This window comes from Nomascus leucogenys, chromosome 5 (genome assembly GCF_006542625.1).
Source record: "Nomascus leucogenys isolate Asia chromosome 5, Asia_NLE_v1, whole genome shotgun sequence".
NCBI lineage: Eukaryota > Metazoa > Chordata > Mammalia > Primates > Hylobatidae > Nomascus > Nomascus leucogenys.
This window is the reverse complement of record NC_044385.1, coordinates 56720270-56781217: the sequence shown is the minus strand read 5'-3', so window position 1 is coordinate 56781217 and position 60948 is coordinate 56720270. Positions and strand designations below refer to the sequence as shown.

The window sequence follows — 60948 nt, the reverse complement described above, 5'->3', positions numbered from 1 at the left end:
AATCCCAGCACTTTGGGAGGCTGAGGTGGGCGGATCACAAGGTCAGGAGTTTGAGACCAGCCTGATCAACATGGTGAAACCCCATCTCTACTAAAAATACAAAAAATTAGCCGGGCATGGTAGCACATGACTGTAATCCCAGCTACTCAGGAGGCTGAGGCAGGGGAATTGCTTGAACCTGGAGGCAGAGGTTGCAGTGAGCCAAGATCGCACCACTGCACACTAGCCTGGGTGACAGTGAGACTCCATCCCCCCAAAAAAAGAAAAGAAAGGTGAAATAAAGACTATTCCAGAAATACAAAAGCTGAAAAAATTCATCACCAGCAGACTTATACTATAAGAAGTATTAAGTCCTTCAGGGACAGGGAAAAAGGTACCAGATAGAAGTCTGGATCTACAAAAAAAAATGAAAAACAAAAAGCATTTTTTTTTTTTTTTTTTTGGTGAAACAGTTACTGCTTAAAGGAAAAAGTACTACAATTAATCATGGGATTTATTTTATATATATATGTATAGAAGTAAAATACATGACCACAATAGAATAAGGCCAAGATGGGGGAAGTGAAATCTTACTGCTGTAAGATTTTTTTTTTTTTTTTTTTGGAGAGATGGGGTCTTACCATGTTGCCCAGGCTACTCTCAAGCTCCTGGCCTCAAGTAAGCCTCCCACATCAGCCTCTCAAAGTGCTGGAATTTCAGACATGAGTTACTGCACCTGGCATGCTGTAAGATTTTCACCTTGTACATGATAAATCCTGAAGTAATCACAAGAAAAATAGAAAAGCTAACAAGTCAACCAAGGAGATTTAACGGAGTCATTAAAAATTCTTAGTCTAGGCCAGGTGTGGTGGCTCATGCCTGTAATTCCAGCACTTCGGGAAGCCGAGGTGGGTGGATCATCTGAGGTCAGGAGTTTGAGACCAGCCTGGCCAACATGATGAAACCCCATCTCTACTAAAAATACAAAAAATAGCTGGGTGTGGTGGCACACGCCTATAATCCCAGCTACTCGGGAGGCTGAGGCAGGAGAATTGCTTGAACCCAGGAGACGGAGGTTGCAGTGAGCCAATATCGTGCCACTGCACTCCAGCCTGGGTGACAGAGTGAGACTTTGTCTCCAGAACACACACACATGCACGCACACACACACACACTCTCTCTCTTCAATCTGAAAGACTGAAAAAAAGGAACAAGGAAAAAGGAAAAAAAGCTGGGACAAACAAGACAAATAGCAAGATGGTACATTTAAAACCGACCTTTTCAATAGTTAGAATTGTCCCAACACTCCAATTAGCATCACAGACCCTACCACATGCTGCTTACAAGACAACCACTCTAAATATAAAGACAATCGGTTAAATGCAAATGGATGTTAAATGATATGCCTGTAATAAAAAGAAATCTAATGAAACTATATTAGTATCAGACAAAGTAGGTATCAGAACATAGCATATTGCCAGGGAAAAGGGGATATTTTATGAGATCATAGGGTCAATTCAATAAGAAGTCATAACAATTCTACATGTTCATTTGCCTAAATGACAGCTTCAAAATACATAAAGGAAAACCTGATGGAACTGTGAGGAAAAACAATTTTCACAATTAGAGTCAGATTTTAGCATCTCTCAATAATTGCTAAGTAGAAAATTAATAAGAATGTAAAAGACTTGAACCACATTATCAACCAACTTGATGTAACATGTTTACAGAGTACCTAGCAGCAAAAATAAATTATATTAAAAATGCTTCTTAAAATAGAGGATTTGATAAACATTTTTAAAAATAAAAACTATACAGTACTCAGCATCAACAGAAAACTGTTTTTTCAAGTGCACAAGGGACTTTATCAAGATAGGCTAAGTTCTGGGCAGCAAATATCAATGCATTTAAAAGGATTAAAATCATTCAAAGTGTGACCTCATAGCCGGGCGTGGTGGTGCACACCTGTAATCCCAGCACTTTGGGAGGTCAGGGCGGATGGATCACCTGAGGTCAGGAGTTCACAACCAGCCTAACATGGTGAAACTAAATACAAAAAAATTAGTGGGGCATGGTGGCACATGCCTGTAGTCTGAGCTACTTGGGAGGCCGAGACAGGAGAATCACTTGAACCCGGGAGGTGGAGGTTGCAGTGAGCCAAGATTGCACCATTGCACTCCAGCCTGGGCAACAAGAACAAAACTCCATCTCAAAAAAAAAAAAAAAAAAAATCATTCAAAGTGTGACCTCAATAAAGTTAGTAATAACCAATCTCTGGGAAATTAACAAATATTGGGAAACTAAATAACATCCTTCTATGCAGTCCATGTACCAACAAAGAAACCAAAAGGGAAGTTGGGACTCATTTTGAACTGAATGAAAAATGAAAGCACACGTATCAAAATTTGTAGGATACAGTTAAAGCATGATTCAGAGCAAAATTTGTAGCATAAATACATACATTTGAAAAGAAGGGGGCCGGGCGCAGTGGCTCACACCTGTAATCCCAGCACTTTGGGAGGCCGAGGTGGGCAGATCAGGAGGTCAGGAGATCAAAACTATCCTGGCTAAAATGGTGAAACCCCATCTCTACTAAAAATACAAAAAATTAGCTGGGTGTGGTGGCGGGCACCTGTAGTCCCAGCTCCTTGGGAGGCTGAGGCAGGTGAATGGCGTGAACCCAGGAGGCGGAGCTTGCAGTGAGCCGAGATCGCGCCACTGCACTCCAGCCTGGGCGACAGAGCGAGACTCCGTCTCCAAAAAAAAAAAAAAAAAAAGAAGAAGAAGGAAGATCTTAAATCAATGATCTCAGCTTCTACCTTGAGAAACTAGAAAATAAAGAGCAAATAAATCACACCTGTAATCCTAGCACTTTGGGAGGCAGAGGTGGGCGGATCACGAGGTCAGGAGATCGAAACTATCCTGGCTAAAATGGTGAAACCCCGTCTCTACTAAAAATACAAAAAATTAGCTGGGCATGGTGGCGGGCGCCTGTAGTCCCAGCTACTAGGGAGGCTGAGGCAGGAGAATGGTATGAACCTGGGAGGCGGAGCTTGCAGTGAGCCAAGATCGCGCCTCTACACTCCAGCCTGGGCGACAGAGCACGACTGTCTCAAAAAAAAAAAAAAAAAAGAGCAAATAAAACAAAATAAGCAGAAAAAAGGAAATAATAAAAGATGAGGGTGGAAATCAATGAGGTATAAAACAAAAGTAATAAAGAAACTCAGTAGAAATGAAAGGGCTTTTTCTGATTAGAAGATAAATGAAATTGATAAACCTCTGGCAGGATTGATCAGGAAAAAATAGAGGTGACACAAATTACATGAGAGAAGTGACATAACTACAGATATTACTCATATTAAGAGGCACTAAGGGAATATTATGAGCAATTTTATGCCAATAAATCAGATAATTTAGAAGAAATACCTTAAAAGACAAACTTACCAAAATTTACTCAAGAGGAAGTTAACTTCAATAGCTACATAACTTAAATAATTTGGATTTGTAGCTAGAAACCCCACAAAGACAACACCAGTCCCAGATAGCTTTATTATTATTTTCTACCATACATTTAAGGAAGAAAAGCAAATACAAATTCCCCACAAAGTCTTGCTGAAAGTTAAAGAGAACAGAACATTCCCCAACTCACTCTAGGCCAATCAATGCAATTTTCCACATTAACAGCATATAAAAAAAAACAACAACTATGATCTCAACACTTAGAAAACATAAGTAAACTCTCAGCAAATTAAGGTTAGTTATTTATGAAAAACCTACATCGATATTGTGTTAAATGTTGAAAGATTTAATGCTTTCCCTGTACAATCAGGAAGAAGGCAATGATGTCTGCTCTCACCTATTCAGTGTTATACTGAGTGATTTAACTGGTGCAATGAATGAAACAAGAAAAAGAAGCCAAGATAAAGTAAGTAATAGGAAATGGATTTACCCTTTTGACTGAAACAACTGTAAAACTAGACTAAATCTATGAAACAATGGTTTTTAAGATATTGGACGTTAGGCTACTGAGTACAGTGAACCCTGATGAATGGGAAAGAAACAGAGCTCTACAATTGGCCCAGCTTACTGCCTGAAAATAGTTGCTAGAATGAAGGGAGTGGGAACCTAGGTGTAACCTAAACATCTCCCTGCATTGAAGAGATGGAACTGGATTACTGGGAGGCCATGGCAACTAGAGTTCTCAGGGTAGAGTGTCAAATAGGAGAGATGCATACAAAGGCAGGACTCAAGATCAATTGAGCACATTCTTCTAAAGAAAAAAAAATTAAGGCTAGGTGCAGTGGCTTACGCCTGTAATCCCAGCACTTTGGGAGGCCGATGTGGGTGGATCACCTGAGGTCAGGTGTTAAAGACGAGCCTGGCCAACATGGTGAAACATCTCTACTAAAACAAAAATTACCCGGGCGTGGTGGCACGCGCAAGTAGTCCCAGCTACTTGGGAGGCTGAGGCAGAAGACTTGCTTGAACCTAGGAGGCGGAGTTTGCAGTTAGCCGAGATTGCTCCATTGCACTTCAGCCTGGGTGATAGAGTGAGATTCTATCTCAAAAAAAAAAAAAAAAAAGAAAAGAAAAAAAATTTTAAATTTAGAAATAAGCAAAAGAAAGTATAGCCTGTCTTTTCAACGTCTTACTAGAGCACTGTTTAACAGGCCCATCCGAAGATGGTTGACTTCTTTACGAGAATGTGTGTTTGACTTTACTATTTACCATCTGTTACAGCCCAAATCTGTGAAGTTAAATGTTAACTTTTAGATTTCTGTCCAGTGGAAAAGATAACCCCAAAGGTTATAGTTTTATTACTCTGGAACTCATTTACCAGTTTTGTATCTAACCTAGCAATCTTAATCCAGCATTCTTTTTAAAAATAACATGTCTATAAATACACACTTCCTCCAATACTCTTGGAACTACTTTCATTAGTTTTGTGGTCCTATCATTAATAAGTTAATGTATTTTTGACATGGGTTCATTCTATTATTTCCGTAAAAGGCATATTTTAAACCTTTTAAATATTATACCTTGACTGTTATGGAAGTTCCAAATGGACACTTACCTGAAACAATTAAAGGAGTTTTGCCCTTGAAGTGCGCCTTATGGAATATTTAAGCTCAGGCCTACCATCTTATTGGTCCCTGGAATGAATCCCAGGTGGAAATATAACTTTAGTCTCCATCTGTTTCTTTATTCCTACCCTGTGTTGTTATTTTTGTTTTTGGTTCTTGGCTAAACTTGGTTCTATTTCTGATTTGCAGACAGTTTACAAGCTGTTCTCAATTGATCATAGTGAGAGGTGACAGCGTGCTGGCAGCCCTCCCTCGCTCTCGGTGACTTCTCGGCCTCTGCGCCCATTCTGGCCGCGCTTGAGGAGCCCTTCAGCCTGCCACTGCACGATGGGAGCCCTTCTCCGGGCTGGCCGAGGCTGGAGCCGGTTCCCTCGGCTTGCGGGGAGGTGTGGAGGGCGAGGCACTGGCGGGAACCAGGGCTGCGTGCGGCGCTTGCGGGTCAGCTAAAGTTCCGGGTGGGTGTGGGCTTGGCGGGCCCTGCACTCGGAGTGGCGGCCATCCGGCCAGCCCCAGGCAGTGAGGGGCTTAGCACCCGGGCCAACAGCTGCAAAGGGTGCGCTGGGTCCCCCAGCAGTGCTGGCCCACCGGCGCTGCGCTCGATTTCTCGCGGGGCCTTAGCTGCCTCCCCGGCAGGGCTCGGGACCTGCAGCCCGCCATGCCTGAGCCTCCCCACTCCCCCCGACCCCCAACCCCCACCCCCCCGACCCCCAACCCCCAGCCCCCCGACCCCCAACCCCCACCCCCTCCGACTCCCAACCCCCACCACCCCCCGCCCCCCCCCACCCACTGTGGGCTCCTACGCGGCCTGAGCCTCCCCGAGGAGTGCCACCCCTGCTCCACGGTGCCCGGTCCCATCGACCGCCCAAGGGCTGAGGAGTGCGGGCACACGGGGTGGGACTGGCAGGCAGCTCCACCTGTGGCCCCAGTGCAGGATCCACTGGGTGAAGCCAGCTGGGCTCCTGAGTCTAGTGGGGACTTGGAGAACCTTTACGTCTACCTAAGGGATTGTAAATACACCAATTAGCACTCTGTATCTAGCTCAAGGTTTGTAAACACACCAATCAGCACCCTGTGTCTGGCTCACGGTTTGTGGATGCACCAATCGGCACGCTGTGTCTAGCTAATCTGGTGGGGACTTGGAGAATCTTTACGTGTAGCTCAGGGATTGTAAACGCACCAATCAGCACCCTGTCAAAACGGACCAATGAGCTCTTTGTAAAACAGACCAATCAGCTCTCTGTAAAATGGACCAATCAGCAGGATGTGGGTGGGGCCAGATAAGAGAATAAAAGCAGGCTGCCCCAGCCAGCAGTGGCAAACCGCTGGGGTCTGTTTTCGCCTGGTGGAGCTTTTGTTCTTTTGGTCTTTGTAATAAATCTTGCGGCTGTCACTTTTTGGGTCTATGCTGTCTTTATGAGCTGTAACACTCACCATGAAGGTTTGCAGCTTCATTCCTGAAGCCAGCGAGACCACGAATCCACTAGAAGGGAAAAATTCTGAACACATCCGAACATCAGAAGGAACAAACTCCGGCCACGCAGTGTTTAAGAACTGTAGCACTCACCGCTGCGGCTTCATTCTTGAAGTCAGTGAGACCAAGAACCCACCAATTCCGGACACAATAGCAACAATTGGGGGTCTGATATTGTGGTCTGCCTGTTTGGTTACAGATGTCAACATGATGGGAGTTTATATAATCTGTTGGGTAAAAGATGATAGACTATGTTTTGTGACTCTTTTCTTTTTGTGAAACTTTGCCTACTTGTTCAAGTCAAATAAAATATTTTGTGGCAGGAGGCCAGTGGCTCATGCCTGTAATCCCAGCATTTTGGGAAGACGAGACAGGCGGATCACAAGATCAAGAGATCGAGACCATCCTGGCCAACACTGTGAAACCGTGTCTCCACTAAAAATACAAAGATTAGCTGGCTGTGGTGGCGCACACCTGTAGTCCCAGCTACTCAGGATGCTGAGGCAGGAGAATCACTTGAACCCGGGAGGTGGAGGTTGCAGTGAGCCGAGATCGTGCCACTGCATTCCAGCCTGGGCAACAGTGCGAGACTCTGTCAACAAAAAAGAAATTTTTGTGCACACTGGACAGGAAAATCTATTTGAGATCAGAACTAGTGAGATTTTTTGTGTGCTGTGTTTACTTTGACCAATGACTGAAGTCGTAGAACCGAAGCTGCAAACTCTGGGTCTGTGAGTGTGTATGAAAAAATTCTTCGCCTCTCATTGTATGAATTTGTCATATTTTCCTGTCTCTGAGTATGTTAATTACACTCTTCGTTGACACAGCACGAAGTTATCACACTTGATAATTCCTTTTTATCTTGTCACTTCTGATGCCTTTAAGAAGATTATGTGTGTGGGTATGTATGTGGCTATATATGTATATGTTTGTGTTTGGTGTATAGCTACTATTTCCAGTGGGAGGGTTTACGGTTGCCACGTAAATACAGGACACCAATTAAATCTGGATTTCAGTAAACAATGAATTATTTTTTAACATAAGTATGTCTGAAATTCAAATTTAACTGGGGATCCTGTATTTTTTCAATTTTTTTTTTTTTTTTTGAGACAGAGTTTCACTCTTGTTGCCCAGGCTGGACTGCAATGGCGCGATCTTGGCTCACTGCAACCTCTGCCTCCTGGGTTCAAGCGATTCTCCTGCCTCAGCCTCCCGAGTAACTGGGATTATAGGCACCTGCCACCATGCCCGGCTAATTTTGTACTTTTAGTAGAGACAAGGTTTCTCCATGTTGGTCAGGCTGGTCTCGAACTCCCAACTTCAGGTGATCCACCTGCCTCTGCCTCTCAAAGTTCTGGGATTATAGCCACCGCGCCTGGCCAAATTCTTTAATTGTAATAAGATATGCATAACATAAAATGTACTGTCTTAACCATTTTTATGTATACAGTTCAGCAGTATTAAATACATTTATAATGTTGTGCATCTTCATAATTCTTTTCATCTTGTAAAATTGAAACTCTGTACCCTTTATACAACTTCCCATTCTTCTCTCTCCTCCACCCTCTGGCAAACACCATTCTACTTTCTGTCTGAATGATTTTGACTACTCTGCCTCAAATAAGTAGAATCATACAGCATTTGTCTTTATATGACTGACTTATTTCACTTAGGATAATGTCCTCAGGGTTCATTCATTTTGTAGCATGTCAGAATTTCCTTTCTTTTTAAGGCTGTGTAATATTTCTCTGTATGTATATACCACATTGTTTTTATCCATTCCTCTGTCAGTGGACATTTGGGGTTGCTTCTATGTTTTAGATAGTATGAATAATGCTGCTATGAACATGGGTGTGCAGATGCCTCTTTGAGACCTGCTTTCAATTATTTTGAATATACCCCAAGTAGAATTTGCTACGGTAATTTTTTTTTTTTTGAGAAACCACCACCATTTTTTTTATAGTGGCTGCACCATTTTACACAGCCACCTTGGCTGATTTTCATTTGTATCTTTTCTCTGTAAGAAACCGTAACCATGAGCGTAATACCTTTCAGTGAGCTCTGTGAGTCTTGTGAATTATCAAAGAAGGTAGTTTTTGGACACCCCCAAATTTGTGGTTTGTATCAGAAGTGAGGATAGTCTTGTGGGAACCGTTCCCTGAAACTTTGTAGTTTGGTTAACTCTAGGTAGAATATATCTGTACTTTGTATTTTTATTTTAACGCCCCAACGTGATGTGCAAAAATATATCTACTATAGCATACTACTAGATATAGTAAATATATCTAGTTTTAATGTGAAGGTTGTTGAATTTTATTATCGTGCATTTTCAAACTTCTATAGAAATGATTAATAAGTTTACCTCAACTGATGTTGTGAGTTTTTTTATTAGTTATCATTAGTTTATTATAAAAGAGAAATATGGAAATTATTTACATGATGAAAGATTTCAGAACTTCAGTGGAATGGGCAGTTTCACGCTGATGCCATTTCAATAGTGACTTATTTCAGTCTACGTACTTTCCAAGAATGTCGCCGTCTCTAAACAGGAACTACTTTGTAGTAGTTTGTACTTTGTAGAACTACTTTGGTGCCTCCATATTCTGGGAGAAGAACTTTATCTCCAAGTTTCACGCTAACTGGTTGAATCTCTCTACCCTTTAGAACACGATCCAACAGTGACTACTGTTGCTTGCAATACTTTTCCTTGAAGCATAATGCCTCCTTTGGTTACAGTTTCAGCAGTACTCCTTTCAACCAATACTTGGTCAAAGAGTGGAAGAAACTTTCTAAACGCTTGTCCTGCCACTCCGCCTCAGACTCGTACTCCGCTCTCTTGTTTTTATATTCATCTGTCATCAGGAGTGGAGCCAGGCTTTGTAGGACCTGAAGCTCATGTAATTTGGGGGTCTTTTTGTTAAAAAAAAGAAAAAGAAAAAAGTGAAAATATAAATTTATAAAATTATAAGTACAAAATTATATACAGAAGTAAGTTTTCATTTAGGGTGAAAAAAATCATAACAAATTAAAAAAATTTTAAATCAAGAACACAAATTATAAAATCCAGAAAAACAACATAATATTTTTATTAATTACCTGAATCATCTCTGTGATACTTTTCTTCCTGCAATTCTGATTGCTTCATCATATGACAATATTTTGTAGTATATTTTCCTTTCTTTCTTTTTCTTTTTTTTTTTTGAGACAAGGTTTCACTCTGTCTCCCAGGCTAGAGTGCAATGGCACCATCACAGCTCACTGCAGCCTTGACCTCCCAGGCTCAAGTGATCCTCCCACCTCAGCCTCCCAAGTAGCTGGGACTACAGATGCACACCCCAAGCTCAGCTTATTTTTGTATTTTTTTGTAGAAGCGGGGTCATGCCATGTTGCCCAGACTGGTCTTGAACTACTGAGCTCAAGCAATCCATGTACGTTGACCTCCCAAAGTGCTGGGATTACAGATGTGAGTCACCGTACCTGGTCAAGATTTTGTGATATTTTCTCTTACATGAATAGAAAGAAAATCAATCTTTTCTCTCTTCTTGTTTGAAATTTATTTTCATTACTGATTGTTTAGAAAAGTTTCTTTCATCTTTATAACTTCCTTTTGGTAATACCATGTAATTTCTTAAGATTTTTGTCAAATTTGGTAAAACTTCTACCAAGTTTCTTTCATATATAAACTTTAAGATTTCAGGGTGTTCCGCTGGGCACAGTGGCTCATGCCTGTAATCCCAGCGCTTTGGGAGGCCGAGGCGGGTGGATCACGAGGTCAGGAGTTCAAGACCAGCCTGGCCAAGATGGTGAAACCCCATCGCTACTAAAACTACAAAAATTAGCCAGGCACAGTGTCAGGTGCCTGTAATCCCAGCTACCGGGAGGCTGAGGCAGGAGAATCACTTGAACCTGGGCGGCAGAGGTTGCAGTAAGCCGAGATCACACCACTGCACTCTAGCCTGAGTGACAGAGTGAGACTCTGTCTCAGAAAAATAAAAATAAAAAAAGATTTCAAGGTGTTCAAATTTTCTTGTGCAACGACTAATCTCAAATATACTTTGCATTAATAACGTTCACTAATTTGTCATAGATGTCTTATTTTAGTGAGTACTATGTTGTTATAGTTAACTAAGCGAGAGACTTAAATCTATTTCCAATATGTTTGTATGATTCATTCATCTTCATTTATTGGATTTTTTTTTTTTTAAGACAGTCTCACTGCATTGCCCTGGCTGGAGTGCAGTACTGTGGCTCACCACAGCCTCCACCTCCCAGATAAAGGTTCTGGCAGATTCAGTTTCTGGTGAGGCGCTCTTCCTGGCTTGCAGACAGCTGCTGCCGCTGTGTACTCACATGGCTTCTCCTCTGTGTTCATGAAGAGAAAGAGATTTCTAGTTTCTTTTCCTCTTATTCATTATTATTATTTTTTGAGACAAAGTCTCGCACTTGTCCCCCAGGCTGGAGTGCAATGGCACAATCTCGGCTCACTGCAACCTCTGCCTCCCAGGTTCAAGCAATTCTCCTGCCTCAGCCTCCCAGGTAGCTGGGATTACAGGCGCCTGCCACCATGCCTGGCTAATTTTTGTATTTTTAGTAGAGATGGGGTTTCACCACATTGGCCAGGCTGGCCTTGAACTCCTGACCTCAAGTGATCCACCCGCCTCAGCCTCCCAAAGTGCTGGGATTACAGGCGTGAGCCACTGTGCCCGGCTGAGCCACCACGCCTGTCGTCTTTTCCTCTTATAAGGACACCAGTCCTGTTGGATTTGGGCCCCACTCTTATGATCTCATTTAACCTTAAAAGCCCTATCTCCAAATATAGTCACATTGGTTAGGGCTTCAATATATAAATTTCAGTGGTGCCTGGGGAGGGGAGTAGGGAGAGGTGGTGTGCTGGGAAACACAATTCAGTCCATAACAGTAAGCATTTTAAGCTTGGCATATTACTCACTAAACAAAATCGTGGTTCTGTTCTTATAAAAGACTGTTGGTGCCTGGCCTATCCTCCTGCCTCAGCCTCCCAAAGTGCTGGGATTACTGGTGTGAGCCACCATGCCTGGCCTCCTGCTGGTTCTTGCTCATGGTGCTTTGTTTCCAGGTGGTTTTGCGATTCGTTTTTGTTTTGCTTTGTTACTCTACTGACTTTTTAAAAAACATTTTCTTTGGAAATTCCTTGAGGCCTGGGATAGGTGAGTTCCTCCAAAGGGATATGCTGGTTTTGAGCATCTGAGGGCCTCATTGTACTAGGACTATTTTAATCCTAATTCTTGGCTTATGATTTTTTTTTCTAATATTTATTAGGTTATACATGTTTCTGCTGCAAACCTGCATTAGGGCTGGCTTGTGGTTACAGGTTCTCAGAGGAGATACTCTCCCTTTCCCGACTCAGCACCGAATTTTGAGATGAGCAATTATTGCTGTAGTCATCTGATGGTGATAATTGTGGTGGAGAAATGGATGATTTCTAATGTGCCTTACACTGAGAGAGTAACTCTTTGGGACCCAGTTTTATAGGGGGAAGAGGGAATCTCCTTTTAGATTCCCTATTTTAGGTGGGTTTGGGCTTTGATTTCCAACCCACATGCTGCACAGTGCTATTAAACTTGAACCTAAGTTCTTCCAGTTTTGGTAGATATCCTCTAGATTTCACTTCATTCTTACTTTAATGTATTATATTTCACTGTTTGAAATATATTTTTCATATTTTAACATCTTTGAAATCAGTATCTTAAACTGTCTACAATCACTGTCAGCCAGTCAGCCATTACATAAATGTCATTGTTTATGCATGTATGAATATGAAAATTGCAGCATCAAAAATTGCAGAATGAATGTCAGTGGCTTGGAAGAAAATCTTGAGACTAATAGTGGAGCATTCTTTTAACCCCGAGGCATCAAATGTTAGTGGAGAGGGGATAGCACAGTGAATCAGACTTTTCAGCAACACTCCTAAAACATGAGTCAGAAGTAGGTTAGTGCTACATAATAGCAAAGTCAGGCTTAAGAGCCCAGCATCAATTTTTTTTCATTATGTTAAGGATTGTTTTTTGCAATAATACATTACTAATGTTCTTGATGGTACAGAGAATTATGTGGAAGAGTCAGATTAAATGTGAAGTAGTTTTAAGCACAACTTAAGCAATTTTTTCACTTACCTTTTACTTTTAATATATGCTCAAGAGTAATATATGATTAAAAATAAGCTGGATCAGCCTGGTGTGGTGGCTCATGCCTGTAATCCCAGCACTTTGGGAGGCTGAGGCAGGAGGATCACTTGAGCCCAGGAGTTCAAGACCAGATTGGGCAACATAGAAAGACCCTGTCACTACTAAAGTAAAAAAATTGGCCAGGCTCGGTGGCTCACGCCTGAAAACCCAGCACTTTGGGAGGCCAAGGCAGGCAGGAGTTCGAGACCAGCCTGGCCAACATGGAGAAACCCCATCTCTTCTAAAAATACAAAATTAGCCGAATATGGTGGCATATGCCTGTAATCCCAGCTACTCGGGCGGCTGAGGCTGGAGGACTGCTTGAGCCCAGGAGGTGCAGCCTGCAGTGAGCCATGATCACACCACTGCACTCCAGCCTGGGCGACAGAGTGAGACCCTATCTCAAAAAAATAAAATTTCAAAAATAAGCTGGGTGCAGTAGCATGTGTCTACAGTCTCAGCTACTCAGGAGGCAGAGGCAGGAGGATTGCTTGAGGTCAGGACTTCAAGTCTTGGGTAACATAGCAAGATCTTGTCTTTAAGTAAATAAATAAATATGAAGGATAAAATAGATGATTAGCCTGCAAGATCGTCCATAAGTATAAAAGTTACAAGAAAAAAGTTATAAGAAAGCATTATGTCATAGTTTGATAGCATTTGTTTTCTTTCTTAGTAGTAAAGTAATGGCATATCTTTCAACCAATGATGCCTTAGAATGGATGTATAATACATTAAGTAATCTTTACTTTCTTTTTTTTTCTTTTTTTTTTTTTTGAGACAGAGTCTCGCTCTGTCGCCCAGGCTGGAGTGCAGTGATGCGATCTCGGCTTACTGCAAGCTCCGCCTCCCGGGTTCACGCCATTCTCCTGCCTCAGCCTCCCAAGTAGCTGGGACTACAGGCGCCCGCCACCATGCCTGGCTAATTTTTTGTATTTTTAGTAGAGACGAGGTTTCACCGTGTTAGCCAGGATGGTCTTGATCTCCTGACCTCGTGATCCGCCCGCCTCGGCCTCCCAAAGTGCTGCGATGACAGGCGTGAGCCACCGTGCCCGGCTGTAATGTTTACTTTCTTGTCAGCTTTTGAATGCATTTAAGACTTTAAAATCCAGTAATTTTAGTTGGTTTTACCAGATGGTTCAGTCCTGTAGTACCTAGTCTACTATACCAAACAGAAATATTTTTGTAGTACTTTTATAATCAGAAAACATAATATTTCCAAAAAATTATTTGGTTTAGAAGTGGTCTTTCAGGAGAAAAGAGTAAGAACTATAGCAAGAAAAAAAAGGTTTTTTTCTTTGGGATAGGAACATTTTTAGCATGTTTGTGTATTATTTTTGTGTTAATGTTTCTAATATTTTGTGTATCTCTTATCTGTTCTTAATTAGATTTCCTGTAGTCCCAGCTACTGGGGAGGCTGAGGCAGGAGAGTGGCGTGAACCCGGGAGGTGGAGCTTGCAGTGAGCCGAGATCGCGCCACTGCTCTCCAGCCTGGGCGACTGAGCGAGACTTGGTCTCAAAAAAAAAACAACAAAAAAATCCATAGTTGAAAAATTATAATAAATCCCTGTTTTATATCATGTACGAAAAGAAAAATGTAGGTAAAGATTTAAATATCAAAATCAAAATATTAACATTTTTAGAAGAGAATATTAGAGAATATTTTTATGATCTTGGGAACAAACCTGAAGGAAAAAGACCAAAAATTTTAACAGTGTTACAGATTTAAACTTCTGTAAAACAAGATACCATAAATAAGGTGCTAAACAAGCCACAGGCTAAGATAATATAATTGCAATAAATATAACTGACAAATAATTAATATTTAAGATATAAAAAGAACCTGTACAAATCAATAAGAAAATGAAAAGTAACTTAAGTGAAAAAACAGGCAAAAGAGATGAACAAGCAATTTGCAAAGCAGAAAACTCAAATAGCCAATAAACACAAGAAAAGATGCTCCACCTCTCTACTAGTAAGAGAGATACAAATTAAAACAACAGTTAGGTTTAATTCACATACTTCAGACCAAAAATCATGTTTTTTTTTTTTTTTGTTTTTTGTTTTTTTGAGATAGAGTCTCGCTCTGTTGCCCAGGCTGGAGTGCAGTGGTGTGATCTCGGCTCACTGCAACCTCCACCTCCCGGGTTCAAGTGATTCTCAGGCCTGAGCTTCCCGAGTAGCTGGGATTACAGGCACCCGCCACAACACCTGGCAAAACATTTTTTTTCTTGTGTTTTTTGTAGAGACAGGGTTTCACCATGTTGGCCAGGCTGGTCTCAAACTCCTGACTTCAAGTGATCTATCCGCCTTGGCCTCCCAAAGTGCTGGGATTACAGGCGTGAGTCACCATGCCCAGCCTGATTTTTAAATAATTTATACTCCAGCCAGGAGCGGTGGCTCACACCTGTAATCCCAGCCCTTTGAAAGGCAGAGGCGGGAGAACAGCTTGAGCCCGGGAGTTGGAGACCAGCTTGGGTGACATGGTAAAACCCTGTCTCTACAAAAAATACAAAAATTAGCCAAGCGTGGTGCTGCATGCCTGTAGTCCCAGCTACTTGGGAGGCTGAGATGGGAGAATCATCTGGGCCTGGGAAGTCGAGGCTTCAGTGAGCTAAGATCAAGCCACTGCACTTTAGCCTGGGCAACAAGGTGAGACTCTATCTTAAAAAAAAAAAAAAAAAAAAAGTCCCTTTGCTTCTTAGTAGCAGGATTTAGACTATTTAGAATAATTTTAATTGTTACATTTGGCTTATCTTAGTTTCTATTTCATGCTTTCTTAGTATTATTTCTTCAGTTCTGCCTTTCCTGTGAGTTTTCCTTTGTTTCTGTTATTTTTTAAATCAGTTTGGAAGGGACACAGCAGCATGAACAACAAACATTTATTATCTCACCCAATTTCTGAAAGTCAGGAATCCAGAAGTGGTTTAACTGGGTGGTTCTGGCATAATGTCTTTCCTGAGGTTGCGGTCAAGATGTTGCCTGTTGCTTTGGTCTTCTGAAGATTTGACAGGAGCTGGAAAATATGCTTCCAAGCTCACTCACATGGCTGTTGTCAAAGGACCTTGTGTCTGTTGTCCGGAGCTCTCATTCCTTACCACACAGGCCTCTCCACAGGACAGCTATGGCATAGCAGGTGGCTTACCCAAGGGCGAATGATCCAACAGGGAGGGAGAGAGAGCAAGATAGAAGCCACAATATCTTTAATAACCCAGTTTCCCAAATGACATACTATCAGTTTTGCTGTATTCTGTCAATCATAGAGAACAACCCCAGTACAATATGGGAAGAGACGACACAAGGATGTCAAGGCCAGGAGGTGGGAATCACTGGGAGCTATCTTGAAGGCTGGCTACCTCAAACACCCTATTTTTATTCTGCCGGTGAATATTTTAAGTTCACAGACATCCTTAACTGTATATTTGCCTACTTATAGCTGCCTGATAAAAAGTAACTTTGGCCATCATATTATAAGATAAGCAATTTTATTTATTTTGGCTTATTTTATAACTTTCTTATACTTTCTCATTCTTTATTAATTTATTTAGAGGTTTTATAGTGTCCAAAATCAATCTCTCTTCTACATCTTTTTCTAATATTAATTAAGAAGCCTTACTAACAACTGTAGTTAATATCACTGCATTAATCAGGGTGCTATCAGAGAAAAAGAACCCGTAGGAGATACAGTTGGCCTTTGAACAACATAAGTATGAACCGCGTGGGTCCCCTTATACACAGATTTTTTTTCAGTAAATATATTGGAAAAGTTTTTGGCGATTTGGGACAATTTGAATAAACTTACAGCCTAGAAAAACCACGTAGTCAAGAAATATGGAAAAAAGTTAAGAAAAAGATATGTCGTGAATGCATACAATTTATAGTCTGTTTTATCATTTACTATCATAAAATATACACAAATCTATTACAAAGAGTTAAAATTTATCAAAACTGACAAACATTTATACGCTGAATATGGTAACTTTCACAGTTGTGAGCAATGTAAACAAAGGTGAAGATGCATTATTAAATCATAACTGCATAAATTAACTGTTGTACATACTGTGCTGCTCTAATCATGTTTTACCCACCTCCTGTTGCTGTTGTGGTGAGCTCAAGTGTGGTTAGTATCTGTTTAAACCACCGCGTGGCTCTAATAATCTCTGCATGAACAGTTCATCTCTCTAGTAAATTGTACATCACAATAAAAATTGATCACTTGAAGTTCTAGCATATTTTTCATCATGTTTAATGCAATACCATAAACCTTGAATAACACCATATGTCCCGTACCAAGTGCCACTAGTGACTAGAAGTGCTTCCAAGAAGCAGGAAAAAGTCCTGACATCACAAGGAAAAGCCGAATTGCTTGATGCTTACTATAGATTGAGGGCTGCAGCTGCAGTTGCCTGCCATTACAAGATAAATGAATCCAGCACAAGGACCATTGTTTAAAAAAAAAAAAAAAGGAAAGAAAATTCACAAAGCCATGGCTCTGCTATGCCAGCAGATACAAAAACTGTGCACACTTTGTGAAATATCTTTTTGTCTGGTATTGAAAATGTAGCTTTTTTTTTTTTTTTTTTTGAGATGGAGTCTTGCTCTGTCACCCAGGTTGGAGTGCAGTGGCTTGATCTCAGCTCACTGCAACCTCCGCTTCCTGGGTTCAAATGATTCTCCTGCCTCAGCCTCCCACATAGCTGGTACTACAGGTGTGTGCCACAATGCCTGGCTTTTTTTTTTTTTTTTTTGTATTTTTAGTAGAGAGGGAGTTTCATCATGTTGGCCAGGCTGGTCTCAAACTCGATCTGTTGATCCCCATGCCAAGGCCTCCCAAAGTGCTGGGATTACAGGATTACAGGCATGATTCACTGCGCCTGGCCGAAAATGGAGCTTTTATGTGGGTACAGAACTGCTGTAAGAAAGGTATTCCTGTAGACTCTAATATGATTTGAGAAAAAGTGAAGTCATTACATGGCAACTTAAAGCAAAAGGAAGGTGAAGGATCTAAAGCTGGAGAATTTAATGCCAGCAAAGGATGGTTTAATAATGTTGTTTGTGTGTTTGGGTTGATAATTTTAGGAAGAGGTTGGGCTTAAAAAATGTCAAGATGACAACAGAAACAGCTTCTGCCAACCTAGAAGCAGCAGATGAGTTCCCAGATGCCACTGAGAAAATCATTAAGGAGAAAGGATATCTGCCTGAACAGATTTTTAATGCAGACAAATGTGTCCTATTCTGGAAAAAAAAAATTGCCAAGAAAGACATTTATTAGTAAGGAAGAGAAGTGAACACCAGGATTTAAGACAGGAAGGAATAGTCTAACTACTGTTTTGTGCAAATGCAATCAGGTTTATGATCAGAACTGCCCTTATTTATAAAGCTACTAACCCTCGAGCCTTGAAGGGAAAAGATAAACACAAGCTGTTAGTCTTTTGGTTGCACAACAATAAGGCCTGGAAAATGAGAATCCTTTTTCTGGAGTGATTCCATCAATACTTTGACCCTTTCTTACCTTACCAGTGAGGAACTGCCTTTTAAATTTATTTTGATATTGGACAACGCCCCTGGCCACCCAGAACCCCATGAATTCAACATCGACGGTATCAAAGTGGTCTACCTACTCCCAAACACAAGATTCAGCCTTTAGATTAGGGGGCCATAAGGACCTTGAAGGCTCACTAACACAGCACTCTATGGAAAGGATTGCCAATGCTATGGAGGAAAACCCTGATGGGGAGAACATCATGCAAGTCTGGAAGGATTACACCACTGAAGATGCCATCGTTGTTATAGGAAAAGCTGTGAAAGCCATCATGCCTGAAACAATCAATTCCTGCTAGAGAAAACTGTCCAGATGTTATGCATAACTTCACAGGATTTATGACAGAGCCATCCGAGGAAATCATGAAAGAAAGAGATTGTGGATATAGCAAAAAAAAAAAAAAAAAAAAAAAAAAGGAAGGGGTGAAGAGTTTCGAGATTTGAATCTTAGAAAAATTCAAGAGCAAATTGACACCACATTATAGGAATTAACAAAAGATGACTTGATGGAGAGGTGTGCTTCTGAACCAGTGCCAGCTATTGAGGAAGAATAGGTAGAAGAAGCAGTGGCAGAAAACAGACATTATACAATGGGGCAGAAGGGTTCTGAGTACTCAAGACTGTTTTTGACTTCTTTTATGATATGGCACTGAAACTAAAGCAGATGGTGGAAGAAGGATTGGTGCTATACAGAAACAATTATACAGGGATGAAAAAGCAAAAAGGTCAGCAATTATGATGTATTTCTTTTTTTTCTGTTCTTTTCTCTTTTTTTTTGGAGATGGACTCTTGCTCTGTTGCCCAGGCTGGAGTGCAGTGGCGTGATCTTGGCTCACTGCAACCTCCGTCTCCCGAGTTCAAGCAATTCTCCTGACTTAGCCTCCCGTGTAGCTGGGACTACAGGTGTGCGCCACCACGCCTGGCTGATTTTTGTATTTTTAGTAGAGACGAGGTTTCACCATGTTGGCCAGGCTGGTCTTGAACTCCTGACCTCAGGTGATCCACCCACCTCGGCCTCCCAAAGTGCTGAGATTACAGATGTGAGCCACCATGCCTGGCCTATACCTTTTAAACTGTGTGACTTGATTAAGGTCCTATGACTAAAACAGGATCAAGTTAGGATCAAAATTCAAATCTTTGGAAAATAGGACATTTTCTTTTCTACTCTACCATGTGCCTCCATTGTAGAGAAGAAACAGCAGCAAAATCATGGCATTGGATAGGAAATGGGCTACAGAGATTGAAATTGCTTTCTCTCCTTCTTGCCCACCTGCCTACCTGCCTTACTTTCTCCCTTCCTTATTTCTCTCCTGCCTCCCTTCCATCTTTTCTTACACTTCAATTATAAACTGTTTCAGGCAAACAGAAAACTATAGTGACTACTTCAAAAACAATGTATCCACCACAGAATATTACAGTGACTAATTTAAAAACAATGTATCCACCACTCAGCTCATCAAATCTTACTTAACATTTGGTCATATTTACTTCAGATGTTTTGTTTGTTTATTTTTAAGAAGTTAAACATTTGCATATATAGTTGAATCCAATTTGTACCCTTCTGATAAAATCTTTTTCTTTCTCTGCAACCATGTCCATTACCTTTTTTTTTTTTTTTTTTTTTTTTTTTTTTGAGACAGAGTCTTGCTCCATCACACAGGCTGGAGTACAGTGGCACAATCTCGGCTCACTGCAACCTCCGCCTCCTAGGTACAAGCGATTCTCCTGCCTCAGCCTCCCGAGTAGCTGGGACTGCAGGTGTCTGCCACCTTACCCGGCTAATTTTGTATTTTTAGTAGAGATGGGGTTTCACCATGTTGGCCAGGATTGTCTCAAACTCCTGACCTTGTGATCCACCCACCTCGGCCTCCCAAAATGCTGGGATTACAGGCGTGAGCCACTGCACCCAGCCCATTATCTTAGTATATATTATATTCTTGCATAGTTTAATACATTTGTTATATGCTATAATATATGATTGTGTTCTGCCTGTTTCTAAAGTTTATTTAAATGGTGTCATAAATATTCTGAAAATTGCTTGTTCTATTCAAGATTATTTTTTAATATTTATCCATATTGGTATATGTAACTCTAGCATATTCATCTTAACTATTAACTTTTTTTTATTGAGTATGCTTGAATTTATATTCATCTAGTTATCCATTGATGAACATTGATTATTTCTAATTTTCTCTGTTACCACAATGCTGCAAAGAATATTCTTGTACATTTCTCATTGTACATTCATACAATAGTTCTCCAGAATATTTCTACTTAGGAGTAGAGTTGTTGGTTCACATGTTATATGCATCTTCAACTTTATTAGTTATTGCCAAATCACTCCCCAAAGTGGTTTTACCAGTTTACTTTCTACTAGCAGTGTATAAGTTTCCAATTCTTCATATGCTCACCAATATTTAGTTTTGTAAGACTTTAAGTTGATTTTCAGGCCAGGCACAGTGGCTCATGCCTGTGGTTCCAGCACTTTGGGAGGCTGAGGTGGGAGGATTGCTTGAGGCCAGGAGTTCAAGACAGTCTGGACAACATAGTGAGACCCAGTTGCTACAACAAGTTTAAAAATTAACCAAGTGTGATGACATGCACCTGAAGTCCCAGTTACTGGGGAGGTTGAGGCAGGAGGATTGCTTGAGTCCATAGGTTCGAGGCTGCAGTGAGCTATGATTGTGCCACTGCATCCCAGCCTTGGTGACAGAGTGAGACCTTGTGCCTAACAACAACAGCAACAACAAAAATACGATTTTTAGGCCTGGCCTGGTGGCTCAAACCTGTAATCCCAGCACTTTGGGAGGCCAAGGTGGGCAGATCACCTGAGCTCAGGAGTTTGACACCAGCCTGGCCAACATGGTGAAACCCTGCCTCTACTAAAAATACAGAAATTAGCTGGGTGTGGTGGTGCACACCTGTAATCTCAGCTACTCAGGAGGCTGAGGCAGGAGAATCACTTAAACCAGGGAGGTGGAGGTTGCAGTGAGTAGAGACCATGCCACTGCACTCCAGCCTGGGCAACAGAGCAAGACTCTGTCTCAAACAAAAAAAAAAACCATGATTTTTGGTCTGAAGTATATGAATGAAACCTAACTGTTGTTTTAATTTGTATCTCTCTTACTAGTAGAGAGGTGGAGCATCTTTTCTTGTGTTTATTGGCTATTTGAGTTTTCTGTTTTGCAAATTGCTTGTTCATCTCTTTTGCCTGTTTTTTCTCTTAAGTTACTTTTCATTTTCTTATTGATTTGTACAGGTTCTTTTTATATCTTAAATATTAATTATTTGTCAGTTATATTTATTGCAATTATATTATCTTAGCCTGTGGCTTGTTTAGCACCTTATTTATGGTATCTTGTTTTACAGAAGTTTAAATCTGTAACACTTAAAATTTTTGGTCTTTTTCCTTCGGGTTTGTTCCCAAGATCATAAAAATATTCTCTAATATTCTCTTCTAAAAATGTTAATATTTTGATTTTGATATTTAAACTTTACCTACATTTTTCTTTTTGTACATGATATAAAATAGGAATTTATTATAATTTTTCAATTACGGATTTTTTTTTTTTTTTTTTTTTTTGAGACCGAGTCTCACTCAGTCGCCCAGGCTGGAGAGCAGTGGCGTGATCTCGGCTCACTGCTCCACGTCCCGGGTTCACGCCATTCTCCTGCCTCAGCCTCCTGAGTAGCTGGGACTACAGGCACCTGCCACTACACCCAGCTAATTTTTTGTATTTTTAGCCGATAACGGGGCTTCACCGTGTTAGCCAGGATGGTCTCGATCTCCTGACCTCGTGATCCACCCAATTATGGATTATTTATTCTAATATAATTTTTTCAATAATCTATTTTTTTGGCTACAAAATTTGTAATGCCACCTTCATTATGTTTTTATGGGTCTATGCCTAGCTCTCTATTTGACTCACTGGCAGGTTTGACAATTCTTAAACCATTACCAGGATGTTAAATATTATGTCTTGGCCGTGTGCGGTGGCTCACGCCTGTAATCCCAGCACTTTGGAAGGCCAAGGTGGGTGGATCACTTGAGCTCAGGGTTTGAGACCAGCCTGGGCAACACGACAAAATCCCATTTCTACAAAAAACACACACACACAAAAAAATAGCCGAGCATGATGGTGTGTGCCTGTAGTGCCAGCTGCTCGGGAGGCTGAGGTGGGAGGATCACTTGAGCCCAGGAGGTCGAGGCTGCAGTAAGCGGTGATCACGTCAACCTGGGAGACAGAGTGAGACCCTGTCTCAAAAAAAAACAAAAAACAAAAAAACAAAAAACACTTGTCTTTATAAGACATCTTGATGTCTGGTAGAATAAGTCCCTCTACCTTGTGGTTCCTCTTTAAAATTGTCCTGGCTAATCTTGGTACTTTGATCTTTCAGTTGAATCTTTTAGGTTCGACAAAACAAACTTACTGGAATTTTGTTTGTAATTTCACTGGATTCTTAGATTGACTTGGGCCTGACTTACTTTTTTATCTTACTTTATTTTTTGAGGCAGAGTCTCACTCTGTCACCCAGGCTGGAGTGCAGTGACACGATCTCAGCTCATTGCAACCTCTGGCTCCCAAGTTCAAACGATTCTCGTGCCTCAGCCTCCTGAGTAGCTGGGATTACAGTTGCATAACACCACACCCAGCTAATTTTTGTAGTCTTTTAGAGATAGGGTTTTGCCATGTTGGTCAGGCTGGTCTCAAGCTCCTAGCCTCAAGTGATCCACCTGCCTCGGCCTCCCAAAGTACTGAGATTACACGTGTGAGCCACTGTGCCCGGACCTGACTGACTTTTTCAAATTAACTTTTAATATTAAGAGTTTTCATACATGAACATAGTATATAAAATTTTACTTAGTTTTATCTTCTGTATGTCTTAAAATTTTAGAATATTCTCTGTAAGGATTTTTGAAGATGTTTTTTCAGTAGCTTTTTCCTAGCCTGACAATAGCAACAAGTATAGTAGCAGGGAGCTCAGGGATGAATACCCAAAAGAAAGAAGATTCTGAAGAATGAGGGAAGAGAAATTTGACCTGAGGTTGTCCAGTTGAGTATTGATTCTTTTTTTTTTTTTTTTTTTTGAGAGAGAGTTTCACTCTTATTGCTCAGGCTGGAGTGCGATGGTATGATCTCAGCTCACTGCATCCTCTGCCTACTGGGTTCAAGTGATTCTCCTGCCTCAGCATCCTGAGTAGCTGGGATCACAGACACCTGCCACCACGCCCAGCTAATTTTGTATTTTTAGTAGAGATGGGGTTTCTCCATGTTGGTCAGGCTGGTTTCAAACTCCTGACCTCAGGTGATCTGCCCGCCTCGGCCTCCCAAAGTGCTGGGATTATAGGCATGAGCCACCGCGCCCAGTCTGCGAATTACAGGAGTGAGCGACCTAGCCCAGCCTGCGTGTATCGATTCTTATGCTGGCTTTGTATTGTGTCAATATAGCTAAGCTGTAACTATATTTCCCATAATCTTCTTTCCTATGTATTTCTTGGAATTATCCACAAGAGAAAATTGCATAGGATTTTGAAGGTAGAAATGAAGTAGTAGCCAGTTTTATGCTCTGAAAGTCAGCATAGGGCAGGCGCAGTTATGTAGCTCACATGTTGTCAGTTATCTACTGGCTCATTTTGCTCGTTTCGGGGCGGGATCCATTTCCCACTGGATCTCCTCTTTCATCTTCAAATCCTATACCAAGTGCATGTACAGCTCTATGTTGAGGAATACCAGCTTATCCTGGAGATCAATCCCATTACCTAGAGTAGAGGGAGCGGGAGAAAGACACATACAGTTCCAGTTTGTCCTCATGGATTCTACTTTGTCCCTTGTCTCTCCCACATCTTCCCTTTTCAATCAATGACCTTGTTCACTTCAGGCCCGGCAGCAGTTGCAGAAGCAATAAATGTGCATAGACTGCTTAACCAGCTCCCATGATTGCATGAGATCTAATCCCTATAATAAATCCTTTATTCTGTGTTACTCATAGTGGTCTGCTTTCCTGATCAGATCCTAACTGATGTAATTGCTATTTCCCTAAAGGTTCCAGAGGGAACATCTGAAAAATAGAATGAGAATATGATTAATTGCATATAGGCTCTGAGGGAATGAGAGAATATCTCTGAGAATTCAGGGATAAGACATAATTCTTGCAATAAAATGCACGAGACTGATGCTGTGGAAACTACAAAGTTTAATATCAATAGAGAGGAATCTGAGACATACTTCCATACTACTGCACACAAGCAAAATCAATGAGCAGGAGGCAAAATTAGGAACGTAGGGCTTATTTGGTAATTAGCTTTACTTTTTATTGCTGATTTATTTTAGAAGCCCCTTACTATAATGTCTGGCACAGTGTGCACTTAACAGATGTTTGTAAAATGAATTGAAATTAGACTATCTATCTCGAAGATATTACAAGACTCACCTTTGCTAAAATACTATTAATTAGGCCAAAGAGAAATACTATTGCCCTGTGTTTGAGAGAGATAATAGATAAAGGGATAGTACAATATTGTCTCTTTTTATGGGAAAATATGGACTGGGTAATAGAATCCCTGGCTTTTGGAAGAGGAAGTAAGTTTAGTGTAGCCCTCCCATTTTCAAAATGAATTCAAGAGAAGTTAATTGACTTGCCCAAAGTCACTGGCAAAGTTTGTGTCAGAATCATGTTTATAGGAATATATTCACCCCATTGCTCCATTCACTAAATTATACTCTCTTCCTTGCAAAACAGCTGGGCAAAATATAGTACTGACAAAATCCATCTTAATTTGGCGAGAGATCTCTAAAGGCCAGGCCTTGCCTCATTCAACATTTTCTTTAACATCTTGGATAAAGACCTGTGAAAAATACAACATTTTCTTTTTTGAAATTTTTATTTTAGGTTTCAGGGGTACATGTGAAGGTTTGTTACATGAGTAAACTTGTGTCACAGGGAGAAATACTTATAACATTTTCTTTTTCTTTTTTATTTTTTTTTTTTGAGATGGAGTCTCACTCTGTCGCCCAGGCTGGAATGCAATGGCGTGATCTCGATTCACGGCAACCTCCACCTTCTGGGTTCAATCAATTCTTCTGCCTCAGCCTCCTGAGAAGCTGGGATTACAGGCATCCACTAACACACCCAACTAATTTTTTGTATTTTTAGTAGAGATGGGGTTTCACCATGCTGTCCAGGCTGGTCTTGAACTCCTGACCTCAGGTGATCCACCCACCTCGGCTTCCCAAAGTGCTGGGATTACAGGCATGAGCCACCACACCCGGCTTACTTATAACATTTTCAGGTGACATAACCTGTAGTAATTATAACCTATTACATTGACCTACAGAGTTAGCATTCCAAATCCTAATTAAATAGGCTATATGTTTGGCTGAAAAAAAAAAGTACAGGGGCGATTGGAAAGCCCAACATATATATTAAATATATAATAAGCATAGGAAGGGAAAGACTTGGTTTGGTAGCAGTTCATGAGAAAAAAGGCCTGGAGTTTTATAGGAGCCAATGAGTGATACAAATAAACTTTTTTTTTTTTTTGAGGCATGGTCTCGCTGTGTCACCCAGGCTGGAGTGTAGTGGTGCAATTATGGCTCACTGCAGCCTCCACATCTTGGACTCAATCAGTCCTCCCATCTGAGCCTCCTGAGTAGCTGGACAGGTGCACACCACTGTGCCTGGCTAATTTTTAGAAACTTAAAAAAAATATTTACGGTCAGGCATGATGTCTCATGTCTGTAATTCCAGCACTTTGGGAGGTTGAGGTGGGAGGATTGTTTGAGACTAGGAGTTTGAGATGAGCCAGGGTAACATGGCAAGGCCCCGTCTCTACAAAAAGTACAGGCCGGGTGCGGTGGCTCACGCCTGTAATGCCAGCACTTTGAGAGGCAGAGGCAGGTGGATTGCTTGAGGTCAGGAGTTTGAGACCCGCCTGACCAACATGGTGAAACCTCATGTCTACTAAAAATTCAAAAATTAGCTGGGTGTGGTGGCGGGTGCTTGTAATCCCAGCTACTTCGGAGGCTGAGATAGGAGAATCACTTGAACCTGGGAGACAGAGGTTGCAGTGAGCTGAGATTGTGCCATTGCACTCCAGCCTGGGCAACAGAGCAAGACTCTGTCTCAAAAAAAAAGTACAAAAAATTAGCCAGGTGTGGTGGCATGTGCCTGTAGTCCCAGCTACTTGAAAGGCTGAGGTGGGAGATTGATTGAGCCCAGGAGGTAGAGGCTGTAGTGAGCTGTGATCATACCACTGTACTCCAGCCTAGGAGACATAGTGAAACCCTGTTTCAAAAAAAAAAAAAAAAAAAAAAAGCCAGGCGCGGTGGCTCACGCCTGTAATCCCAGCACTTTGGGAGGCTGAGGCGGGCAGATCATGAGGTCAGGGGATCGAGACCATACTGACTAACACGGTGAAACCCTGTCTCTACTAAAAATACAGAAAATTAGCCGGGCGTGGTGGTGGGCGCCTGTAGTCCCAGCTACTCGGGAGGCTGAGGCAGGAGAATGGCATGAACCCGGGAGGCGGAGCTTGCAGTGAGCCGAGATCGTGCCACTGCACTCCAGCCTGGGCGACAGAGTGAGACTCCGTCTCAAAAAAAAAAAATGTGTATAAGGTCTTCAGGTGCAAGAAGATGGAGGAAACGAGATGAGTTGAGCATATAGACATGGGTACGATTTGGAGAAAGGCCTGAGACAAAGCTTCAAGCTATGGGATGTATATCTTTTCCTAGGAAGCAAGAGAAGCACTAGTGGATAATTTGTTATTATCCCTACTAAACTGAACTTTTGTTATTTCTGGTTATTTCACCTCCCCACCTTATAGATGTAGTGTTCTGTTTTTACGTGTGTAAAGTGTATACCACATTTCCTCTCTGCTCATCTTAATTCTATCTTTCATTTAAACCTAGCTCAAGTCCTTTTCAGTTTTCAGCCCAGTTCATGATGAACTCTCCCTTCTTCTGAACTTCTCTAGCATTTATTTAGCCTAAATCCTATGTACTATCTTTTAGCTTGTTACTTTTATTAATGATAATTATGGTGATGATACAGGCAACATTAATGACATATGGCATTGACAATGTATATGAGTTATCTGAGAGGCCGGGCACAGTGGCCCATGCCTGTAATCCCAGCACTTTGGGAAGCCAAGGGGGATCGGAACACCTGAGGTCAGGAGTTCAAGACCGGCCTGACTAACATGATGAAACTCCGTCTCTGCTAAATTTAAAAAAATTAGTCAGGGTGGTGGTGGGCACCTGTAATCCCAGCTACTCGGGAGGCTGAGACAGGAGAATTGTTTGACTCCGTGAGGCAGAGGTTGCAGTGAGTCAAGATTGCACCACTGCACTCCAGCTTAGGTGACAGTGTGAGACTCCATCTCAAAAACAAACAACAAAAAGAATTATCGGAGAATGATGAAACTTTGAGCAAGGTGACTCATTTCTAAGAAGAGATACAATAAAAGCCAACTATAGAAGCTAAAGAATGAAGTGTAGCCATGTGTTGCTTAATGATGGGGATACTTTCTGAGAAGTGTATTGTTAGATGATTTTGTTGTGTGAACATCATAGAATGTACTTGCATAAAACTAGATGGCATGGCCTACTACACATCTAGGCTGTGTGGTATAGTCTATTGCTCCTAAGATACAAACCTACTGAATACTGTAGGCAATTGTAACAGGATGGTATGTATTTGTGTATTTAAATGTATCTAAACATAGGAAAGTACAGTAAAAACATGGTAACAAAGATTAAAAATCGTAGGCCGGGCGCAGTGGCTCACGCTTGTAATCCCAGCACTTTGGGAGGCCGAGGCGGGCGGATCACGAGGTCAGGAGATTGAGACCATGGTGAAACCCCGTCTCTACTAAAAATACAAAAAATTAGCTGGGCGTGGTGGCGGGTGCCTGTGGTCCCAGCTACTCGGAGAGGCTGAGGCAGGAGAATGGCGTGAACCCGGGAGGCGGAGGTTGCAGTGAGCCGAGATCGTGCCACTGCACTCCAGCCTAGGGGACAGAGCGAGACTCCGTCTCAAAAAAAAAATAAAAATAAAAATAAAAATCGTATAGGGCACTTACCAAGAACGGAGCTTGCAGGATTGGAAGTTGCTCTGGGTGAGTCAGTGAGTGAGTGAGTGGTGAGTGAATGTGAAGGCCTAGGACATTACTGTACACTGCTGTAGACTTTGTAAACACTGCACACTAAGCCGGGCATGGTGGCTCACGCCTGTAATCCCAGCACTTTGGGAGGCCGAGGCAGGTGGATCACCTGAGGTCAGGAGTTCGAGACCAGCCTGGCCAACATAGCGAGATCTCATCACTACTAAAAATACAAAACTTAGCCTGGTGTGGTGGCTCATATCTGTAATCCCAGCTACTTGGAAGGCTGAGGCATGAGAATCGCTTGAACTTGGTCGGTGGAGGCTACAGTGAGCCGAGATCATGCCGCTGCACTCTAGCCAGACAGAGAGAGTGACAGAGCTAGACTCTGTCTTAAAAAAATAAATAAATAAAAATAAACACTGCACACTTAGGCTACACTAAATGTATTTAAAATTTTTCTTTATTCAATAGTAAATTAACCTTAACCTACTATAACTTTTTTACTTTATAAAGTTATTATTATTATTCTTATTATTTTTCTGAGACGGGGTTCCACTTTGTCCCCCAGGCTGGAGTGCAGTGGTGCTATCTCAGGTCACTGTAGCCTCCCAGTTTCATGTGATCCTCCCATCTCAACCTTCCTAGTAGCTGGGACTATAGGCGTGCACCACCATGCCCAGCTAATTTTTGTATTTTTTTGTAGAGACAGGGTTTCACCATGTTGCCCAGGCTGGTCTTGAACTCCTAAGCTCAAGCAATCTGCCTGCCTTGGCCTCCCAAAGTGCTGGGATTATAAGCATGAACCACTACACCCAGCCTGAAAATTTTCTTTTTTTTTTTTTTTTTTTTACTTTTTGACTCTTTCATATTAACACTTCACTTAAAACACAAACATATTATACACCTATATGAAAAATTTTTTCTTTATATCTTTATTCTATATGCTTTTTTCTATTTAAATGTTTTCTTTTTAAACATTTTTGTTAACAACAAAGACACAAGCACACGCATTGGCCTAGGCCTACACAGGATCAGGGTCATTCGTACCACTGTCCTCCCTTCCACATCTTGTCCTACCGGAAGGTCTCCAGTTGCCACGATATGCATGGAGCTGTCACCTCCAATGATACCAATGCCTCCTTCTGGAATTCCTCCTGAAGGACCTGCCTGAGACTGTTTTACAGTTAACATTTTTTGAATATTTAAATAGAAGGGGTACATTCTAAAACAACAATAAAAAGTATAGTATAGTATAGTATAGTATGCACATACACCAGTAACATACTCACTTGTCATTATCAAGTTTTTTTTTTATTATCAGTATTATGTATTCTCACTTATAGGTGAGAGCTAAACAATGGCTACATAGACATATAGACAGTGGAATAACAGATATTGGAGACTCCATAAGGTAGAAAATGGGAAGGGGGTGAGGGATAAAATCCTACCTATTGGGTACAATGTATACTGTTTCAGGGATGGGTACACTAAAAGCCCAAATTTTCCCACTATACAATATATCTATGTAAAACAACTGCACATGCACCTCTAAATATTTGAAAATAAAAAATAAGACAAAATAAAATAGATTATGTACTGTACATAATCGTATGTGCTATGACTGGCAGCACAATAGATTCGTTTAGCCCAGCATCACCACAGACATAAGAGTAATGCATTGTGCTATGATAATGGCTACAATGTGATGAAGGCCACCATGTCACTAGGTGATAGGGATTTTTCAGCTCCGTTCTAATCTTATGGAACCGCCATGGTACATGGGGTCTGTCATTACCAAAATGTCATTATATGACTGTATGTACTTTGGAAAAACCATTATTCTATTGTGGCTTTGAAATATGGCATTTTGGCCAGGTGCAGTGGCTCACACCTATAATCCTAGCACTTTGGGAGGCCAAGGCGGGAGGATCACTTGAGGTCAGGAGTTTGAGACCCACCTGGCCAACATGGTGAAACCCCATCTCTAGTAAAAATACAAAAATTAGCTGGGCGTGGTGGTGCACACCTGTAGTCCCAGCTACTTGGGAGGCTGAGGCAGGAGAATCGCTTGAATCTGGGAGAGGAAGGTTGCAGTGAGCTGAAATCATGCCACTGCACTCGAGCCTGGGTGACAGAGTGAGACTCTGTCTCAAAAAAAAAAAAAAAAAAAAAAGACATATGGCATTTTTAAAATTTGTAAAATTTTCTTATAGCAAAGAGGGGCAATATATAAAGAAACTGAGACCCAGAATGCTAAGTGACTTTGCCCAAAGTCACTAAATGAGAGAAAAATTTGATTCCCAGTGTCTTACATGTCTCTCAGATAAGGTTCTTAGCATGTTAAGTTGCAAGGGTGAAACTCCGTCTCAAAAAAACACATTCACACACACAAAAACAATGTGTTGCATTCTTCAAAATCACAAAAACAGTAGATTTTAAGCCTTCTCACTACAAAAAAAAGAAGCATGTGAGGTTAAGCATATGATATTTAGCTTGATGTAGCCATTCCGCAGCATATACATATTCCAAAACATTATGTTGTACATAATAAATACATAAAATTTTTGGCAATAAAAAATGTTTGATGAACTAATTTTTTTTAAAGGAGTCTATTTCAGTAATTCAGGTGAGAGATAATGGTGGTTTAGGCCAGGGAGTACTAGCAGAGGAAATGGGCCACTTCCGGAATTTCCTATTGGATTAGATATAAGGTTACAGAGGAAACTCAAAGATGTCTCCCAAGTTTGTGCCTGAAGCAACCAAAAGGAGTTGGATAGTTCGCAGGATTACCTGGAGACTCAAGCTCCACAAATGGACATAAAGGGGAAAGAAAGAGTAAGACGTGGCCACTGCCAAGGTCACACCATAGAACCAGTTTGACAAAGCCTTTCCTGCTGCTGGCACCAGACACCGGATGCCACCCCTGGCATGAAAACTGGATGTTACTGTTGGAATAAAGTGTTTCCCGGCTTCTTTCTTTGCATTACTATTTCCTCAGTCAACACCTTGGGTGGACATGTCCAGTTGACCAAGCCAAGGTCACATGCCTTCTCCCTTGCTGCAAGAGGTGCTGGGGCAGTAAATATCGGATCCTTCTACTTCTATAGTGGGACATTGGCCCTGCTTTTTACTAAAGCTCAAATGATAGGGGATTCTCCAAATATAAGGAGTGGGTTCAGATGAAGGGCAGCCACAGAAACAAGGAATATACACCACACTATGTTAGAGAGTCACCATGGAAATGTGTTAGACTGCATATGGAGGAAGTTACTGCTACTCTTTTAAGAGCTAGAGATCTGGAAGGAATTTTTAAAAAACAATCCGAGAGAGTTTCATTCATAACTGTGAAAGCATGTCAGACTCTTCAACAGGAAGATGAACGGTTGCATTATCACTCAATAGCACTGAGTATCAGTAAAAAACTTCCTTTTGCTTTGCCCACTTCTCTTACCACAGCCCTGCTAGGCTGGGATTCTTATAAAAGTGAGGCTTGCTTTCAAGGCACCCGGGGACCTATCTCTGTACTACTTATCCTTCCTAATCATTGCAGAGGAAGCGAGGCTAACAACCTTTGATGATTGCTGGAGGAACCAAATGTACTTGAAATTAAAGGGCTGTACCAAAGTCAGGCATTACTGAGCAGTGGTTGACAAAGTTTTTTGGGGCTGAGTGCAGTGGCTCATGCCTGTAATCCCAGCACTTTGGGAGGCTGAGGTGGGAGGAGCACTTGAACCCAGGAATTTGAGACCAACTTGGGCAACATGATGAAACCCCATCTCTACATAAAATTTGAAAATTAGCTGGGCATGGTGGCAAGCACAGTAGTCCCAGCTACTTTAGGAGGCTGAGGTGAGAGTATTGCTCAAGCCTGGGAGGTGAAGGCTGCAGTAAGCTGAGATCACGCCACTACATTCCAGCCTGGGTGACATAGTGAGGCCCTGTCTCCAAAAAAAAAAAAAAAAAATGGATTTGAAACCTATTTGGGTCCTACATCTGTACTGCCTGGGAAATTTCTGCTGTCATAGAATATATGGAGGCCAGAGCTTCATTGTTCCTTGCCTCAAGAATGTTATAACTTGTGAAGCTATGGATTATATTGAGCAACAACAAGAAAAAAGAATGCTAACAGCCTTAACGATAGAACCAGGCTGGCAGCCTTTTCAGTCCCATCCCTTCCTTCCCTCCCTCCTCTCTCTCTCTCTCTCTCTCTTTCTTTCTTTCTTTCTTCCTTCTTTCGAGACAGAGTCTTGCTCTGTCACCAGGCTAGAGTGCAGTGGCATGATCTTGGCTCACTGCAGCCTCTGCCTCCCAGGTTCAAGCCATTCTCCTGCCTCACCCTCCCGAGTAACTGAGATTACAGAAACATGCCACCACGCCCAGCTAATATTTGTATTTGTGTGTGTGTGTGTGTGTGTGTGTGTATAATATATATATTTATTTATTGTGTAGAGACAGGGTTTGACCATGTTGGCCAGGATGGTCTCGATCCCCTGACCTCGTGATCCATCGGCCTCGTCCTTCCAAAGTGCTGGGATTACAGGTGTGAACCACCATGCCTGGCCATCCCCATCACTTTAAACATCATCTGAGCTCTGGATTTGTTACATTGGTGTAAACTGATTGCCACCGAAGTTCAGGTTCTAATTTATGCACCCATTGTTGAAGAGAGAGCCTCCCAGGTCAGCCCAGGGATGCTTGTTCTTTCTGCACCTGGCTAACCCAGGTGTTGCTTTCCATTTTCCCCTACTTGGTCCCATAGCCTCCTCCTCAGGGACTTTTCTTCAGAGTCTAGGGGGAAAGCTGATTGGTTAGAAAATTTCCCCTTGCCACCAGCCTTGGTCTCTCCTGGCATAGGAGCCATTCCATGGTTTGCGGTCGAGTTGACTAGAAGAGAGTTCTGGGTGGCCACCTTTGTTTAGGATGCATGAACTTAAAGCCCGTGAATCACCTCTACAGGCTTTTCCTGACTTGGCTTCTGTGGGTGGGGTTGGGAAATTTCCCCAGGCTTTCATAGTACTTCCTTCCTCTGGGAAAGAATCTCCCAGGTTTGGCCACAACTAGAAGGATGAAACTAACAGGGCATCTGAGCCCTAGTGGGAGAACTGGAGCAAAGTAAGAGTTCATGCTAGGTAGGCAGGAGGACTTTGGCATTGCCTGTTTGCCAGGAGGAAACCAGGAGAGGAGGGAAGTGTTATGGGTATGTGAGGGTAGTGGGTGGGGTTACAGAATGCAGTATCTATGTTTTGGCATTGAATGTGAAAAACATTTTTAAACTAAGAAATAATTATAAATATATGTGAAATGACTTCTAATTTATGAATCCTTTGTTTGGGACTGTAGTTCTGAGCATATGAAAAGGGGAAAAGAGATAAAAAGTTACCTTATTGGATTTTTTTTTCCCTCAAGTAGAGACGTGGTCTTGCTATGTTGCCTAAGCTGGTCTTGAACTCCTGGCCTCAAAGAGATCCTCTGGCCCTGTCCTCCTAGACTGCTGGGATTACAGCCATGAGCCACTGTGTCTGGCTGCCTTATTGCATTTTAAAAATATATCCCCAAAAAACATTTTGTCAGGGAATGGATGGCTTTCAGTTTCCAAACTTCTTGGTGACTCATGGAATCCCCTTTCTTTTCCTTAGATACAGGAAGGGAATTTCTAGAGTGGGAGGGAGCTGGGAAGCTGTGAATATTTTTTAACTACATCTTTGTTTTCTCAGCTATGTAATTTGTTTATTATTGTAAAAATTATGTATTGCTAGGTTCTACCATATAAGCTCAGAGCCAGTGCCCGTCTTCTATGATATTAAAATTTAAGATCGGTAAACTTATGAAGACCCAACCTGCAATGACAGAAAACCAAAACAACAATAGGTGAAGTAGGAGTAGGGTGTTTTCATTGAAAAAAAATAAGTACATTTTAGAGTTCAGAATGAAGGAAAACTTGGGGAAAAAAAGTTGAATTTAAGTGTCCAGGTGAAGCGTTCAGCTAGGAGGTTTCCTAAAGGAAAGAGTATTATAGGATCTATTAGAATAAAATTAATTCTTTCCACTCGATTGTACAGCTTGTTGGGAAGGGAAGAGATCCTTTTGATGGGGGAAAGTCAAGAGCTTTTATGGCCCTAGAGAGGTGAGAAAAGATGGTTGATTAAACAGTTTTCTTTCACTTCTGCAAATCATAGCATCACCAGATGTTTGGGGTGCAGGTGGGCTAGCTAGCAAGATGCTGACTACAGGAGGTGATTGCTGCTGTGTGCCTCATACCTGAGACTTTGCGCCCTTGAAGGTTAATTGTCACATTACCAGTCTGCATCTGAGGGGGCCCTTGCAGATCTGAGAAATGAGATATCATCAATGCTGGTTTCTGCAGAACACTGAGCCTGGCAGTCAGGCAGGAGGGGAAGTCATGCAGAGGGGGCTGCTGCAGGAAATATGCCCACCTGGGCAGGTGGCATCTTGTGTCCCCATACCCATCAGAACCTACATCTTTTTGTAGAACAGGAAGCACAAGATTGATACCAGCTACTCAAACTGCAAACCATGCCATAGCTAAAAGTGTGACCTCAATTATCCTGGATCAAGAAAATAACAGGTGGTCAACCCTAAACTCTGTCCATAACAAGGGGAAAAGTCCTTGGGACCTGACCCAGGTCTGGGGCTAATCTGTAGGAATCTCTTCTGGACACTCCCCTTTGACTTGAATGCCTTTCCACTCATTGAACAGTTTATTTATGAACCCTATAATAAGAATGAATAAGAAACATTTACCAAATACCAGCAACATATTGCAATATTATGCTAGAACTTACGGGTGATACAAAAAATTATGAAACCTGTACTTTTCTAAGTTATACTTTCCAAAATGCTTTCATATTCTTGCAAGATTTTATCCTTATAACCTCTGCTTATCCCTTCCAGGAAGTCTTCGTCCACTAACCTTACGTTCTTATTTATATATCAGTTTTTTCTTTTTTTGTAGAGATGGGGTTTCGCCATGTTGCTCCTAATGACTAATGAAGCCAGTCATCTTCTCTTGCGCTTATTTGCTGTCTGTTTATCTTTTCTGGTGAAATGTTTCTTTAAGTTTTTTGTCCATTTTCTTGATTGGGTTGTATAGTGAGACCTGGGCAGACTCCGGGATTGGTGTAGTTCAGTTTTTCTTTTTTTTGAGACGGGGTCTCATGCTGTCACCCAGGTTGGAGTGCAGTGGCACAATCTTGGCTCACTGCAACCTCTGCCTCCTGGATTCAGGTAATTCTCCTGCCTCAGCCTCCTGAATAGCTGGGACTACAGGTGTGTGCCATCATGCCCGGCTAATCTTTTGTATTTTTAGTAAAGACAGTGTTTCACCGTGTTAGCCAGGATGGTCTCGATCTCCTGATCTCATGATCCGCCCGCCTCGGCCTCCCAGAGTGCTGGGATTGCAGGCGTGAGCCACCATGCCCGGCCGAGTCTTGGCATCTTACCCCGGTTAGTCTTGAACTCCTGGGCTCAAGTGATCTTCTCACCTCGGCCTCCCAAAGTGTTAGGATTATGAGCGTGAGCCACCACACCTGGCCACATGTTAGATTTTATAAGTCATAGACCTCATCCAAGTTTGTGAGTTGGGCACCTGGATGTGAGTACTGGGTTTACTGCAATGGGGAGCCCTGGAGGCAGAAGATTTGAGGAAAGATGATACTAACTTTGAGGTGCCTTTGAGATATCCTATCAGTGAGGCAGTTGGAGATACGGATCTAGGAGCACAGGAGATATAGAGTCATAGGCAAATTGTTAACATGGAAAGGCATAGGGTGGGAGTTTCCTGGGGCCTCACCCTGGCTTGGTTCATACATGCTGTATGAGAGTGCACTGCAAATTTTTCTTTGTAATAGGCAGACCTCTTGGCTACAAGAGACAGAAACTGTTTAACCAGCTTGGGTCGAGGAAGAATTGATGAACCAAACCATAGGAAGGGCAGAAATGCAGCTGGCCCCAAGGAACAATTGGAAAGACAGACTTTCTATAGCTCTTGTCTTTTCTTCTCTTTTCCTCATGTACCGTTAAAGCTCCCTGGCTTCCTCCATATATGGAGGAAATAAGGAGACACAGTTATAGACAGACACAATTGCCAGCTGATTGTGCAGGTTATCAGAGAGAGGCTGCCTCTGTTTACGGTCCCAGTTTGAAAATTGTGGGCAAGGAATTAATTGGCCTGGCCTGGGTCAGGCCTCCCCTTGAAATAATTACCTGTGGTGGTATTAGAGTGGTGGTCATGTTTGCACATGGCAGAGTAGAAATTAAGCATTCTGTATCATGATATTGGCCTGGCTGCTGTGATGGAGATCCAAAATAACAGTGGGTTGGCTGGGCACAGTGGCTCATGCCTATAATCTCAGCACTTGGGAGGCTGAGGTGGGAGGATCACTTGAGGCCAGGAGTTCAAGACCAGCCTGGGTAAACATAGCAAGACCCTGTCTCTACAAAAAATTAAAAACTTAGCTGGGCATTGTGGCATGTGCCTGTAGTCCCAGCTACTCTGGAGGCTGAGGTGGGAGGATCACTTGAGCTTGGAAGGTCAAGACTATAGTGAACCATGATTGCACCACTGCACTCCAGCCTGGGCAACAGAGTGAGACCCTATCTCAAACAAACAAACAAAAAATGAACAAAGCAAATCAAAATAAAAACCACAGTAGGTTAAACAAGACAGGGGTTCATTTTTCTCATGTAAATGCCTAGACATAAATACAATACTGAAAATATATTTAACAGGACTGCTATGGGTCAAACCAGGAGTGGATCCAGATTTTGTGGGGCTGAATACAATTTTTGGAACCCTCTTTAAGGAAAATAGTGCAAAGTTTCCAGTACAAAATTGATACAAAAGTAAATACTTGCTAAAGATGAGAAAAGAAATCACAACAAATTACTGGAGATTTGAAGTTTCAGGCCCCTTTCTTCTGAGATCTCTTTAGCCAATTTACCAGACACACTTTCTAAACACAATCTGTTCCTCTTCATCTAGAACACTCCGCAACTTCCAGTGACTGGGGGCTCTGAAGCTTCATTAGCTTCATGGTACACCTGCCTTTGTGCTGCATAAAAATGACTGCATAAAGAGAGAACAGATACACAAGTGGCTATTAGCTCCTTTCACTTTCTCACTATGCATAACCCCAAAGGATATTCTTAGGATTTGTAGGTAAGGGTTTCAGAAGAAATATGTCAGATTAAATATGGAGAGAAACTTTTAAATGCAGCCAATAGATATGATGGACTGCATTAAAATATGTTGAATTCCTTGTCCCTGGAGGGGACTGGACTGATAACGATGGATGGAGCTGTCTTAATGAAGACTTGAGCAATGGATTGGGTAGGGCTTATTTAGATAGATGAACTCTGAGGTAATAGAGTGAAATGTAAAGAACCTGGACTTCTAAGTAGAAAAGATCTGGGTTTTTGTCCTCAATCCACATCTAGCTGGAAGGATGACATTGGGCAAGAGGTTTTATCTCTCTGAACTTGGACTTCCTCATCTGGAAAATGGTGATAACAAGACAATTTAGGCTTCTGTACAGATTAAATGTGGATGAATTTTAAACACCCAGGTACATAATAATACAAGTTATTTCCCTCTCTCCAGATCCTTTGCAGTATCAAGATTCTATAATTTTATGTGGGATCTGAGATATGTCTTGAAATCTAAATAGGACTTAGGTGAGCACATAGGGAGATAGGCATTCTAGACAGAGGACTTTGATTTTAAGGTGATATATTTCTAGATTTTGTCTGTCTCACATCCCTTCTCTTTTTTCAATGACAGTCAAGTAATTTGGAGACAATTTATAAATCACAAAACAATCCTCTTATCACCCAACTTCTCATTGTGTAGCTATATAATCCATATCTTGAATGGCAGAAGTAAATCTTCAAGTAATTCCTTTTAAAAGGGCAGTAGGTATTCTATTTACTGAGCTTTTGCATATCTGAGAATGCTTTTCTGTTGTCTTCACCCAGGCGTGTTCGTTTGGTCAGATATAAAATACTTTTTTGTAAATCCATTTTATGTCTGGCTTAACGGGAGACAGATGAATTCTCATAGGTTTCTGCATTCAAACTGTTATAATACGTTGTCTTGGTTGAAATATATGGAGAAAATCTGGCTTCACACGGATGTATACTTGGGAAAGGGAGAAATATTTAAATATTCTTTTCAGATAATTCTGGATATTCTCCTTTGATACTATATCAAAATTCAAGAAGTGGCAGTCTCCTGAAGTTTAGTTGCAATGTGGACTCTAAAACCGTATCAGTGAATCTTTCATACTCTGTTCAGTTAGAATCCATCAGTCTACCTTTCACATTGAATGGATCTTTTACCCTAATTTTGTAACATCGTGCATTTGGTTATTTGGAAAATAATAGTTGACTGAGTTATACATGTCTTCCAAATGTCAACACATTTCATTAAACAATATTTAAAAAGTCACATTCATTTGCATTCCCACTAATCTCATCAGAAAAGTCTTTAAGCAACAGAGAACTGAGCTCAAAGGTGGCAGATATTACTTTCCCAATATTTTAATTTTCCCTTGAAATCTGACATTTTTGCATTGGTAACAAACACCAGCAATTGTTTCCTTTGAAGTAACAGGTTCACTTTGTTCATTTTCAAGTAAAAATGATGATACATGAAAACAGCAGCTAGATCAGCCTGCAACTCAGTCGTACATATGCTTTTCCTTGAGACGATCAGCATGCTCCACTAGGTACCAGAAGAGCTTTATGTATACTTCCTGTTTGTCACAGAGAATATTAAAAAGATGTGTACTTACAATTCAGGACAGGGCCGGGCGCGGTGGCTCACCCCTGTAATCCCAGCACTTTGGGAGGCAGAGGTGGGCGGATCACCAGGTCAGGAGATTGAGACCATCCTGGCTAACACGGTGAAACCCAGTCTCTACTAAAAATACAAAAAAATTAGCCAGGCGTGGTGGCGGGCACCTGTAGTCCCAGCTACTTGGGAGGCTGAGGCAGGAGAATGGCATGAACCCGGGAGGCAGAGCTTGCGGTGAGCCGAGATTGCGCCACCGCACTCCAGCCTGGGCGACAGAGCAAGACTCGGTCTCAAAAAAAAAAAAGAAAGAAAGAAAAGAAAAGATTCAGGACAACAAAAATTAGTATTTTTTATTGTTTCAAGTACACTCTTTTTTCTTCCTGCAAGTGTGTGGTGGTGAAGAATATAATAATTACTAGTACAGTTGGCACCATGTCATTGATTTGTGCTAAACTGCAGTTTTATCCAGCCTTGTTTTTGTATCAACAGTGCAAATATCTATGTGGTGAAAAAGGCCAATAACATCTTAGTATTATTACAAAAATAACTTTGACCTTGCAGACTCTCTGAAAAGTTTTCAAAGACCCTGAAGGGGTTCATGGACTACCCTTTGAGGACATCTGTTTTAGGACATGTCTTTTGCTGATTTATGGCTAAGTCATATAACTTTTCCCTAAAAGTTCTGTATCTATTGTTCCCTTGGTTTCTTATATTTAGTATTACAAAAAAAGATTAAAATCAAACATAATTTGTTTTCTTTATAGCTCACCTGTTTAGGTACTTAGGTCATTTTTCTTTATTTTGTAATTAACAATTTTTGCCAGAGTATGTCTATATGGGTCTATTTGACTTTTCTTCAATATGATGATCACTCTTGGTTTTAATGCTTTTACCCATCTCTAAAAACTTTCAATTTTGACTTTTTTTTTTTTTTTTTTTTTTGAGACAGGATCTCACTCTGTCGCCCAGGCTGGAGTTCAGAGGCGCGATCTCAGCTGACTGCAACCTCCGCCTCTCAGGTTCAAGCGATTCTCCCACCTCAACCTCCCAAGTAGCTGAGATTACAGGCACATGCCACCACGCTTGGCTAATTTTTGTATTTTAGAGACAGGGTTTCATCATGTTGGCCAGGCTGGTCTCGAATTCCTGGTCTCAAGTGATCCACCCATCTTAGCCTCCCAAAGTGCTGGGATTACAGGTGTGAGCCACTATGCCTGGCCTCAATTTTGACTTTTTTTCCCCCCATTTTTCCTCCCTCTCTTAGGAACAGCTGTAATTCTTGAGTTATTAATGAATTTATTTTGTCTGCTATTGCTACCATCTTTTTCTCTTTATTTCATCCTTTCTCATCTTTTTCCCACAGTTTAGGAGATTTCCTCGTTTTGCCTCCTACATCATTCATTGATTGCATTTTCTGTGATGTCCATGCTCTGCTTTACTGTCTTTGCATCTTTTGGTTGTAATGGCTGTTTTGATTTTCTTGCAGTTCTCTCATATCGTACCTAACTCTGTTTTCATTTCTCCTGTGCTGTTTGTATTTCATTCTGCTGTCCTTTTATCTCTCCTATTCCCTCTTTATGACTTTTTACTCCCTGTTTGTGGAGGACATGACCTCTTACCTCCTAGCGATTATCAAACCCAGTAAAAAATATAGATTTTCTTTGACTTGATCACTGCTAATTTTTGGACTACCTGAGCACCTTGTTGGAGCTCTAGCTGTTTGACAAGTTGTGTGCAGAGCTTCTAACCCTATTCTGTAGGTCTGTTACGTATTCCCCTAGAGCAGTTTTGACACACTAAGATGAGATCTTCTGACTTCCAATGCATGGTTTTCTGAACCAATAGGTTTGGGGAGAATGTATCTTTCTATCACTTGGTGAATTGGGGAGAGCTTCATTAGCATAACTTTCCTGGCTTCTCTCTACTTCCTCACTCTTAGCTTCCTGGGGAGAGGAGTAAGGGTTACCTGAGTGGTGAGTTTAAGAAAATGAGTCTGGGTAACTTAGTCTCTTCCTCCAGGAAGCTGGTTTGCCTGTAGAAAGTAGAATCTTCTGATAGTTACTGTCCATGAAGGAAGATATCCAGAGGCAAACATTGTCTCTATAGTAAGGAGGCTTGCATTTCAGACGTGTAACCTCAAAAACCCCAACACCTGAAATGTTGGGCTGTGAACCCTGGTAAGTATATAGGGGGTTAAATTTTGGATGGCGAAATATACACACAAAGGGGCATTGAGTTATGTAAGGTGTGTAGCTTTGAGCTTTAGACTTCAGAGTGTGTTTCACATGTCTTGACTTTGGCATCTTAAAGAAGTTATATTAAGCCAAGTGGGTTTTTACTGTTTTGTAGATCGCTTTTAACTTCTCAGGAGCCTTTAAGTCTTAAGCCACCTCCTATTTTGACCTTGGCAGGCAGCTATAGTTTATGTGGGGACATTGCAACTTGTTCTTTTACAAAAAGGCAAAGCTGCACACACTGGGTCTTAGTGAAGATGTGGTCCTTAGGAAAACAGTACACCCCTCAACAAGCCTCTCCATAGGCCTCAAGTGGCTTTGTAGTGCACACCGTGATTTTATGCTGAAGCTTTAGCTGTGGCACTGGTCTTACTTCACACGTGTGAACTTCTTGGAAACTTCAGCAGACACTGGTGGATATAGAGGACTTAGTGAGCAGGCAGAGCTAAGGCAAGAATTCAGATTCTGGGGGAAAACAAACAACTATTTCAACATGTAATTATTTTAGGAACTGGTGGGCAAAAAAAATGTTTACTGCTGTTAAAATCCAAGCCAGTTGAATCCATGTGAGCTACAAAGCATTTGTAAGAATTAAATTTTAAATTATTACTGCCATGAGGAATCTTCTATTTTATGGTAATTTTCTTTATCTTGATCTATGTGCTGGTGACTCGGATGCATTCACTTTGTGAAAATGTGTTGAGCTGTGCACTCGATTTGTATATCTGTCCATTTGTATGTCTTACTTCTAAAAATGTTTGTATAAAAAAAAATTAGTGCCAAGCCTATGTAAATAGCATTTGATTCCCTGACCAAAATCCATTCTATATTTTAATTAAGGCTGGGCGCAATGGCTCATGCCTGTAATCCCAGCACTTTGGGAGGCTGACATGGGTGGATCACTTGAGCATAGGAGTTGGAAACCAGCCTGGGCAACATAGCCAGACTCTGTCCCTAAAAAGAAAAAATTAGACTGGCACAGTGGTATGCACCTGGGGTCCCAGCTACTGAGGTAAGGTAGGAGGATTGCTTGAGCCTGAGAGGATGAAGCTATGGTGAGCAGTAATGGCGCCATGACACTCCAGCCTGGGAGACAGAGTGAGAGCCCTGTCTCAAAAAAAAAAAAAAAAAAAAAAAAAAAAAAAAAAAAAAAATTCAAAAAACCCCCAATATCTAAAAATTAATTTAAAAAGTATATTTTAACTAAATGTTTTATTGCAGGCTGGGCATGGTGGCTCACACCTGTAATCCCAGCACTTTGAGAGGCTGAAGTGGCCAGATCACTTGAGGGCAGGAATTCCAGACCAGCCTGGTCAACATGGTGAAACACCGTCTCTACTAAAAATACAAAAATTAGCTGGGTCTGGTGGTGGGCACCTGCAATCCCAGCTACTTGGGAGGCTGAGGCAGGAGAATTGCTTGAGCCTGGGAGGTGGAGGTTGCACTGGGCCAAGATCGTGCCACTGCATTCCAGCCTGGGTGACAGAGCAAGACTCCATCTCAAAAAAAAAAAAAAAAAAAAGTCTTATTGCTCAACAACTGTTAATCAGATATTCTCTTACATGAAGGCAAATATATCCTAATGCATATTGTTCATTTCATGTAAGTTTACTAACATAAAGTTCTTCATAATAGTTTCCTATACTTTAAAACTCTATGTCCCCCTTTCCACTCATTATTCTTTTTATGTAAACTTATTTATTAAGCATTTATTTATTACCAATCTTGCCATACGTTTGCCTATTTTAATGCCTGTTTTGTTGTTATGCACCCCTCTATGTTGTCATTTCTTCTCTATTTCATCAATTTCTATTTTTACTTTTATTATTTCCTTTGTTATGCTTACTCTTAATTTGTTCTGGTTTTTAAGATCGTCTCTTTTCTCATTTGCTGTTACATTGTGGTATGTCTCTGTTGGATTTATTTTTATTTATCCTCTCTGAATTTTGTTAGGCTGTCTGGATATGAGAATTGGTATCTCTCAACAACCCTGGAAGATTCTCAGCCATTTTATCTTCTAATGTTGCTTCATCTTCGTTCTTAATGTTATCTCCTTCTGGAGCTCCACTGAGGTACGTTAGACTTTTTTATCCTGTCTTCCATGACTCTTAACCATCTTTCATTCATATTTTCCATATTTGAATCCATAGACTGAATCCTAATAAATTCTTCTTTGTTTTTACCCAAATCGAAAATGGTCAATATCTAATAAATTCTTTGGGTCTGTTTTTTAGTACACTGGTTCTTTTTTCAGTTGTGTCTAATCTACTCTTTAGTCAGTCTGTTGACTAATTTAAAATTATATATTTTTCATTTCTAGAAGTTCTGCTTTGTTCTTTTTAAAATCTACTTGGCTTTTGTTTATAGTTTCTTATTTCCCGCTCATAGTTTCTTTTTTCTGCCTTTATTTCCTGAAATGCATTAAACATATTCCTTTTAGATTCTATGGCTGGGAAATCTGGCATAAGGAGTCCTTGCATTTCTGCTTCTCCTGTCTATTGGTTCATTGGGTCTGACTCATGGTGTCTTGCCTTTAGAAATTTTGTGATTCTTCTTTTTATTTATTTATTTATTTATTTTGAGATGGAGTCTTGCTCTGTCGCCTAGGCTGGAGTGCAATGGTGCAATCTCAGCTCACTGCAACCTCCACTTCCTGGGTTCAAGTGATTCTCCTGCCTCAGCCTCCCGAATAGCTGGGATTACAGGAGCCTGCCACCATGCCAGGCTAATTTTTGTATTTTTAGTAGAGACAGGGTTTTGCCATGTTGGCCAGGCTGGTCTTGAACTCCTGACCTCAGGTGATCTGCCCACCGCGGCCTCCCATAGTGCTGGGATTACAGGCGTTAGCCACCGCACCTGGCTGGTATTTTGTGATTCTTAACGTAAACTATTATTTTCCTTGAAAATTATCCTTAGTAATTCTTTGAGACCTGGGCTGAAAATAAGCTCTTCCTAAGACATTTTGTATTTGTTTCTACACGTTGTTAAATTTCCACTTGAAATTTTTCTGACCATGCAGGCAGCATAAATTCAGACCAAAAACTTTTATGAGATCTAGTATATTAGTTATTTATTATATAACAAATCACATAAAATTTAGTAGCTTAAAACAAACCTCAGTTATCTTTACATAATCTTTGTAGAAAATGGGAGTTTTCTAGCTGGTGGTTCTAGCTCATGGTCTCACCTGAGGTTACATTAAAGATGTCGGTTGGGACTGCAGTCATCTAAAGGCTTAACTTAACTGGGGCTGGGGGGTACACTTTCAAGGGGGTTCAGTCCCGGGTCTGGCAAGGTAATGCTGGTTACTAGGAAAAGGCCTCTGTTCCTTGTCTGTCTACAGACCAGCTTGAATGTCTTCATGACATGGCAGCTGATTTCCCCCAGAGAGAGTGTTCCAACAGAGTAAAAACTAGAAGCCTCAATATTTTATATCCTAGCCCTTGGAAGTCACATCTAGTAATTTCTGCAATATTTTATTAGCTGCACAGATCAGCCCTATTCAATGTACAAGATGAGCGTATGCAAGAAGTGAATGCTAGCAGGCAGCGGTCACTGAAACCATCTTAGATCCTGGGTACCACAGATGGCTCATTGTTGTAAATTACCCATGGAGATTTTCTCCTCATTCTGTCTAGTACTAAGGTCAAATCAGTTGTCACCCGACTTTTTTACAATAGGATTTTATTTTTGTTTACTTTTATACTGGGGTATATTCATTTGGATCCTAACTGTAAGTAGCTATCTCCCATTAAGTTCTCCACTGGGGCCGGGTGTGGTGGCTCACGCCTGTAATCCCAGCACTTTGGGAGGCTGAGGTGGGTGGATCACCTGAGCTCAGGAGTTCGAGAACAGCCTGACCAACATGGTGAAACCCCGTCTCTACTAAAAATACAAAAAAGTAGCCAGGTGTGGTGGCAGGCAGCTGTAATCCCAGCTACTTGTGAGGCTGAGGTGGGAGAATCGCTTGAACCTGGGAGGCAGAGGTTGCAGTTAGCCGAGATCAAGCCATTGCACTCCAGCATGGGCAACAAGAGTGAAACTCAGTCTCAAAAAAAAAAACAAAAGACAAACAAACAAAAAACATATTCCCCACTGAGGAAGGTCCCTAGGCCTATTTCCTGAAACCCTGTAATCCATGGAAATCAAGATCTCAGAGTTGTTTAGACAACCTCAGAGTGGATGTAAGAGCATTTAGCTTCCAGAACCCCTGCTTGCAAGTCATAGTGGGAATTTGGAGATGTATGCCAGCCCATCAATACATTTTAAAAAGTTATTTTTATTGAAAAAAAGTGTTTATTGAGAATTTTCATTGTTTTATTTATTATTTTAGTTTTTGAGACAGGGTCTCGCTCTGTCACCCAGGCTGGAATGCAGTGGCACCATCTTGGCTCACTGCAAATTCTGCCTCCCAGGCTCAAGCCATTCTCCCACCTCAGCCTCCTGAGTAGCTGGGACTACAGACACGCCACCACCATGCCCGGTCAATTTTTGTATTTTTTGTAGAGATGGGGTTTCACCATGTTACCCAGGCTAGTCTTGAACTTCTGGCCTCGAGTGATCCTCTGGCCTCAGCCTCCCAAAGGGCTGGGACTACAGGCATGAGCCACCATACCCAGCCAGAATTTTAATTGTTTTAATCAGATTTGTACAAATAAATTATCCATCTTATGACAGAAATAGAATTCAATTAAAATGTTTTCCTTGAATTTGCACAATTTGCACTATTATTACAGGGTCTGCACTATTATTACAGTATTTCTAACTTTTAGAAGGGAATTCTTACCACTTTAACTCCAATGTAGCCTCTGCTGTACTATAAACATTTAAGACTAGTAATGTTCCTTTTGGTACTGTTTCAGTGACTTCTTACAAATTTTGGAATGTAAGTATTTTTTTATTACATTCAGTTCTAAATATATTATAATTCCCCATTATGTTTCCTTCTTTGGTTCGTGAATTGTTAAAATATATATATATATATATATGTATGTTTTATAGGCCAGGCGCGGTGGCTCACGCCTGTAATCCCAGCACTTTGGGAGGCTGAGATGGGTGGATCATGAGGTCAGGAGTTCAAGACCAGCCTGGCCAAGATGCTGAAACCTTATCTCTACTTAAAAATACAAAAAAAATTAGCCAGGCATGGTGGCACATGCCTGTAATCCCAGCTACTCGGGAGGCCGAGGCAGGAGAATCTCTTAAACCCAGGCAGCAGAGGTTGCAGCGAGCCGAGATGGAGCCACTGCACTCCAGCCTGGGCAACAGAGCAAGACTCCGTCTCAAAAAATATATACATATATATATTTTTTTAATAAATAATTTTGAACACTTAATTTTTGATTAGTTGATATATTCATAGTATTGAAAAATGAAAAATATAAGATGGTATTCAGGGAAAAGTTTCACTATTACTACTGATCCCATCCACGTGGTTTCACATACTTCCTCCAATAAAATGCCCATTGTTAAATTTTTTGTGTATATTTCCAGATAATTTATATATATGGAAATATAAATATATACTTCCCCCCTTTACATAAATGGTGCCATATGTTAAACAATATTCAATACTTTGAATTATTTACTTCAAGCGTATATCTTGGAACTCTTTCCATGAGTTCATAGAGAGACTTGTATTTATGTTTTCCAGATATCTGCATTTGAAAATTATCTTTTTGTTATTGATTTCTACTTTTATCTCATTAGGATCAGGAAATGTGGCCCACACTATAGTAATTTTTTGGTATTTGTTTACTGTTGCTTCCTAGCTTGGTATGTGCAAGGATGATTATTGTTAAAGTATCCCCATTGAACTCACTTGTTTAATTTTGGATTTTGGAGAATGATGGTAGGTTATAAAATTTATCAAGGAAGCACTCCTATTATAGTTATTCTTCCAGATGTAGTATTTCTTTCTCTCTAACATTATATAATATAATCCAAAGAAATTTTGATGGTCCTGACATCTTGCGATCATCATAGTAGTCTAAATATAGGCTGGGAGTGGTAGCTCATGCCTGTAATCCCAGCACTTTGGGAAGCCGAGGTGGGAGGATCACTTGAGCAGGAGTTCAAGACCAGCTTGAGCACAGGAGTTTGAGACCAGACTGGGCAACATAGGGACACCCTGTCTCTACAAAAAAAAAAAAAAATTAAAAAATTAGCCAGGCACAGTGGCCTGTGCCTGTGGCCCCAGCTACTTGGGCAGCTGAAGTGAGAGGATCACCTGAGCCTAGCAGATTCAGGCTGCAGTGAGCCATGATGGCACCACTGCACTCCAGCCCAGGTGACAGAATGATACCTTGTCTCTAAAAAATAAATAAACAAAATAAATAAATAGATATAGTATGCTGTTTGCACCTATTCAGCTGGAAGTACCAAGTACTTAAATGCTTTTAGAGAGACTTTCACTTCTGAACATGGAAGTATAACAAAGACCACATTTACCCTCCCACCTTCAACAACTAAAAACACAGACAAAAGACAAGAAACAATAGTTTTTCTAAAATGGACAACAGCCTTGCAGAAAAATATTGGTCCCTTTGAGTGAAAAAATGTGAAAAATGGCTCACCCAGCCTCATAGCTGGAGGTGTTTTCTAGACCTCCGCACAATGAGGAGGAGCCCACACGGAGCTCAGGGCCTCCTTGAGTTGAGAAGCTACAGCTGAGAATTTGAAGAGGTGAAGGCATCTAGAATTCACAGGGCAAACTATTGGAGAGAGCTGCAGAGACCTACAAAGGGTTTCCTTTTAGTCTTCAGTTGAGTACTGATTAGCACATGGGTGTGAAAAAACTGACAGGGACCAAAGAAAGAACCACTGGACAGAATCGGGCAGAATGATTATCAGCAATTACACAAGGTTGAGAATAGTCCATATTCCCCATAATCAAAGCGGAGCAACTTTACAATACACAGGGCTAGGGTAGAGTACTGAGAAGGACTGTCTCAGTAGTGAAGTCAATTTCACTGCAGAATAAAGGCTGCTCTAATTTCACTTAAAAAACTAAAAACTGGCCAGGCATGATGGCTCATGCCTGTAATCCCAGCACTTTGGGAAGCCAAGGTTGGAGGGTCACTTGAGCTTAGGAGTTCAAGACCAGCCTTGGCAATATAGTGAGACCCCATTTCATAAAAACAAACAAACAAACAAACAAACAAAAACCTGAAAAGCAATCATTGAAATGACCAATATGTTTACAAATAATAGCATCTCAGAATGAATACAATAACATTTTAAAACTACAAAAAAATTTAGCACCCATGAATATAAAATTCAGTTTGTCATCCAATAAAAAATTATCAAGCATGCAAAAACAGCCCATAATGAGGAGAAAAATAAGTCAGTAGAAACAGACTCAGAAATGACACAAATGATTGGCATTAAACTAGCTATCATAGGCCAGGTGAGGTGGCTCACATCTGTAATCCCAATGCTTGGGGAGGCTGAGGCTGAAGAATTGCTTAAGGCCAGGAGTTCAAGACCAGCCTGGGCAACATAGCAAGACCCCATCTCTACAAAAAAATTTTTTTAATTGGCCAGGCATGATGGCATGCACCTGTAATCTTAGCTTCTTAGCTAAGTAGGAGTATCATGTGAGCCCAGGAGTTTGAGGCTGCAGTGAGCTATAATTACATCACTGCATTCAAGTCTGTACACAGAGCAAGACTCTGTCCCTAAAAAAATAAAATAACTATCATAAATATATTCCATATTTTCAAGAAGAAAGGACATGTTTTCAAGAAGGAATTAAGAGCATGCTGAAACACATGGAAGGTTTTTTTTAAAAAAAAAAATCCGTATAGAACTTACAGCAATATACTGGATGGGATTTGTATTATTAGTCTACTAGGGGTGGCATAACATAATACTATGGACTGAGTGGCCTAAACAAAAGAAGTTTATATTTATTTATTTATTTTTTCTTGAGACAAGATCTCACTCTGTCATCCAGGCTGGAGTGCAGTGGTGCAATCATGGCCCATGGCAACCTTGACTTCCTGGGCTCCAGAGATCCTCCCATCTCAGTCTCCTGAGTATCTGGGACCACAGGCATGTGCCATCATGCCTGGCTAATTTTTGTATTTTTGGTAGAGATGGGGTTTTGCCATGTTGCCCAAGCTGGTCTTGAACTCTTGAGCTCAAGCGATCCACCCGCCTCGGCCTCCCAAAGTGCTGGGATTACAGGCATGAGCCACTGCGCCTGGCCAGAAGTTTATTTTCTCACAGTTTTGGATGTTGGAAGTCCAAGATCAAGGTGCCAGGGTTGGTTTATTGTGAGGCTTCTATCCTGGGCTTGTAGACAGCAAACTTCTTGCTGTGTCCTCACATGGTTGTTTATCTGGGTGCACACACACAGAGGTGTCTCCTTCTCTTCTCATAAGGACATCAGTCCTATCTGATTAGGATGTGCCTTTCTGACTTCCTGCAACCTTCATAGCCTCTATAAAGATCCTTTCTCCAAATACAGTCTCATAGGGAGTTAGAGCTTCAACATATGGACTTTGGGAGCCACAATTCAGCCTATAGCAGGATTAATAGCCGATTAGACACTACAGAAAAAAAAATGATTGCAGAATTTGAAGACATAGGAACTATACAAAATAAAACATGCAGAAGGAAATAGATCACAGAAAAAGGTACACAGAACATTGGTGAGATGTGTGAAAACTTCAACTGGCCTAACATGCACATAATTGGAGTCCCAGAAAAAGTGAGGGGTAGGCAGAAAAAATATTTGAAAGACTAATAGATAAAAATTTTCTAAATAGGCCAGGAATGGTGGCTCATGCCTGTAATCTCAGCACTTTGGAAAGCTGAGGCAGGCAGATCACTTGAGGCCAGGAGTTTGAGACTAGCCTGGCCAACATGGCAAAACCCTGTCTCTACTAAAAATACAAAAAATTAGCCGGGCATGGTGGCATGCAGCTGTAGTCCCAGCTATGTGGGCAGCTGAGACAGGAGAATTGCTTGAACCTGGGAGGTGGAGGCTGCAGTGAGCTGAGGTCACACCACTGCACTCCAGCCTGGGTGACAGAATGAGACTCTGTCTCAAAAAAAAAAAAAATTCTAAATTGATGAAAAGTATCAATCGATGGATCTAAGAAGATCAATGAACCCCAAGCCCAAGCAACATCAACAAAAGTAGTATGCCAGTATGCCATATTCAAGTTGCTTAGAACTACTTATAAGAAGAAAAATTTTAAATTTAAAATCAGCCAAAGGAAAAAAGAAGTCTTATGTACAGAATATAAAAAATAGCAAAAGATTTTTGCTGCAAGTAATGCAAGCCTAGAAGAGAGTGAAGCAATATACTTAAAGTACTAGAAGACAATTGTCAACCTAGAATTCTATTCCCAGAGAAAAATTTTCAAAAACATAGGACACAAGTTTTTCAGCATGCAAAAGCTGAAAGAATTTAACCAGCACACTTGAACAATAAGAATGTTGAAAGAGGGCGGGAGGCAGGCAGCACAGAGTGCGAGGTTGTTTTGTTCGGCTGATGGGAGGGCCCTTGGCCAGGACCTGCAGTAGGCCACTTCAGGGAGAGGCTCTGCTGTAGCCACCCAGCTTGCTGCTTTCCTGGGTGCCACTCCCTCTGCCGACCCAATGCAATGTGCCAGTACCATGGCACCGATTCCTCTTGGACTCTTGGGCACTGCCCTGAGTAGTGTCACCCTTTACACCAGAAAGCTAGTGGGCACTATGAGGAAAAAACAAAACAAGAAGAAAGTGGAGGAGGTGCTAGAAGTGGAGGAAGAGAAATATGTGGTGGAAAAAGTTCTTGACTGTGGAGGGGTAAAGGGCAAAGTGGAGTAGCTCCTAAAGTGGAAGGGGTTCTCAATGAGGACCAGAAGACAACCTGGTTCAATGGGAACCAGAAGAGAACCTGGATTGCCCTGACCTCATTGCTGAGTTTCTGCAGTCATAGAAAACAACACATGAGACAGATAAATCAGAGGGAGGCAAGCGCAAAGCTGATGATTTTGAAGATAAGGTGTTGTGGGAATTAAAGGGACAGGAGAGACCAATAGGTGGCTCAGGAGGATTTACGTAGGTGCTCCAGCCCAGCAGATTAACCTCCAAAAGTTGAGCCCCGAACAAAGACAGGGCTTGACTTTTATACATGCAACCAAAAGGGGTTGGCCAGCTAGTGGTGCAAAACCTGCAGGACAGCAAGCAAGCTTACAGAAGCAGAACAAAGGCAGTTTATCAAACAGAGACAGGTGTTGCAACTCAGGCATGTCTTGTGACCTTTACCATACTGCACAGATGGGAAAACAGAAACTTACAAAATCCTTACCAACTTGCAGAGATAGTTACAAAGATAGTTATGAGAGCAGAACAAAGAATAATGGTATGGCGAGATAATTTTAAAAAGGGAAAACTGATAAGAAGAACTTGTTTTTCTCATCCCTGCTCTGGAGCCCATTCCTTCTGGGCCCTGGCTTTGCTGATAGCACTATGAGAGCCCTGACAGAGCCTTGCTTATTGCTGGGCCTTGGAGTGAGTCAGCCTGTACAGAAAACTTGTTTTCTTCTCTCTCTCTCTCTCTTTTTTTTTTTTTTTTTTTTTACATCTCCTGCTTCATAGGGAGAGGAGGGCAAACCAAAGAAGAAGAAAGAAGAGTCAGAAAAGCCATGAGGCTTTGCTGGGGGTTTGGTGCCACAGCAGATTATTGGAGCTACATACTCCAGTGGAGAGCTCATGATCCCAATGAAATGGAAAAACTCTGATGAGGCTGACCTGTTTCCTGGCAAGGAAGCCAATGTCAAGTACCCACAGGTTGTCATATCTTTCTATGAGGAAAGGTATTCCTACCCCAAGAAGGAGGATGACAAAAAAGATGACAAGAATTGACTCTCCTGAGTACCAGCCCATGTCACATCTGAATGTGGATTTCCAGTGGGAAGGGAAGGAGTTCTACTTGTCTTGACAGCATAGAGGTGGCTTGAGAAGATGTCCTCTGAAGAGCCAGTATTGTGCCCTGCAGCAGCCCCAGTGCTTTAAAGCCATTCCAAGCTCTAGAGTTTGCACACCCATCCCAGTGGAGGGGAAGGGGGATAAGTGTTTCAAGGCAACCTTTTCTTCATTTTTCTGAGAAAAGCAAAGGGCCTTCTATGAAGGACAAAACTTGCAGAGTTAAGTGTGTGGGAGAGCAAACAAAAATACTGTAGATCTTCAAAGAGCATCTCCACAACCCACAGCCTACTTCCCAATAGTGTTAACTGCATTTTTACAGCATAGCATGTGTGTAGTTTTTGGCTATTACTGGTGTATTATTTGGGGAGGGAGGGATGGGGAGAAGAGGAAGGGATATGGGTAGCATCATTTTGATTAAAATTTGGGGCTTGATAGGGGAAATGGTGAAGCAATGGAAAGAACAGACAACTAATGATTTGCTTCTATGTCTAGAATATTTTACCTTTGAAAGAAATGTCATTGGCATCATAAATAAGGACTATAATTAAAAGCTATGAATGCCTAGACCCAGGGCAGGTCACCAGGCAGGGGGCTGGAGTGTGAGGGTCCCGCAGCCTGCAGGACCTCATGCCACCCGGAGGGCTGAGCCTGACACCATGAGAGTGTCCTGTCCCCTAACAGGGCCAGTGCAGTTTGGTGTGTTCCTCCGCCTCACCAGAAGACCTTGAAGAATTATTTTTCATTATTGATTTTCCAATCATTTGACTAATAGTCTCCATTTAAAAAAGTTTTTAAAATGAAAAAAAAAAAGCCATGAATGTCTGAAACCTATATAAGCCAAGGTGTTCCCTGCCTAAACCTAATGCTGTTCCCCACAAAGGATAAGCTAGTTGATAAGTTACCAAAGTTGCCATTTTAGAGATGGAAATTGACTGAGGAGGGAAGGTCTTTTATTAGAGAGGATACAGTATGAGCAGATCATTCTGTCTCAGAGGGGCTAATTCCTGAAATTAGACAGAAGACGCTTTTCTTTCAAATAATGAAGTTATAAATATCAGCTTGTTGAAGCCACTGGCTGAGGTGTTGCGGAAGGGGAAGAGGGTGGTAGAGGAGATAAGACAGTAGGGAAAGACAAGGGCCATACTCTTAGTAGGGAGAACTCTTGGAGCAGTTCTCTTTTTGGACCTTTGAACTCTGAAACCATTGGTAGCAGGGTTCAGTCACTGACAGCACAAGTTCCACTGAATTGATTTGAGTTGAGTGATTTCAAAAGCCTTGGTCTCAGGAGAAGATTTAACTTTCATACTGGGCAGTGGTTCACTTTAAAACATGAAAAAACAAACAAAACCTTTTTTTTTTTTTTAGATGGAGTCTTGCTGTGTTGCCAGGCTGGAGTGCAGTGGCATGATCTTGGCTCACTGCAACCTCTGCCTCCTGGGTTCAAGCAATTCTCCTGCCTCAGCCTCCTGAGTAGCTGGGACTACAGGTGCCCGCCACCACGCCTGGCTAATTTTTGTATTTTTAGTAGAGATGAGGTTTCACCATTGTTGGCGAGGATGGTCTTGATCTCTTGACCTCGTGACCTGCCCACTTCAGCCTCCCAAAGTGCTGGGATTACAGGCATGAGCCACCGCGCCCGGCCAACAAAACCATTTTTAAAGAAATCCTAAGAAGTAACTGATATCTAAAATGCTCTGTCTTGAGTCATGAGATCCATCAGTTCTTGATATTGCCTAGACTTGCATCTAGAACTACACTGTAAAATCTTTTTAGGCATGTGTTAGATTTCTGTGAAAACTTTTTTAAAATGTAAACTTCATACCACACTGTCAGTTTTTGTCTTAATAAAACTATAGGTTTATTAAAAGAAAAAAAAAAAGAATGTGAAAGAGCCTGGGTATGGTGGCTCACACCTGTAATCTCAGAGCTTTGGGAAGCTAAGGTGGGTGGGTCACTTGGGCCCTGGAATTCAAGACCAGCCTGGGCAACATGGTGAAACCTCGTCTCTACATAGAATACAAGAATTATCCAGGCAAGGCATGGTGTTGCACATGTGTAGTTCCAGCTACTTTGGAGGCTGAGGTAGGAGGATCATCCGAGCCCAGGAAGGTCAAGGCTGGAGTGAGCCATGATCACACCACCGCACTCCAGCCTGGGTGACAGAGTGAGACCCTGTCTCAAAAAAAAAAAAAAAGAATTTGAAGAAAGTCACCAGGTAGAAGTAATATATTATGGGATGAAAATCTGAATCTGGCCGGGTGCAGTGGCTCATGCCTGTAATCCCAGCACTTTGGGAGGCTAAGGTGGGCAGATTCACAAGTTCAAATCCAAGCTGGCCAACATGGTGAAACCCCATCTCTACTAAAAATACAATTAGGAGTTTCAGTCCAGCCTGGGCCCCTTAGCAAGACTCTATTGCTCTAAAACAAACAAACAAACAAAAATAAGCCAAACAATCTGAGAACTTGAAGACAGAATAATTGAGGAGATTACTCATTCTGAGGAACTGAAGAGAAAAAAAAAAAAAACAAGAGCCTCGGAGATGTATAGAAAACCATAAAGTGTGTCAATATATACATAATAGAAGTCTCAGAAGGAAAAGACAGAAAAAATGGTCAGAAAGAATATTCAAATGAATAATGGCCAAAACCCTTTCAAATTTGAAAGAAACAAAACAAAAACAAACAAAAGTCAGCACATCCAAGAAAATAAACTCCCAGTGGGATAAACTCAAAGGGATCCACACCTTGACATGTCATATAAAAACTGTTAAAAGAGACTGAGCATGTTGTCTCACACCTATAATTTCAGCATGTTGGGAGAGCAAGGCAAAAGGATCACTTGAGACCAGTAGTTTGAAACCAGCCTGGTCAACATAGCAAGACCCCCAACTCTACAAAAAATAAAAATATAAATAAATTAGCTGAGTATGGTGACATATGCCAGTAGTCCTAGCTACTTGGGAGGCTTAGGCATAAGGATCAATTCCAGACTACAGTGAGCTATGATAGTGCCACTGTACTCCAGCCTGAGCAACAGAGCAAAACCCTATCTTTATTTAAACAAACAAACAAACTGAAATTATCAAAAGACAAAGAGAGTCTTGAAAGCAGCAACAGAAAAGCAATTCATTACATACAAGAGTTCTTAGGTAAAATTAACAGCTGATTTCTCATCAGAAGCCCTGGAAGCCAAGGCTGGGCGTGGTGGCTCACACCTTTAATCCCAGAACTTTGGGAGGCCAAGGCGGGTGGATCACCTGAGGTCAGGAGTTCAAGACCAGCCTGACCAACATGGAGAAACCCCATCTCTACTAAAAATACAAAATTAGCCGGGTGTGGTGGCACATGCCTGTAATCTCAGCTACTCGGGAGACTGAGGCAGGAGAATCGCTTGAACCTGGGAGGCGAAGGTTGCAGTGAGCTGAGATTGCGCCATTGCACTCCAGCCAGGACAATAAGAGGGAAACTCCATCTCAAAAAAAAGAAAAAAGAAACCCTGAAAGTCAGAAACTCCTGGTATAACATATTCATTGCTAAAAGAAAGACTATCAATCAAGAGTTCTATATTCAGCAAAACTATCCTGCAAAAATAAAAGAGAAATTAAGACATTTTCAGTTAAAGAAAAACTGAGAGATTTCATCACCAAATATCTGCCCTACAAGAAATACTAAAGTTCCCTTTAGGCAAAATGGCAGACATATCCTACCTCGTCAGTAATTACACTGAATGTAAACTGACTAAATATTCCAATGAAGGCCAGGTGCAGTGGTTCACACCTGTAATCCCAGAACTTTGGGAGGCTGAGGCGGGTGGATCACCTGAGGTCAGGGGTTCGAAACCAGCCTGGCCAACATGGTGACACCAAGTCTTTACTAAAAATACAAAACTAGCTGGGTGTGGTGGCACATTCCTGTAATCCCAGCTACTTGGGAATCTGAGGCAGGAGAATCACTTGAACCTGGGAGGTGGAGGTTGCAGTGAGCTGAAATTGCACCATTGCACTCCAGCCTGGGCAACAAGAACAACACTCCATCTCAAAAAAAAAAAAAAAAAAAAAAAAAAAAAGTTCACTGAAGAGGAAGATATTGGTGGAAGGGATAAAGGAAGATGTTATCTAACTATATATGGTCTACAAAAGATATACTTTAGTTATCCTTTTTTTGCTGTTATTTCTTTTATAAGAGACATACTTTAGATTAAAAAACACACAGAGTTTAAAAGTAAAAGGAGGGAAAGAGATATACCATGCAACAGTAACTAAAAGATAGCTGGAGTGGCTATGCTAATATCAGACAAAATAGATTTCAAGACAAAAAATCTTTACTGAAGACAAAGAAGAACATTTTAGAGGGATAAGGGTCAATTAATCAGAAATACATGACAATTATAAACATATATACACTTAACAATTGAGCCTCGAAATACATAAAGCAAAAATTGACATAATTGAATCAAGATATAGACAATTCAACAATAATAGTTGAAGACTTCATTCAATACCCCATTTTCAATAATAGAACAACAAAGCAGAAAATCAATAAGGAAATAGGAGAACAGCACTATAAACCAAATAGACTCAACAGACATCTATGGAACACTTCACTGAACAAAAGCAGCATACATATTGCGTCAAGAGCACATGAGACATACTTCAGGATAGAATATGTATTAGGCCTAAAACCAGCCTCTTTGAGAGAACACAGTGCACCAAGGAGACTATTATTATGACTATCGGGAGGATAATACCAAGAGTTTGAAGTATGCTCCTCACACAAGGTCCCCATAAACCAAACTTCTTAAAATCAAATAGCTCAAAGAATGAGCTAGATGAAGAGTCTACTTGCTTAACTAAGTGATCTTTTCATGAATCCTCTAAAACTGAATTTATATAATCTACATTTGATGTATTTCTCCATAGGCCACAGGTGCCAGCAGCTGCACAGCTACTTTTCTGTTTAGCCAATTCTATAATTTAACATAGCTTTCACAAGAGAATTTAAAGTCTGTAACTATAGCCTTTACAATAGAATCTGCTAGAGAGCCTATCATGAGGGGCACATTTCTAACCATTGCCTCTTTCATTCCAAACCATGGAAAAAGGGCCTAACAATTAATGCACTTCCAGAAGAGTGAAGGCCTCCTGGCAATTTCTCTTTAACCTATGATGTGGGATAAGAGGAGTGAATCAATGTTCTGTTTCTGGCTGATTATGAGGCAAGGTATGTACCATTAAAGTTTTTCACTGATATTGGGCCTTCATCTTTTATCTGTCAAAGTATAAGTTTATCCATGTATATGGCTGGCTGCAAAATCCTTCACAAATGAAAGTATACACCATAAGTGCATGCAACAGACCCCTTTTTCATTTCTGTTGTTCATAGAGGCATAAACAAGGAAAAAAATATTCAAAGATAAGAGTCTCATGACAGTAGAAGTCTTGATCCATGATCTTAGGAAGAACTGTTCACATCAAAGATGCCATTTTCTTCTGGGGAGACACTTCCTTGGTTAGCTTTACCTTAAGGGTTCCAATGAGTGTACAGTTCCAAGAGTGTGGAGGGATCCTTCTCAGTTGTGAGATTATGAACCCAAGGTTCAAGATCCCCAAGGTTCATTGCAGTGTGGATGGCAAGGACAGTCTTTCTCTGATGCTCTCAGAAGATCCAATCTTCGGGTTCCAGATTGTGAAGAGGCTGACTGTCCTCAGTGAACCATAAAAAGCTTTTTTTACCTGGTGAAAATACACTGTAGCATAATAATCTACTGTTATAACATCAGCCCTCTTGCATGGGAGAGCATCTATACAACTAGAAAACATGCATTAAAAATGATAATTGAATGAAATCCCTTTATAAAATGTATAAATGGCCCATCCAGTAACCAAATATACCTGAACCTTGATTGTTTTCCCAGGAATTTGGGTTTGACAAACCAAACATTAGTTATAAATGATTTTAGCAATTTATAAATTACCACACCAATAGATTTAATTTGGATTATTTTATCTTTTCCATGATGAGTCATGGAATGCAGAATACCAGTTATTTCTCCAAATTAGATGCTAAGCACTAACTGATGGGTTATCATAGGTAACCTGACTTAGACCATGGATTTTATTCAAATTGTACATCTAAACAATTTCATTGTCAGCTGATTTAACACTAAAATTTGGCAAAGTATTTTCTAGGTATTCAGTTAATTTCTGTTCTACTTGGGTTAGCAGTTCTATAAACCAGTCAGTCTTTTCACTAAAGTTCCAGGAATTCTTACCCAGTTCAAATGATATAATTCTAAAGTTACTAGAAACCTGTATTGAAGAGTGCTTTTTAGGGTCCTTTCCATCCCTTCATGAATCTCCTAAAATACACCATATTCTAGGATTTTGCATGCTTGTCAAATTTTCAGAAACTGCATCAGCATTAAGCAATGAACTGTGAAAATAACTTTAAGTAGTTATAGTTAAAGGCACAATAGACAATGAAATTTTGTTATTTCTGTGGTCTACAATAACTTAACATCATAACCATAATTATGATTGATAGCATATATTCAGAGATATTAGAATTGTATAAATCCCATACAATTTTGGAACATAAATTAATGTCATTCACTAAAATATAATCTGAAGAAGGTTAAACATTATTTTTTATTTTGACAGTGCTTCCTATGTAACTTAAAATGTCAAATAGTCCTGTTTACCTCTCTTTTGGATGTTTCAGGGGCCTTCTGTTGCATCCCAAAGTTAGAAGTCAGAAAAGGCAATTTTGAAGCTGAAATTTAATTTTGGGAAGCCTATCAAATATGTTAAAGGTTTAAAACACTTTATGATTAACCAGTTTGACTATGAGGTGAGATTCTTATAAATCTTTTGTAGCCCTTTACAATTTTTGTGAAAGAGGAGATCAATGCTTTAAGAAAAGCCTGTTGTGCTTTTATTTTGATGTCAATTTACAGAAAAACTGAATAATACCCCTTTAAATTTAGTCAACATTTTCACACACAGAATTTTTTTATAAGATTAATTTTTACAAACCTTCCACAACTTACTCAAACTTTTAGCTTTATCTTACCTAATTTAAAAATCCTTTAACCCTCTAAACTAGGCAAAAATTTACATTCCTGGGCCAGACGTGGTGGCTCATGCCTGTAATCCTAGCACTTTGGGAGGCTGAGGCAGCCGGATTGCCTGAACTCAGGACTTTGAGACCAGCCTGGCCAACATGGTAAAACACTGTCTCTACTAAAAATACAAAAAATTACCTGAGTGTGGTGGCACGTGCCTATAGTCCCAGCTACTCGGGAGGCTGAGGCAGGAGAATTGCTTGAACCCAGGAGACAGAGGTTGCAGTGAGCCAAGATCATGCTACTGCATTGCAGCCTGGATGACAGAGTAAGACTCTGTCTCAAAAAAAAAAAAAAAAAAAAATTTACATTACCATGCCTTCTTATAATCTTTTACCAAAAACACATTTCACTCTCCTCACACACCTTACACGTAAAGTTTTTTTTTTATTAGTTTCAATTACATGTTATAATGGTAACTCTTAGCAACTTTTACTTTTGGTGTATAAATTTCCTTTCACAACTTACACAGACCATCTACAATATGCTTAGAGTTTCTGACTTGTCCTAAAAATCTTTTTTTTTTTTTTTTTTTAGATGGAGTCTTGCTCTGTCACCCAGGCTGGAGTGCAGTGGTGCAATCTCAGCTCACTGCAAGCTCCACCTCCCAGGTTCACGCCATACTCCCACCTCAGCATCCCGAGTAGCTGGGACTACCGGTGCCCACCACCATGCCTGGCTAATTTTGTTTTGTATTTTTAGTAGAGATGAGGTTTCATCATGTTAGCCAGGATGGTCTCGATCACCTGACCTCATGATCCACCTGCCTCAGCCTCCCAAACTGCTGGGATTACAGGCATGAGCCACCTCGCCCAGCCAACATCTTTCTTTTTAAACAACCAGTTATTTTACTTTAGGACAAGAATTTACCATACAAGATTCTTTTTTTTTTTTTTTTTTTTGAGGTGGAGTTTCACTCTTGTTGCCCAAGCTGGAGTGCAATGGCATGATCTCAGCTCACTGCAACCTCTTCCTCCTGGGTTCAAGTCATTCTCCTACCTCAGCCTCCCAAGTAGCGGGATTACAGGCACATGCCACCATGCTTGGCTAAGTTTTTCTATTTTTAGTAGAAACAGGGTTTCACCATGTTAACCAGGCTGGTCTCAAACTCCTGACCTCAGGTGATCTGCCCGCCTCAGCCTCCCAAAGTGCTGGGATTGCAGGTGTGAGCCACTTCACCCAGCCACAAGATTTTTTCTTTTCTTTTTTTTTTTTAGAGACGGAATCTCGCTCTGTTGCCAGGCTGGAGTGCAGTGGCACGGTCTCGGCTCACTGCAACCTCCACCTCCTGGGTTCAAGCAATTCTCCTGCCTCAGCCTCCCAAGTAGCTGGGATTACAAGCACATGCCACCACACCTGACTAATTTTTATATTTTTAGTAGAGATGGGGTTTCACCATGTTGGCCAGGCTGGTCTTGAACTCCTGACCTCGTGATCTGCCCACCTCAGCCTCCCAAAGTGTTGGGA

At 41.1% G+C, this 60948-nt stretch overlaps 2 pseudogenes; one reads left to right on the top strand and one right to left on the bottom strand.

Annotated features, from left to right (window-relative positions):
• Positions 1–9041: 9041 nt before the first annotated feature.
• On the bottom strand, positions 9042–34729 carry LOC115835050 (annotated as a pseudogene).
• Positions 34730–51138: 16409 nt separating this feature from the next.
• Positions 51139–52293, top strand: LOC100595395 (annotated as a pseudogene).
• Positions 52294–60948: the final 8655 nt, after the last annotated feature.